The sequence below is a fragment of the Cavia porcellus genome, unplaced genomic scaffold, assembly GCF_034190915.1.
Source record: "Cavia porcellus strain 051 isolate PalLab524CR breed Dunkin Hartley unplaced genomic scaffold, mCavPor4.1 scaffold_3, whole genome shotgun sequence".
NCBI lineage: Eukaryota > Metazoa > Chordata > Mammalia > Rodentia > Caviidae > Cavia > Cavia porcellus.
This window is the reverse complement of record NW_026947486.1, coordinates 1,664,111-1,736,199: the sequence shown is the minus strand read 5'-3', so window position 1 is coordinate 1,736,199 and position 72,089 is coordinate 1,664,111.

Sequence of the window (72,089 nt, the reverse complement as noted above, 5' to 3'; positions counted from 1 at the left end):
CGGTACATGAGCAAGTGTGAAAGCAAAATTCAAAATGTTATGTGAAGTGACCATTTCATTGGTGAAACCATGACCCAATAGACATTTTCTCTTTGGAAACTTTGTACATTATCCATATATGTTCTCAAAGGGAAGGAATACACAGGATTTAGGCTGATTTTTTTTTCAGTATTTTGTGTTCCACCAGATTTATTTGAAGATTTCCTGTCCTGCATCCACTGCCCAATGCAGAAGGCCACACATAGGACAACCAACATGAGAACTTCACTTCTACAGCCTGATTAAATCATCATGAGAATATAATTTTCCTTTCATCATCAAAGATTTTTACATCAGATTAACCAGCTCTCTTTCCCATGTTTTTCCCTTGTTTTTGTACCTTGAAATGGGTGTGCACTCTTCTCAGTCTTGATCTCAATCTTGCCCCGTATTTCCAAACATATTCATCTGGAAAACATGTAATATTCGGGGCTTGTTTCATTGTTTTCATATATCTGCCCTTGAAATTCAACTTCCACCACTGTCTCTCATATCCAAAGCTCTGTGCTTGCAGAGGATTTCTGCTGAGAAATTTCACAGAAAGCTCTTATACTGCAGGGGACTGATTCCAGCAAGTGTTGACTGAATAGCTTAGGGAACAGGACTCAGCCAAATGACAGACATGACAAGGGAAAAGCGTATGCTCAAGGATAGGACATGGCAGAGATCATCTGCCAGGCCCTGGCATATTTCATATCCCATTGAAAGTACATCCATGTGTAGATTGGCAAGCATTTCCATCCACAATTTCTGAGCAGTGAAGCCTTCAGAGAGAATAGTGTGGCATACCAGGCCAAGAATATTCATCCTATTTAAATCTTGCCCTACAAGGTCCTCTGTGCCACTGAGGTCTCCATGGCAACGCCCAGCATTGTGACTCAGGTCTCCTACTGCACACTTGTATCCTAGAGCCTAAAGTCCAGCTCACAATGGTGCTCAGCCAATCACAGCCCAGTGTGCTTGCCTGGCAACCACATGCTTGTGGATTTCGGTGAACTGTTTCAGCCCAACACTTTAGCTTTCCACCTCATACAACCACAGCCATTCCAATGATGCAGTATTTGATTAGCCTCTCTATGTTGCCTCAGAATTTTTTTTACAGTTGTATAGATCAAGAAAATTTGACATATTTTGAGAAGTGGAGGGAAGTAATGGGAAAACCTTTTGGTATGTCTGAGGTCTATGGGTTCCAAACTTGACTACACCAGTGTTTTAAATTTTCAAACCTAGAGACTAATATCCACCTCACAGTGATGTTCAGCCAATCTCAGCCCAGAGTGGTTGCCTGGCAACCAAAAGCCTGTGGATTTCTGGGAAGAGTTTCAGCCCAACTCTGCAGCTCTCCACCTCATACAACCACAGCCATTCCAATCATGCAGTATTTGATTCACCTCTCTAAGTTGCCCCCGAATTTTCTTTGAAGTTGTGGTGATCAAGCAAATTTGACATATTTTGACAAGTGGAGTGAAGTAATTGGCTCTGTCTTTAGCTCTGTTTGTGGTACATGGTGTCCAAACTTGACTACCCCAGTCTGTTAAATTTTCAAACTCAGAAAGCCAAATATTTCAGGGGAGGAAAGAAAATGCCACAATGATTTGGGTTCTGCCGAGTTTCTGGTGGCTTGGGAAGCAAACCTGAAAACCATACATGCAATCTCTGCTGGATTACTGCCACCATGGTAGTATCAGTTAGCACTAAAAGCCAGCAACCAGAAGATGTGTCCCAAAGTGAAAGTGAATCCTTGCAGTGCATGAATATTTGGAGTGCCTGCTTCAACTATCCAGCTTCCTCGAGGTTCACATGTCTGCAATCGCTATTTCAAGGAGGTCTGCAGCCATTCCAGCATAACCCTGAACACTAAACATGAGGTACTAGCTCAATACCTAAAGCAACATAATGCTAGATAGCTTATCAACAGCAGGTTTTCCCAGAATTCAAATGTAACATGGTGAAAGGGAAACCCTTAGAAACGGGATGCAAATGCCCCTTTCCCTAAAAACCCCAGGTATTTTCTCATGGCATGGAATATTTAGACTCCACAACTCATGTAGTGCACCCAGGGACCTGGACCAAGTGTGTCTAGTATTCTGTTGTCCTCTTTTTGGAAACAGCGTCTTATGTAGTTGTTGAAAGAGGCCTTGAGATAAATTCGTAGCCCAAGATGGACTGGAACTCCCAAGGATCCATCCACCTCAGCCCCCAGATGGCTGGGATTATAGGCATGAGCGACCATGCCAAGCATGTGCACAGAGATTCTTACATAATTTGTGAAATCCCACTACTGGTCTATAGGTAGCTTCTGTGCTTCAGGCTTTAGGAATATGCCTCTCTTGGTTTTGGCTCCCCTTGTTCAGGTGTCCATTTCAATTGTGATAAGCTCCAAGGCCCCAGGCAAGGGGGTGGCTGCCCTTCCTCTGGTGTGTCCTTGGATGATTACTGCCCAGGTGAACAGGGTTCAAATATATTGGATCCTGTGCATTTGAAGGGGAAATGAGTAAAGATTCATGAGTTAATGTGGACATGCCAGGGAATTGATGGGCCATGATAAGGACAAAACTTCAGGCCAAGGGCTGAAGGCTGAGGCTTCTGTACCTCTAGCTTCTTGAATAGTGTTTACATGGGCCTGCTGAGCAATTGTGTGCTCTCAAATGTTATTTAATGGGTTTTGTTTTAATTTATTTTGTTTTTTCATTTGGTTTTTTACATGGAAGGAAGAGTACCATGGTTTGAAGAAGCTGGAGTGTCTTACCTAAGAGAAATTTGAAAAAAGGGACAATTCAGCAGCCAAGAATTTCTCAAATGCCCTTGGTGTTTTTAAAAAAGTGACATAAAGTTGAGTGTGTCTTGTCCATGTCTCTTTACAAAAGATTTTACCTCCTATTTGATAGGAATTACTGTTTCTTTGAAAGGTCAACCTGCACTGAAAAAAAGATAATCCCTCCTTTCCTCATTCTGCTTGAAACCACATCCTTTGTTAGTTATATTTTCTTATGCAGAAACTCTTGGAGACGGCTACATCAAGAGTTTCCCATTGGTGGAATTTCCACGGAGAAACATGAAATAATACTGCACAACTTCAAGTGAAGTGCACTGTCCCTTGACAATGGCAAGTCTGGGCAAACCTCTAGTAACTGAAAATTTTAGAAAGTCTGAAAGTGAGTGAATGAAAATGGGCCTCTCCACATTTGGACAGGGCCTCTCCTGAAGCACACATTTGTGGAAAAAGTAATTATGAGAGATGAATGAACTCCCAAAACGGAATGGAAATTTTCTTGTTTAGGCCTGGAACGCTATGGCCTGGAACCCTGTGGTTCTAACTGGATGAGCAAAGTGTGAGCAGAGATCAAAATAAAACACACACCATTTAGGGAACTCGATATTTAACCAGGTGTCCAGAGTAGTGGCAAACTGTACTTGTGTCAATTTGCTCAAATCCTGTCTTCACAAGAAAGTAAATTCCAGCACGACCAGTGACAAGAGGTGGACACATTTCAAAGGACTTGTAAAAAGTCCAACACTGCATTTAGATGGAAAGTAGCAGAATCTGTTAGTCTTTCAAGTTTTAATAGGAGAAACTTATAACATGTACTAGCTGTTACATGAATACCTTCAGAGCTTTTGGAGAGATCTAAATCACTGTGAGTGAGGGCTTCCCTGACTCACAAAGTTAAAAATAGTAAAACAAACAATTTGAAAAACCAATCAACCAATAAAATACAAACACTAAGTCCAAAGGGTTTCACTGGTTTTAAAACCAGTTAAGGAATGTACAACTATTGAAGAGGCTTACTCTGCATTCTGCTTTACTCAGGCCCGGTACATGAGCAACTGTGAAAGCAAAATTCAAAATGTTATGTGAAGTGACCATTTCATTGGTGAAACCATGACCCAATAGACATTTTCTCTTTGGAAACTTTGTACATTATCCATATATGTTCTCAAAGGGAAGGAATACACAGGATTTAGGCTGATTTTTTTTTCAGTATTTTGTGTTCCACCAGATTTATTTGAAGATTTCCTGTCCTGCATCCACTGCCCAATGCAGAAGGCCACACATAGGACAACCAACATGAGAACTTCACTTCTACAGCCTGATTAAATCATCATGAGAATATAATTTTCCTTTCATCATCAAAGATTTTTACATCAGATTAACCAGCTCTCTTTCCCATGTTTTTCCCTTGTTTTTGTACCTTGAAATGGGTGTGCACTCTTCTCAGTCTTGATCTCAATCTTGCCCCGTATTTCCAAACATATTCATCTGGAAAACATGTAATATTCGGGGCTTGTTTCATTGTTTTCATATATCTGCCCTTGAAATTCAACTTCCACCACTGTCTCTCATATCCAAAGCTCTGTGCTTGCAGAGGATTTCTGCTGAGAAATTTCACAGAAAGCTCTTATACTGCAGGGGACTGATTCCAGCAAGTCTTGACTGAATAGCTTAGGGAACAGGACTCAGCCAAATGACAGACATGACAAGGGAAAAGCGTATGCTCAAGGATAGGACATGGCAGAGATCATCTGCCAGGCCCTGGCATATTTCATATCCCATTGAAAGTACATCCATGTGTAGATTGGCAAGCATTTCCATCCACAATTTCTGAGCAGTGAAGCCTTCAGAGAGAATAGTGTGGCATACCAGGCCAAGAATATTCATCCTATTTAAATCTTGCCCTACAAGGTCCTGTGTGCCACTGAGGTCTCCATGGCAACGCCCAGCATTGTGACTCAGGTCTCCTACTGCACACTTGTATCCTAGAGCCTAAAGTCCAGCTCACAATGGTGCTCAGCCAATCACAGCCCAGTGTGCTTGCCTGGCAACCACATGTTTGTGGATTTCGGTGAACTGTTTCAGCCCAACACTTTAGCTTTCCACCTCATACAACCACAGCCATTCCAATGATGCAGTATTTGATTAGCCTCTCTATGTTGCCTCAGAATTTTTTTTACAGTTGTATAGATCAAGAAAATTTGACATATTTTGAGAAGTGGAGGGAAGTAATGGGAAAACCTTTTGGTATGTCTGAGGTCTATGGGTTCCAAACTTGACTACACCAGTGTTTTAAATTTTCAAACCTAGAGACTAATATCCACCTCACAGTGATGTTCAGCCAATCTCAGCCCAGAGTGGTTGCCTGGCAACCAAAAGCCTGTGGATTTCTGGGAAGAGTTTCAGCCCAACTCTGCAGCTCTCCACCTCATACAACCACAGCCATTCCAATCATGCAGTATTTGATTCACCTCTCTAAGTTGCCCCCGAATTTTCTTTGAAGTTGTGGTGATCAAGCAAATTTGACATATTTTGACAAGTGGAGTGAAGTAATTGGCTCTGTCTTTAGCTCTGTTTGTGGTACATGGTGTCCAAACTTGACTACCCCAGTCTGTTAAATTTTCAAACTCAGAAAGCCAAATATTTCAGGGGAGGAAAGAAAATGCCACAATGATTTGGGTTCTGCCGAGTTTCTGGTGGCTTGGGAAGCAAACCTGAAAACCATACATGCAATCTCTGCTGGATTACTGCCACCATGGTAGTATCAGTTAGCACTAAAAGCCAGCAACCAGAAGATGTGTCCCAAAGTGAAAGTGAATCCTTGCAGTGCATGAATATTTGGAGGGCCTGCTTCAACTATCCAGCTTCCTCGAGGTTCACATGTCTGCAATTGCTATTTCAAGGAGGTCTGCAGCCATTCCAGCATAACCCTGAACACTAAACATGAGGTACTAGCTCAATACCTAAAGCAACATAATGCTAGATAGCTTATCAACAGCAGGTTTTCCCAGAATTCAAATGTAACATGGTGAAAGGGAAACCCTTAGAAACGGGATGCAAATGCCCCTTTCCCTAAAAACCCCAGGTATTTTCTCATGGCATGGAATATTTAGACTCCACAACTCATGTAGTGCACCCAGGGACCTGGACCAAGTGTGTCTAGTATTCTGTTGTCCTCTTTTTGGAAACAGCGTCTTATGTAGTTGTTGAAAGAGGCCTTGAGATAAATTCGTAGCCCAAGATGGACTGGAACTCCCAAGGATCCATCCACCTCAGCCCCCAGATGGCTGGGATTATAGGCATGAGCGACCATGCCAAGCATGTGCACAGAGATTCTTACATAATTTGTGAAATCCCACTACTGGTCTATAGGTAGCTTCTGTGCTTCAGGCTTTAGGAATATGCCTCTCTTGGTTTTGGCTCCCCTTGTTCAGGTGTCCATTTCAATTGTGATAAGCTCCAAGGCCCCAGGCAAGGGGGTGGCTGCCCTTCCTCTGGTGTGTCCTTGGATGATTACTGCCCAGGTGAACAGGGTTCAAATATATTGGATCCTGTGCATTTGAAGGGGAAATGAGTAAAGATTCATGAGTTAATGTGGACATGCCAGGGAATTGATGGGCCATGATAAGGACAAAACTTCAGGCCAAGGGCTGAAGGCTGAGGCTTCTGTACCTCTAGCTTCTTGAATAGTGTTTACATGGGCCTGCTGAGCAATTGTGTGCTCTCAAATGTTATTTAATGGGTTTTGTTTTAATTTATTTTGTTTTTTCATTTGGTTTTTTACATGGAAGGAAGAGTACCATGGTTTGAAGAAGCTGGAGTGTCTTACCTAAGAGAAATTTGAAAAAAGGGACAATTCAGCAGCCAAGAATTTCTCAAATGCCCTTGGTGTTTTTAAAAAAGTGACATAAAGTTGAGTGTGTCTTGTCCATGTCTCTTTACAAAAGATTTTACCTCCTATTTGATAGGAATTACTGTTTCTTTGAAAGGTCAACCTGCACTGAAAAAAGATAATCCCTCCTTTCCTCATTCTGCTTGAAACCACATCCTTTGTTAGTTATATTTTCTTATGCAGAAACTCTTGGAGACGGCTACATCAAGAGTTTCCCATTGGTGGAATTTCCACGGAGAAACATGAAATAATACTGCACAACTTCAAGTGAAGTGCACTGTCCCTTGACAATGGCAAGTCTGGGCAAACCTCTAGTAACTGAAAATTTTAGAAAGTCTGAAAGTGAGTGAATGAAAATGGGCCTCTCCACATTTGGACAGGGCCTCTCCTGAAGCACACATTTGTGGAAAAAGTAATTATGAGAGATGAATGAACTCCCAAAACGGAATGGAAATTTTCTTGTTTAGGCCTGGAACGCTATGGCCTGGAACCCTGTGGTTCTAACTGGATGAGCAAAGTGTGAGCAGAGATCAAAATAAAACACACACCATTTAGGGAACTCGATATTTAACCAGGTGTCCAGAGTAGTGGCAAACTGTACTTGTGTCAATTTGCTCAAATCCTGTCTTCACAAGAAAGTAAATTCCAGCACGACCAGTGACAAGAGGTGGACACATTTCAAAGGACTTGTAAAAAGTCCAACACTGAATTTAGCCCAACACTGCATTTAGATGGAAAGTAGCAGAATCTGTTAGTCTTTCAAGTTTTAATAGGAGAAACTTATAACATGTACTAGCTGTTACATGAATACCTTCAGAGCTTTTGGAGAGATCTAAATCACTGTGAGTGAGGGCTTCCCTGACTCACAAAGTTAAAAATAGTAAAACAAACAATTTGAAAAACCAATCAACCAATAAAATACAAACACTAAGTCCAAAGGGTTTCACTGGTTTTAAAACCAGTTAAGGAATGTACAACTATTGAAGAGGCTTACTCTGCATTCTGCTTTACTCAGGCCCGGTACATGAGCAACTGTGAAAGCAAAATTCAAAATGTTATGTGAAGTGACCATTTCATTGGTGAAACCATGACCCAATAGACATTTTCTCTTTGGAAACTTTGTACATTATCCATATATGTTCTCAAAGGGAAGGAATACACAGGATTTAGGCTGATTTTTTTTTCAGTATTTTGTGTTCCACCAGATTTATTTGAAGATTTCCTGTCCTGCATCCACTGCCCAATGCAGAAGGCCACACATAGGACAACCAACATGAGAACTTCACTTCTACAGCCTGATTAAATCATCATGAGAATATAATTTTCCTTTCATCATCAAAGATTTTTACATCAGATTAACCAGCTCTCTTTCCCATGTTTTTCCCTTGTTTTTGTACCTTGAAATGGGTGTGCACTCTTCTCAGTCTTTATCTCAATCTTGCCCCGTATTTCCAAACATATTCATCTGGAAAACATGTAATATTCGGGGCTTGTTTCATTGTTTTCATATATCTGCCCTTGAAATTCAACTTCCACCACTGTCTCTCATATCCAAAGCTATGTGCTTGCAGAGGATTTCTGCTGAGAAATTTCACAGAAAGCTCTTATACTGCAGGGGACTGATTCCAGCAAGTCTTGACTGAATAGCTTAGGGAACAGGACTCAGCCAAATGACAGACATGACAAGGGAAAAGCGTATGCTCAAGGATAGGACATGGCAGAGATCATCTGCCAGGCCCTGGCATATTTCATATCCCATTGAAAGTACATCCATGTGTAGATTGGCAAGCATTTCCATCCACAATTTCTGAGCAGTGAAGCCTTCAGAGAGAATAGTGTGGCATACCAGGCCAAGAATATTCATCCTATTTAAATCTTGCCCTACAAGGTCCTCTGTGCCACTGAGGTCTCCATGGCAACGCCCAGCATTGTGACTCAGGTCTCCTACTGCACACTTGTATCCTAGAGCCTAAAGTCCAGCTCACAATGGTGCTCAGCCAATCACAGCCCAGTGTGCTTGCCTGGCAACCACATGCTTGTGGATTTCGGTGAACTGTTTCAGCCCAACACTTTAGCTTTCCACCTCATACAACCACAGCCATTCCAATGATGCAGTATTTGATTAGCCTCTCTATGTTGCCTCAGAATTTTTTTTACAGTTGTATAGATCAAGAAAATTTGACATATTTTGAGAAGTGGAGGGAAGTAATGGGAAAACCTTTTGGTATGTCTGAGGTCTATGGGTTCCAAACTTGACTACACCAGTGTTTTAAATTTTCAAACCTAGAGACTAATATCCACCTCACAGTGATGTTCAGCCAATCTCAGCCCAGAGTGGTTGCCTGGCAACCAAAAGCCTGTGGATTTCTGGGAAGAGTTTCAGCCCAACTCTGCAGCTCTCCACCTCATACAACCACAGCCATTCCAATCATGCAGTATTTGATTCACCTCTCTAAGTTGCCCCCGAATTTTCTTTGAAGTTGTGGTGATCAAGCAAATTTGACATATTTTGACAAGTGGAGTGAAGTAATTGGCTCTGTCTTTAGCTCTGTTTGTGGTACATGGTGTCCAAACTTGACTACCCCAGTCTGTTAAATTTTCAAACTCAGAAAGCCAAATATTTCAGGGGAGGAAAGAAAATGCCACAATGATTTGGGTTCTGCCGAGTTTCTGGTGGCTTGGGAAGCAAACCTGAAAACCATACATGCAATCTCTGCTGGATTACTGCCACCATGGTAGTATCAGTTAGCACTAAAAGCCAGCAACCAGAAGATGTGTCCCAAAGTGAAAGTGAATCCTTGCAGTGCATGAATATTTGGAGTGCCTGCTTCAACTATCCAGCTTCCTCGAGGTTCACATGTCTGCAATCGCTATTTCAAGGAGGTCTGCAGCCATTCCAGCATAACCCTGAACACTAAACATGAGGTACTAGCTCAATACCTAAAGCAACATAATGCTAGATAGCTTATCAACAGCAGGTTTTCCCAGAATTCAAATGTAACATGGTGAAAGGGAAACCCTTAGAAACGGGATGCAAATGCCCCTTTCCCTAAAAACCCCAGGTATTTTCTCATGGCATGGAATATTTAGACTCCACAACTCATGTAGTGCACCCAGGGACCTGGACCAAGTGTGTCTAGTATTCTGTTGTCCTCTTTTTGGAAACAGCGTCTTATGTAGTTGTTGAAAGAGGCCTTGAGATAAATTCGTAGCCCAAGATGGACTGGAACTCCCAAGGATCCATCCACCTCAGCCCCCAGATGGCTGGGATTATAGGCATGAGCGACCATGCCAAGCATGTGCACAGAGATTCTTACATAATTTGTGAAATCCCACTACTGGTCTATAGGTAGCTTCTGTGCTTCAGGCTTTAGGAATATGCCTCTCTTGGTTTTGGCTCCCCTTGTTCAGGTGTCCATTTCAATTGTGATAAGCTCCAAGGCCCCAGGCAAGGGGGTGGCTGCCCTTCCTCTGGTGTGTCCTTGGATGATTACTGCCCAGGTGAACAGGGTTCAAATATATTGGATCCTGTGCATTTGAAGGGGAAATGAGTAAAGATTCATGAGTTAATGTGGACATGCCAGGGAATTGATGGGCCATGATAAGGACAAAACTTCAGGCCAAGGGCTGAAGGCTGAGGCTTCTGTACCTCTAGCTTCTTGAATAGTGTTTACATGGGCCTGCTGAGCAATTGTGTGCTCTCAAATGTTATTTAATGGGTTTTGTTTTAATTTATTTTGTTTTTTCATTTGGTTTTTTACATGGAAGGAAGAGTACCATGGTTTGAAGAAGCTGGAGTGTCTTACCTAAGAGAAATTTGAAAAAAGGGACAATTCAGCAGCCAAGAATTTCTCAAATGCCCTTGGTGTTTTTAAAAAAGTGACATAAAGTTGAGTGTGTCTTGTCCATGTCTCTTTACAAAAGATTTTACCTCCTATTTGATAGGAATTACTGTTTCTTTGAAAGGTCAACCTGCACTGAAAAAAAGATAATCCCTCCTTTCCTCATTCTGCTTGAAACCACATCCTTTGTTAGTTATATTTTCTTATGCAGAAACTCTTGGAGACGGCTACATCAAGAGTTTCCCATTGGTGGAATTTCCACGGAGAAACATGAAATAATACTGCACAACATCAAGTGAAGTGCACTGTCCCTTGACAATGGCAAGTCTGGGCAAACCTCTAGTAACTGAAAATTTTAGAAAGTCTGAAAGTGAGTGAATGAAAATGGGCCTCTCCACATTTGGACAGGGCCTCTTCTGAAGCACACATTTGTGGAAAAAGTAATTATGAGAGATGAATGAACTCCCAAAACGGAATGGAAATTTTCTTGTTTAGGCCTGGAACGCTATGGCCTGGAACCCTGTGGTTCTAACTGGATGAGCAAAGTGTGAGCAGAGATCAAAATAAAACACACACCATTTAGGGAACTCGATATTTAACCAGGTGTCCAGAGTAGTGGCAAACTGTACTTGTGTCAATTTGCTCAAATCCTGTCTTCACAAGAAAGTAAATTCCAGCACGACCAGTGACAAGAGGTGGACACATTTCAAAGGACTTGTAAAAAGTCCAACACTGAATTTAGCCCAACACTGCATTTAGATGGAAAGTAGCAGAATCTGTTAGTCTTTCAAGTTTTAATAGGAGAAACTTATAACATGTACTAGCTGTTACATGAATACCTTCAGAGCTTTTGGAGAGATCTAAATCACTGTGAGTGAGGGCTTCCCTGACTCACAAAGTTAAAAATAGTAAAACAAACAATTTGAAAAACCAATCAACCAATAAAATACAAACACTAAGTCCAAAGGGTTTCACTGGTTTTAAAACCAGTTAAGGAATGTACAACTATTGAAGAGGCTTACTCTGCATTGTGCTTTACTCAGGCCCGGTACATGAGCAACTGTGAAAGCAAAATTCAAAATGTTATGTGAAGTGACCATTTCATTGGTGAAACCATGACCCAATAGACATTTTCTCTTTGGAAACTTTGTACATTATCCATATATGTTCTCAAAGGGAAGGAATACACAGGATTTAGGCTGATTTTTTTTTCAGTATTTTGTGTTCCACCAGATTTATTTGAAGATTTCCTGTCCTGCATCCACTGCCCAATGCAGAAGGCCACACATAGGACAACCAACATGAGAACTTCACTTCTACAGCCTGATTAAATCATCATGAGAATATAATTTTCCTTTCATCATCAAAGATTTTTACATCAGATTAACCAGCTCTCTTTCCCATGTTTTTCCCTTGTTTTTGTACCTTGAAATGGGTGTGCACTCTTCTCAGTCTTGATCTCAATCTTGCCCCGTATTTCCAAACATATTCATCTGGAAAACATGTAATATTCGGGGCTTGTTTCATTGTTTTCATATATCTGCCCTTGAAATTCAACTTCCACCACTGTCTCTCATATCCAAAGCTATGTGCTTGCAGAGGATTTCTGCTGAGAAATTTCACAGAAAGCTCTTATACTGCAGGGGACTGATTCCAGCAAGTCTTGACTGAATAGCTTAGGGAACAGGACTCAGCCAAATGACAGACATGACAAGGGAAAAGCGTATGCTCAAGGATAGGACATGGCAGAGATCATCTGCCAGGCCCTGGCATATTTCATATCCCATTGAAAGTACATCCATGTGTAGATTGGCAAGCATTTCCATCCACAATTTCTGAGCAGTGAAGCCTTCAGAGAGAATAGTGTGGCATACCAGGCCAAGAATATTCATCCTATTTAAATCTTGCCCTACAAGGTCCTCTGTGCCACTGAGGTCTCCATGGCAACGCCCAGCATTGTGACTCAGGTCTCCTACTGCACACTTGTATCCTAGAGCCTAAAGTCCAGCTCACAATGGTGCTCAGCCAATCACAGCCCAGTGTGCTTGCCTGGCAACCACATGCTTGTGGATTTCGGTGAACTGTTTCAGCCCAACACTTTAGCTTTCCACCTCATACAACCACAGCCATTCCAATGATGCAGTATTTGATTAGCCTCTCTATGTTGCCTCAGAATTTTTTTTACAGTTGTATAGATCAAGAAAATTTGACATATTTTGAGAAGTGGAGGGAAGTAATGGGAAAACCTTTTGGTATGTCTGAGGTCTATGGGTTCCAAACTTGACTACACCAGTGTTTTAAATTTTCAAACCTAGAGACTAATATCCACCTCACAGTGATGTTCAGCCAATCTCAGCCCAGAGTGGTTGCCTGGCAACCAAAAGCCTGTGGATTTCTGGGAAGAGTTTCAGCCCAACTCTGCAGCTCTCCACCTCATACAACCACAGCCATTCCAATCATGCAGTATTTGATTCACCTCTCTAAGTTGCCCCCGAATTTTCTTTGAAGTTGTGGTGATCAAGCAAATTTGACATATTTTGACAAGTGGAGTGAAGTAATTGGCTCTGTCTTTAGCTCTGTTTGTGGTACATGGTGTCCAAACTTGACTACCCCAGTCTGTTAAATTTTCAAACTCAGAAAGCCAAATATTTCAGGGGAGGAAAGAAAATGCCACAATGATTTGGGTTCTGCCGAGTTTCTGGTGGCTTGGGAAGCAAACCTGAAAACCATACATGCAATCTCTGCTGGATTACTGCCACCATGGTAGTATCAGTTAGCACTAAAAGCCAGCAACCAGAAGATGTGTCCCAAAGTGAAAGTGAATCCTTGCAGTGCATGAATATTTGGAGTGCCTGCTTCAACTATCCAGCTTCCTCGAGGTTCACATGTCTGCAATCGCTATTTCAAGGAGGTCTGCAGCCATTCCAGCATAACCCTGAACACTAAACATGAGGTACTAGCTCAATACCTAAAGCAACATAATGCTAGATAGCTTATCAACAGCAGGTTTTCCCAGAATTCAAATGTAACATGGTGAAAGGGAAACCCTTAGAAACGGGATGCAAATGCCCCTTTCCCTAAAAACCCCAGGTATTTTCTCATGGCATGGAATATTTAGACTCCACAACTCATGTAGTGCACCCAGGGACCTGGACCAAGTGTGTCTAGTATTCTGTTGTCCTCTTTTTGGAAACAGCGTCTTATGTAGTTGTTGAAAGAGGCCTTGAGATAAATTCGTAGCCCAAGATGGACTGGAACTCCCAAGGATCCATCCACCTCAGCCCCCAGATGGCTGGGATTATAGGCATGAGCGACCATGCCAAGCATGTGCACAGAGATTCTTACATAATTTGTGAAATCCCACTACTGGTCTATAGGTAGCTTCTGTGCTTCAGGCTTTAGGAATATGCCTCTCTTGGTTTTGGCTCCCCTTGTTCAGGTGTCCATTTCAATTGTGATAAGCTCCAAGGCCCCAGGCAAGGGGGTGGCTGCCCTTCCTCTGGTGTGTCCTTGGATGATTACTGCCCAGGTGAACAGGGTTCAAATATATTGGATCCTGTGCATTTGAAGGGGAAATGAGTAAAGATTCATGAGTTAATGTGGACATGCCAGGGAATTGATGGGCCATGATAAGGACAAAACTTCAGGCCAAGGGCTGAAGGCTGAGGCTTCTGTACCTCTAGCTTCTTGAATAGTGTTTACATGGGCCTGCTGAGCAATTGTGTGCTCTCAAATGTTATTTAATGGGTTTTGTTTTAATTTATTTTGTTTTTTCATTTGGTTTTTTACATGGAAGGAAGAGTACCATGGTTTGAAGAAGCTGGAGTGTCTTACCTAAGAGAAATTTGAAAAAAGGGACAATTCAGCAGCCAAGAATTTCTCAAATGCCCTTGGTGTTTTTAAAAAAGTGACATAAAGTTGAGTGTGTCTTGTCCATGTCTCTTTACAAAAGATTTTACCTCCTATTTGATAGGAATTACTGTTTCTTTGAAAGGTCAACCTGCACTGAAAAAAAGATAATCCCTCCTTTCCTCATTCTGCTTGAAACCACATCCTTTGTTAGTTATATTTTCTTATGCAGAAACTCTTGGAGACGGCTACATCAAGAGTTTCCCATTGGTGGAATTTCCACGGAGAAACATGAAATAATACTGCACAACTTCAAGTGAAGTGCACTGTCCCTTGACAATGGCAAGTCTGGGCAAACCTCTAGTAACTGAAAATTTTAGAAAGTCTGAAAGTGAGTGAATGAAAATGGGCCTCTCCACATTTGGACAGGGCCTCTTCTGAAGCACACATTTGTGGAAAAAGTAATTATGAGAGATGAATGAACTCCCAAAACGGAATGGAAATTTTCTTGTTTAGGCCTGGAACGCTATGGCCTGGAACCCTGTGGTTCTAACTGGATGAGCAAAGTGTGAGCAGAGATCAAAATAAAACACACACCATTTAGGGAACTCGATATTTAACCAGGTGTCCAGAGTAGTGGCAAACTGTACTTGTGTCAATTTGCTCAAATCCTGTCTTCACAAGAAAGTAAATTCCAGCACGACCAGTGACAAGAGGTGGACACATTTCAAAGGACTTGTAAAAAGTCCAACACTGAATTTAGCCCAACACTGCATTTAGATGGAAAGTAGCAGAATCTGTTAGTCTTTCAAGTTTTAATAGGAGAAACTTATAACATGTACTAGCTGTTACATGAATACCTTCAGAGCTTTTGGAGAGATCTAAATCACTGTGAGTGAGGGCTTCCCTGACTCACAAAGTTAAAAATAGTAAAACAAACAATTTGAAAAACCAATCAACCAATAAAATACAAACACTAAGTCCAAAGGGTTTCACTGGTTTTAAAACCAGTTAAGGAATGTACAACTATTGAAGAGGCTTACTCTGCATTCTGCTTTACTCAGGCCCGGTACATGAGCAACTGTGAAAGCAAAATTCAAAATGTTATGTGAAGTGACCATTTCATTGGTGAAACCATGACCCAATAGACATTTTCTCTTTGGAAACTTTGTACATTATCCATATATGTTCTCAAAGGGAAGGAATACACAGGATTTAGGCTGATTTTTTTTTCAGTATTTTGTGTTCCACCAGATTTATTTGAAGATTTCCTGTCCTGCATCCACTGCCCAATGCAGAAGGCCACACATAGGACAACCAACATGAGAACTTCACTTCTACAGCCTGATTAAATCATCATGAGAATATAATTTTCCTTTCATCATCAAAGATTTTTACATCAGATTAACCAGCTCTCTTTCCCATGTTTTTCCCTTGTTTTTGTACCTTGAAATGGGTGTGCACTCTTCTCAGTCTTGATCTCAATCTTGCCCCGTATTTCCAAACATATTCATCTGGAAAACATGTAATATTCGGGGCTTGTTTCATTGTTTTCATATATCTGCCCTTGAAATTCAACTTCCACCACTGTCTCTCATATCCAAAGCTATGTGCTTGCAGAGGATTTCTGCTGAGAAATTTCACAGAAAGCTCTTATACTGCAGGGGACTGATTCCAGCAAGTCTTGACTGAATAGCTTAGGGAACAGGACTCAGCCAAATGACAGACATGACAAGGGAAAAGCGTATGCTCAAGGATAGGACATGGCAGAGATCATCTGCCAGGCCCTGGCATATTTCATATCCCATTGAAAGTACATCCATGTGTAGATTGGCAAGCATTTCCATCCACAATTTCTGAGCAGTGAAGCCTTCAGAGAGAATAGTGTGGCATACCAGGCCAAGAATATTCATCCTATTTAAATCTTGCCCTACAAGGTCCTCTGTGCCACTGAGGTCTCCATGGCAACGCCCAGCATTGTGACTCAGGTCTCCTACTGCACACTTGTATCCTAGAGCCTAAAGTCCAGCTCACAATGGTGCTCAGCCAATCACAGCCCAGTGTGCTTGCCTGGCAACCACATGCTTGTGGATTTCGGTGAACTGTTTCAGCCCAACACTTTAGCTTTCCACCTCATACAACCACAGCCATTCCAATGATGCAGTATTTGATTAGCCTCTCTATGTTGCCTCAGAATTTTTTTTTACAGTTGTGTAGATCAAGAAAATTTGACATATTTTGAGAAGTGGAGGGAAGTAATGGGAAAACCTTTTGGTATGTCTGAGGTCTATGGGTTCCAAACTTGACTACACCAGTGTTTTAAATTTTCAAACCTAGAGACTAATATCCACCTCACAGTGATGTTCAGCCAATCTCAGCCCAGAGTGGTTGCCTGGCAACCAAAAGCCTGTGGATTTCTGGGAAGAGTTTCAGCCCAACTCTGCAGCTCTCCACCTCATACAACCACAGCCATTCCAATCATGCAGTATTTGATTCACCTCTCTAAGTTGCCCCCGAATTTTCTTTGAAGTTGTGGTGATCAAGCAAATTTGACATATTTTGACAAGTGGAGTGAAGTAATTGGCTCTGTCTTTAGCTCTGTTTGTGGTACATGGTGTCCAAACTTGACTACCCCAGTCTGTTAAATTTTCAAACTCAGAAAGCCAAATATTTCAGGGGAGGAAAGAAAATGCCACAATGATTTGGGTTCTGCCGAGTTTCTGGTGGCTTGGGAAGCAAACCTGAAAACCATACATGCAATCTCTGCTGGATTACTGCCACCATGGTAGTATCAGTTAGCACTAAAAGCCAGCAACCAGAAGATGTGTCCCAAAGTGAAAGTGAATCCTTGCAGTGCATGAATATTTGGAGTGCCTGCTTCAACTATCCAGCTTCCTCGAGGTTCACATGTCTGCAATCGCTATTTCAAGGAGGTCTGCAGCCATTCCAGCATAACCCTGAACACTAAACATGAGGTACTAGCTCAATACCTAAAGCAACATAATGCTAGATAGCTTATCAACAGCAGGTTTTCCCAGAATTCAAATGTAACATGGTGAAAGGGAAACCCTTAGAAACGGGATGCAAATGCCCCTTTCCCTAAAAACCCCAGGTATTTTCTCATGGCATGGAATATTTAGACTCCACAACTCATGTAGTGCACGCAGGGACCTGGACCAAGTGTGTCTAGTATTCTGTTGTCCTCTTTTTGGAAACAGCGTCTTATGTAGTTGTTGAAAGAGGCCTTGAGATAAATTCGTAGCCCAAGATGGACTGGAACTCCCAAGGATCCATCCACCTCAGCCCCCAGATGGCTGGGATTATAGGCATGAGCGACCATGCCAAGCATGTGCACAGAGATTCTTACATAATTTGTGAAATCCCACTACTGGTCTATAGGTAGCTTCTGTGCTTCAGGCTTTAGGAATATGCCTCTCTTGGTTTTGGCTCCCCTTGTTCAGGTGTCCATTTCAATTGTGATAAGCTCCAAGGCCCCAGGCAAGGGGGTGGCTGCCCTTCCTCTGGTGTGTCCTTGGATGATTACTGCCCAGGTGAACAGGGTTCAAATATATTGGATCCTGTGCATTTGAAGGGGAAATGAGTAAAGATTCATGAGTTAATGTGGACATGCCAGGGAATTGATGGGCCATGATAAGGACAAAACTTCAGGCCAAGGGCTGAAGGCTGAGGCTTCTGTACCTCTAGCTTCTTGAATAGTGTTTACATGGGCCTGCTGAGCAATTGTGTGCTCTCAAATGTTATTTAATGGGTTTTGTTTTAATTTATTTTGTTTTTTCATTTGATTTTTTACAAGGAAGGAAGAGTACCATGGTTTGAACAAGCTGGAGTGTCTTACCTAAGAGAAATTTGAAAAAAGGGACAATTCAGCAGCCAAGAATTTCTCAAATGCCCTTGGTGTTTTTAAAAAAGTGACATAAAGTTGAGCGTGTCATGTCCATGTCTCTTTACAAAAGATTTTACCTCCTATTTGATAGGAATTACTGTTTCTTTGAAAGGTCAACCTGCACTGAAATAAAGATAATCCCTCCTTTCCTCATTTTGCTTGAAACCACATCCTTTGTTAGTTATATTTTCTTATGCAGAAACTCTTGGAGACGGTTACATCAAGAGTTTCCCATTGGTGGAATTTCCACGGAGACACATGAAATAATACTGCACAACTTCAAGTGAAGTGCACTGTCCCTTGACAATGGCAAGTCTGGGCAAACCTCTAGTAACTGAAAATTTTAGAAAGTCTGAAAGTGAGTGAATGAAAATGGGCCTCTCCACATTTGGACAGGGCCTCTCCTGAAGCACACATTTGTGGAAAAAGTAATTATGAGAGATGAATGAACTCCCAAAACGGAATGGAAATTTTCTTGTTTAGGCCTGGAACGCTATTGCCTGGAACCCTGTGGTTCTAACTGGATGAGCAAAGTGTGAGCAGAGATCAAAATAAAACACACACCATTTAGGGAACTCGATATTTAACCAGGTGTCCAGAGTAGTGGCAAACTGTACTTGTGTCAATTTGCTCAAATCCTGTCTTCACAAGAAAGTAAATTCCAGCACGACCAGTGACAAGAGGTGGACACATTTCAAAGGACTTGTAAAAAGTCCAACACTGAATTTAGCCCAACACTCCATTTAGATGGAAAGTAGCAGAATCTGTTAGCCTTTCAAGTTTTAATAGGAGAAACTTATAACATGTACTAGCTGTTACATGAATACCTTCAGAGCTTTTGGAGAGATCTAAATCACGTGAGTGAGGGCTTCCCTGACTCACAAAGTTAAAAATAGTAAAACAAACAATTTGAAAAACCAATCAACCAATAAAATACAAACACTAAGTCCAAAGGGTTTCACTGGTTTTAAAACCAGTTAAGGAATGTACAACTATTGAAGAGGCTTACTCTGCATTCTGCTTTACTCAGGCCCTGTACATGAGCAAGTGTGAAAGCAAAATTCAAAATGTTATGTGAAGTGACCATTTCATTGGTGAAACCATGACCCAATAGATATTTTCTCTTTGGAATCTTTGTACATTATCCATATATGTTCTCAAAGGGAAGGAATACACAGGATTTAGGCTGATTTTTTTTTCAGTATTTTGTGTTCCACCAGATTTATTTGAAGATCTCCTGTACTGCATCCACTGCCCAATGCAGAAGGCCACAAATAGGACAACCAACATGAGAACTTCACTTCTACAGCCTGATAAAATCATCATGAGAATATAATTTTCCTTTCATCATCAAAGATTTTTACATCAGATTAACCAGCTCTCTTTCCCATGTTTTTCCCTTGTTTTTGTACCTTGAAATGGGTGTGCACTCTTCTCAGTCTTGATCTCAATCTTGCCCCGTATTTCCAAACACATTCATCTGGAAAACATGTAATATTCGGGGCTTGTTTCATTCTTTTCAAATATCTGCCCTTGAAATTCAACTTCCACCACTGTCTCTCATATCCAAAGCTATGTGCTTGCAGAGGATTTCTGCTGAGAAATTTCACAGAAAACTCTTATACTGCAGGGGACTGATTCCAGCAAGTCTTGACTAAATAGCTTAGGGAACAGGACTCAGCCAAATGACAGACATGACAAGGGGAAAGCGTATGCTCAAGGATACGACATGGCAGAGTTCATCTGCCAGGCACTGGCATATTTCATATCCCATTGAAAGTACATCCATGTGTAGATTGGCAAGCATTTCCATCCACAATTTCTGAGCAGTGAAGCCTTCAGAGAGAATAGTGTGGCATACCAGGCCAAGAATATTCATCCTATATAAATCTTGCCCTACAAGGTCCTCTGTGCCACTGAGGTCTCCATGGCAACGCCCAGCATTGTGACTCAGGTCTCCTACTGCACACTTGTATCCTAGAGCCTAAAGTCCAGCTCACAATGGTGCTCAGCCAATCACAGCCCAGTGTGGTTGCCTGGCAACCACATGCTTGTGGATTTTGGTGAACTGTTTCAGCCCAACTCTGCAGCTTTCCACCTTATACAACCACAGCCATTCCAATGATGCAGTATTTGATTAGCCTCTCTATGTTGCCTCAGAATTTTTTTTTTACAGTTGTAGAGATCAAGAAAATTTGACATATTTTGAGAAGTGGAGGGAAGTAATGGGAAAACCTTTTGGTATGTCTGAGGTCTATGGGTTCCAAACTTGACTACAACAGTGTTATACATTTTCAAACCTAGAGACTAATATCCACCTCACAGTGATGTTCAGCCAATCTCAGCCCAGAGTGGTTGCCTGGCAACCAAAAGCCTGTGGATTTCTGGGAAGAGTTTCAGCCCAACTCTGCAGCTCTCCACCTCATACAACCACAGCCATTCCAATCATGCAGTATCTGATTCACCTCTCTAAGTTGCCCCCGAATTTTCTTTGAAGGTGTGGGGATCAAGCAAATTTGACATATTTTGACAAGTGGAGTGAAGTAATTGGCTCTGTCTTTAGCTCTGTTTGTGGTACATGGTGTCCAAACTTGACTACCCCAGTCTGTTAAATTTTCAAACTCAGAAAGCCAAATATTTCAGGGGAGGAAAGAAAATGCCACAATGATTTGGATTCTGCCGAGTATCTGGTGGCTTGGGAAGCAAACCTGCAAAGCATACATGCAATCTCTGCTGGATTACTGCCACCATGGTAGTATCAGTTAGCACTAAAAGCCAGCAACCAGAAGATGTCTCTCAAAGTGAAAGTGAATCCTTGCAGTGCATGAATATTTGGAGTGCCTGCTTCAACTATCCAGCTTCCTCGAGGTTCACATGTCTGCAATCACTATTTGAAAGGAGGTCTGCAGCCATTCCAGCATAACCCTGAACACTAAACATGAGGTACTAGCTCAATACCTAAAGCAACATAATGCTAGATAGCTTATCAACAGCAGGTTTTCCCAGAATTCAAATGTAACATGGTGAAAGGGAAACCCATAGAAACGGGAAGCAAATGCCCCTTTCCCTAAAAATCCCAGGTATTTTCTCATGGCATGGAATATTTATACTCCACAACTCATGTAGTGAACCCAGGGACATGGACCAAGTGTGTCTAGTTTTCTGTTGTCCTCTTTTTGGAAATAGCATCTTATGTAGTTGTTGAAAGAGGCCTTGAGATAAATTCGTAGCCCAAGATGGACTGGAACTCCCAAGGATCCATCCACCTCAGCCCCCAGATGGCTGGGATTATAGGCATGAGTGACCATGCCAAGCATGTGCACAGAGATTCTTACATAATTTGTTAAATCCCAGTACTGGTCTATAGGTAGCTTCTGTGCTTCAGGCTTTAGGAATATGCCTCTCTTTGTTTAGGCTCCCCTTGTTCAGGTGTCCATTTCAATTGTGATAAGCTCCAAGGCCCCAGGCAAGGGGGTGGCTGCCCTTCCTCTGGTGTGTCCTTGGATGATTACTGCCCAGGTGAACAGGGTTCAAATATATTGCATCCTGCACATTTGAAGAGGAAATGAGTAAAGATTCATGAGTTAATGTGGACATGCCAGGGAATTGAGGGGCCATGATAGAGACAAAACTTCAGGCCAAGGGCTGAAGGCTGAGGCTTCTGTACCTCTAGCTTCTTGAATAGTGTTTACATGGGCCTGCTGAGCAATTGTGTGCTCTCAAATGTTATTTAATGGTTTTTGTTTTAATTTATTTTGTTTTTTCATTTGGTTTTTTACATGGAAGGAAGAGTACCATGGTTTGAATAAGCTAGAGGGTCTTACCTAAGAGAAATTTGAAAAAAGGGACTATTCAGCAGCCAAGAATTTCTCAAATGCCCTTGGCGTTTAAAAAAAAGTGACATAAAGTTGAGCGTGTCATGTCCATGTCTCTTTACAAAATATTTTACCTCCTATTTGATAGGAATTACTGTTTCTTTGAAAGGTCAACCTGCACTGAAATAAAGATAATCCCTCCTTTCCTCATTCTGCTTGAAACCACATCCTTTGTTAGTTATATTTTCTTATGCAGAAACTCTTGGAGAGGGCTACATCAAGAGTTTCCCATTGGTGGAATTTCCACGGAGACACATGAAATAATACTGCACAACTTCAAGTGAAGTGCACTGTCCCTTGACAATGGCAAGTCTGGGCAAACCTCTAGTAACTGAAAATTTTAGAAAGTCTGAAAGTGAGTGAATGAAAATGGGCCTCTCCACATTTGGACAGGGCCTCTCCTGAAGCACACATTTGTGGAAAAAGTAATTATGAGAGACGAATGAACTCCCAAAACGGAATGGAAATTTTCTTGTTTAGGCCTGGAACGCTATGGCCTGGAACCCTGTGGTTCTAACTGGATGAGCAAAGTGTGACCAGAGATCAAAATAAAACACACACCATTTAGGGAACTCGATACTTAACCAGGTGTCCAGAGTAGTGGCAAACTGTACTTGTGTCAATTTGCTCAAATCCTGTCTTCACAAGAAAGTAAATTCCAGCACGACCAGTGACTAGAGGAGGACACATTTCAAAGGACTTGTAAAAAGTCCAACACTGAATTTAGCCCAACACTGAATGTAAATGAAAAGTAGCAGAGTCTGTTAGTCTTTCAAGTTTCAATAGGAGAAACTTATAACAAGTAATAGCTGTTACATGAATACCTTCAGAGCGTTTGGAGAGGTCTAATTCACTATGAGGGCTTCCCTGACTCACAAAGTTAAAAATAGTAAAACAAACAATTTGAAAAACCAATAAACCAATTAAATACAAACACTAAGTCCAAAGGGTTTCACTGGTTTTAAAACCACTTATGGAATGCAAATCTATTGAACAAGCTTACTCTGCATTCTGCTTTACTCAGGCCCGGTACATGAGCAAGTGTGAAAGCAAAATTCAAAATGTTATGTGAAGTGACCATTTCATTGGTGAAACCATGACCCAATAGACATTTTCTCTTTTGAAACTTCGTACATTATCCATAAATGTTCTCAAAGGGAAGGAATACACAGGATTTAGGCTGATTTTTTTTCAGTATTTTGTGTTCCACAAGATTTATTTGAAGATCTCCTGTACTGCATCCACTGCCCAATGCAGAAGGCCACACATAGGACAACCAAAATGAGAACTTCACTTCTACAGCCTGATTAAATCATCATGAGAATATAATTTTCCTTTCATCATCAAAGATTTTTACACCAGATTAACCAGCTCTCTTGCTTTCCCATGTTCTTCCCTGGTTTTTGTACCTTGAAATGGGTGTGCACTCTTCTCAGTCTTGATCTCCATCTTCCCCCTTACTTCCAAACATATTCATCTGGGAAACATGTAAAGATCTTATTCGCGGCTTGTTTCATTGTTTTCATATATCTGCCCTTGAAATTCAACTTCCACCACTGTCTCTCATATCCAAAGCTATATTCTTGCAGAGGATTTCTGCTGAGAAATTTCACAGAAAGCTCTTATACTGCAGGTGAATGATTCCAGCAAGTCTTGACTAAATAGCTTAGGGAACAGGACTCAGCCAAATGACAGACATGACAAGGGAAAAGCGTATGCTCAAGGATAGGACATGGCAGAGATCATCTGCCAGGCCCTGGCATTTTTCATATCCCATTGAAAGTACATCCATGTGTAGATTGGCAAGCATTTCCATCCACAAATGCTGAGCAGTGAAGCCTTCAGAGAGAATATTTTGGCATACCAGGCCAAGAATATTCATCCTATTTAAATCTTGCCCTACAAGGTCCTCTGTGCCACTGAGGTCTCCATGGCAACGCCCAGCATTGTGACTCAGGTCTCCTACTGCACACTGGTATCCTAGAGCCTAAAGTCCAGCTCACAATGGTGCTCAGCCAATCACAGCCCAGTGTGGTTGCCTGGCAACCACAAGCTTGTGGATTTCTGTGAACTGTTTCAGCCCAGCTCTGCAGCTTTCCTCTTCATAAAACCACAGACATTCCAATCATGCAGTATTTGATTAGCCTCTCTATGTTGCCTCAGATTATTTTTTTTATTGTTGTAGTGATCAAGAAAATTTGACATATTTTGAGAAGTGGAGGGAAGTAATTGGAAAAACTTTTGGTATGTCTGAGGTCTATGGGTTCCAAACTTTACTACACCAGTCTTTTAAATTTTCAAACCTAGAGCCTAAAATCCACCTCACAGTGACGTTCAGCCAATCTCAGCCCAGTGTGGTTGCCTGGCAACCACAAGCCTGGGGGTTTCTGTGAACATTTTCAGCCCAACTCTGCAGCTCTCCACCTCATACAACCACAGCAATTCCAATCATGCAGTATTTGATTCACCTCTATAAGTTGCCTCCGAATTTTCTTTGAAGTTGTGGTGATCTAGCAAATTTGACATATTTTGACAAGTGGAGGGAAGTAATTGTCTCTGTCGTTAGATCTGTTTGTGGTACATGGGGTCCAAACTTGACTACCCCAGTCTGTTAAATTTTCAAACTTAGAAAGACAAATGTTTCAGGGGAGGAAAGAAAATGCCACAACGATTTGGGTTCTGCCGAGTTTCTGGTGGCTTGGTAAGCAAACCTGCAAACTATACGTGCAATCTCTGCTGGATTACTGCCACCATGGTAGTATCAGTTAGCACTAAAAGCCAGCAACCAGAAAGTGAGTCCCAAAATGAAAGTGAATCCTTGCAGTGCATGAATATTTGGAGTGCCTGCTTGAACTATCCAGCTTCCTCGGGGTTCACATGTCTGCAATCGCTATTTCAAGGAGGTCTGCAGCCATTCCAGCATAACCCTGAACACTAAACATGAGGTACTAGCTCAATACCTAAACCAACATAATGCTAGATAGCTTATCACCAGCAGGTTTTCCCAGAATTCAAATGTAACACGGTGAAAGGGAAACCCTTAGAAACGGGATGCAAATGCCCCTTTCCCTAAAAATCCCAGGTATTTTCTCATGGCATGGAATATTTAGACTCCACAACTCATGTAGTGCACCCAGGGACCTGGACCAAGTGTGTCTAGTTTTCTGTTGTCCTCTTTGTGGAAACAGCATCTTATGTAGTTGTTGAAAGAGGCCTTGAGATAAATTCGTAGCCCAAGATGGACTGGAACTCCCAAGGATCCATCCACCTCAGCCCCCAGATGGCTGGGATTATAGGCATGAGCGACCATGCCAAGCATGTGCACAGAGATTCTTACATAATTTGTGAAATCCCACTACTGGTCTATAGGTAGCTTCTGTGCTTCAGGCTTTAGGAATATGCCTCTCTTTGTTTTGGCTCCCCTTTTTCAGGTGTGCATTTCAATTGTGATTAGCTCCAAGGCCCCAGGCAAGGTGGTGGCTGCCCTTCCTCTGGTGTGTCCTTGGATGATTACTGATCAGGTGAACAGGGTTCAAATATATTGGATCCTGTGCATTTGAAGGGGAAATGAGTAAAGATTCATGAGTTAATGTGGACATGCCAGGGAATTGATGGGCCATGATAAGGACAAAACTTCAGGCCAAGGGCTGAAGGCTGAGGCTTCTGTACCGCTAGCTTCTTGAATAGTGTTTACATGGGCCTGCTGAGCAATTGTGTGCTCTCAAATGTTATTTAATGGGTTTTGTTTTAATTTATTTTGTTTTTTTCCTTTGGTTTTTTGTACATGGAAGGAACAGTACCATGGTTTGAAGAAGCTGGAGTGTCTTACCTAAGAGATATTTGAAGAAAGGGACAATTCAGCAGCCAAGAATTTCTCAAATGCCCTTGGCATTTCAAAAAAAGTGACATAAAGTTGAGCGTGTCATGTCCATGTCTCTTTACAAAAGATTTTACCTCCTATTTGATAGGAATTACTGTTTCTTTGAAAGGGCAACCTGCACTGAAATAAAGATAATCCCTCCTTTCCTCATTCTGCTTGAAACCACATCCTTTGTTAATTATATTTTCTTACGCAGAAACACTTGGAGATGACTACAGCAGGAGTTTCCCATTGGTGGAATTTCCCCTGAGACACATGAAACTGTATTGCACAACTTCAAGTGAAGTGCACTGTCCCTTGACAATGGCAAGTCTGGGCAATCCTCACGTAACTGTAAATCTTAGAAAGTCTGAAAGTGAGTGAATGAAAATGGGCCTCTCCACATTTGGACAGGGCCTCTCCTGAAGCACACATTTGTGGAAAAAGTAATTATGAGACACGAATGAACTCACAAAACGGAATGGAAATTTTCTTGTTTAGGCCTGGAACGCTATGGCCTGGAGCCCTGTGGTTCTTACTGGATGCACAAAGTGTGAGCAGAGATCAAAATAAAACACACACCATTTAGGGAACTCGATATTTAACCAGGTGTCCAGAGTAGTGGCGAACTGTACTTGTGACAATTTGCTCAAATCCTGTCTTCACAAGAAAGTAAATTCCAGCACGACCGGTGACTAGAGGAGGACACATTTCAAAGGATCGTAAAAAGTCCAACACTGAATTTAGCCCAACACTGAATTTAGATGAAAAGTAGCAGAGTCTGTTAGTCTTTCAAGTTTTAATAGGAGAAACTTATAACATGTAATAGCTGTTACATGAATACCTTCAGAGCTTTTTGAGAGGTCTAAATCACTATGAGTGAGGGCTTCCCTGACTCACAAAGTTAAAAATAGTAAAACAAACAATTTGAAACACCAATCAACCAATAAAGTGCAAACACTAATTCCAAAGGGTTTCACTGGTTTTAAAACCATTTATGGAATGCACAACTATTGAAGAGGCTTACTCTGCATTGTGCATTACTCAGGCCCGGTACATGAGCAACTGTGAAAGCAAATTCAAAATGTTATGTGAACTGACCATTTCATTGGTGAAACCATGACCCAATAGACATTTTCTCTTTTGAAACTTCGTACATTATCCATATATGTTCTCAAAAGGAAGGAATACACGGGATTTAGGCTGATTTTTTTGCAGTATTTTGTGCTCCACCAGATTTATTTGAAGATCTCCTGTCTTGCATCCACTGCCAAATTCAGAAGGGCACACATAGGACAACCAACATGAGAACTTCACTTCTATAGCCTGATTAAATCATCATGAGAATATAATTTTACTTTCATCATCAAAGGTTTTTACATCAGATTAACCAGCTCTCTTGCTTTCCCATGTTTTTCCCTGGTTTTTGTACCTTGAAATGCGTGTGCACTCTTCTCAGTCTTGATCTCCATCTTCCCCCATATTTCCAAACATATTCATCTGGGAAACATGTAAAGATCTTATTCGGGACTTGTTTCATTGTTTTCAAATATCTGCCCTGAAATTCAACTTCCACCACTGTCTCTCATATCCAAAGCTATGTGCTTACAGAGGATTTCTGCTGAGAAATTTCACAGAAAGCTCTTATACTGCAGGTGAATGATGCCAGCAAGTCTTGACTGAATAGCTTAGGGAACAGGACTCAGCCAAATGACAGACATGACAAGGGAAAAGCGTATGCTCAAGGATAGGACATGGCAGAGATCATCTGCCAGGCCCTGGCATATTTCATATCCCATTGAAAGTACATCCATGTGTAGATTGGCAAGCATTTCCATCCACAAATTCTGAGCAGTGAAGCCTTCAGAGAATACTGTGGCATACCAGGCCAAGAATATTCATCCTATTTAAATCTTGCCCTACAAGGTCCTCTGTGCCACTGAGGTCTCCATGGCAACGCCCAGCATTGTGACTCAGGTCTCCTACTGCACACTTGTATCCTAGAGCCTAAATTCCAGCTCACAATGGTGCTCAGCCAATCACAGATCAATGTTGTTGCCTGGCAATCACAAGCTTGTGGATTTCTGTGAACTGTTTCAGCCCAACTCTGCAGCTTTCCACCTCATAGAACCACAGCCATTCCAATCATGCAGTATTTCATTCACCTCTCTAAGTTTCCTCAGAATTTTCTTTGAAGTTTTGGTGATCAAGCAAATTTGACATATTTTGACAAGTGGAGGGAAGTAATTGGCTCTGTCTTTAGCTCTGTTTGTGGTACATGGGGTCTAAACTTGACTACCCCAGTCAGTTAAATTTTCAAACTTAGAAAGCCAAATGTTTCAGTGGAGGAAAGAAAGTGACACAATGATTTGGGTTCTGCCAAGTTTCTGGTGGCTTGGGAAGCAAACCTGCAAAACATACATGCAATCTCTGCTGGATTACTGCCACCATGGTAGTATCAGTTAGCACTAAAAGACAGCACCCAGAAGATGTGTCCCTAAGTGAAAGTGAATCCTTGCAGTGCATGAATATTTGGAGTGCCTGCTTCAACTATCCAGTTTCCTTGAGTTTCACATGTCTGCAGTCACTATTTGAAAGGAGGTCTGCAGCCATTCCAGCATAACCCTGAACACTAAACATGAGGTACTAGCTCAATACCTAAACCAACATAATGCTAGATAGCTTATCATCAGCAGGTTTTCCCAGAATTCAAATGTAACATGGTGAAAGTGAAAGCCTTAGAAACGGGATGCAAATGCCCCTTTCCCTAAAAATCCCAGGTATTTTCTCATGGCATGGAATATTTAGACTCCACAACTCATGTAGTGAACTCAGGGACCTGGACCAAGTGTGTCTAGTTTTCTGTTGTCCTCTTTTTGGAAACAGCATCTTATGTAGTTGATGAAAGAGGCCTTGAGATAAATTCATAGCCCAAGATGGACTGGAACTCCCAAGGATCCATCCACCTCAGCCCCCAGATTGCTGGGCTTATAGGCATGAGCTACCATGCCAAGCATGTGCACAGAGATTCTTACATAATTTGTGAAATCCCACTACTGGTCTATAGGTAGCTTCTGTGCTTCAGGCTTTAGGAATATGCCTCTCTTTGTTTTGGCTCCCCTTTTTCAGGTGTGCATTTCAAATGTGATTAGCTCCAAGGCCCCAGGCAAGGTGGTGGCTGCCCTTCCTCTGGTGTGTCCTTGGATGATTACTGATCAGGTGAACAGGGTTCAAATATATTGGATCCTGTGCATTTGAAGGGGAAATGAGTAAAGATTCATGAGTTAATGTGGACATGCCAGGGAATTGATGGGCCATGATAAGGACAAAACTTCAGGCCAAGGGCTGAAGGCTGAGGCTTCTGTACCTCTAGCTTCTTGAATAGTGTTTACATGGGCCTGCTGAGCAATTGTGTGCTCTCAAATGTTATGTAATGGGTTTTGTTTTAATTTATTTTGTTTTTTTCCTTTGGTTTTTTGTACATGGAAGGAACAGTACCATGGTTTGAAGAAGCTGGAGTGTCTTACCTAAGAGATATTTGAAGAAAGGGACAATTCAGCAGCCAAGAATTTCTCAAATGCCCTTGGCATTTCAAAAAAAGTGACATAAAGTTGAGCGTGTCATGTCCATGTCTCTTTACAAAGATTTTACCTCCTATTTGATAGGAATTACTGTTTCTTTGAAAGGTCAACCTGCACTGAAATAAAGATAATCCCTCCTTTCCACATTCTGCTTGAAACCACATCCTTTGTTAATTATATTTTCTTACGCAGAAACACTTGGAGATGACTACAGCAAGAGTTTCCCATTGGTGCAATTTCCCCTGAGACACATGAAACTGTATTGCACAGCTTCAAGTGAAGTGCACTGTCCCTTGACAATGGCAAGTCTGGGCAATCCTCACGTAACTGTAAATCTTAGAAAGTCTGAAAGTGAGTGAATGAAAATGGGCCTCTCCACATTTGGACAGGGCCTCTCCTGAAGCACACATTTGTGGAAAATGTAATTATGAGACACGAATGAACTCACAAAAGGGAATGGAAATTTTCTTGTTTAGGCCTGGAACGCTATGGCCTGGAGCCCTGTGGTTCTTACTGGATGAACAAACTGTGAGCAGAGATCAAAATAAAACACACACCATTTAGGGAACTTGATATTTAACCAGGTGTCCAGAGTAGTGGCAAACTGTACTTGTGACAATTTGCTCAAATCCTGTCTTCACAAGAAAGTAAATTCCAGCACGACCGGTGACTAGAGGAGGACACATTTCAAAGGATCGTAAAAAGTCCAACACTGAGTTTAGCCCAACACTGAATTTAGATGAAAAGTAGCAGAGTCTGTTAGTCTTTCAAGTTTTAATAGGAGAAACTTATAACATGTAATAGCTGTTACATGAATACCTTCAGAGCTTTTTGAGAGGTCTAAATCACTATGAGTGAGGGCTTCCCTGACTCACAAAGTTAAAAATAGTAAAACAAACAATTTGAAACACCAATCAACCGATAAAGTGCAAACACTAAGTCCAAAGGGTTTCACTGGTTTTAAAACCATTTATGGAATGCACAACTATTGAAGAGGCTTACTCTGCATTGTGCATTACTCAGGCCCGGTACATGAGCAACTGTGAAAGCAAATTCAAAATGTTATGTGAACTGACCATTTCATTGGTGAAACCATGACCCAATAGACATTTTCTCTTTTGAAACTTCGTACATTATCCATATATGTTCTCAAAGGGAAGGAATACACGGGATTTAGGCTGATTTTTTTGCAGTATTTTGTGCTCCACCAGATTTATTTGAAGATCTCCTGTCTTGCATCCACTGCCAAATTCAGAAGGACACACATAGGACAACCAACATGAGAACTTCACTTCTATAGCCTGATTAAATCATCATGAGAATATAATTTTACTTTCATCATCAAAGGTTTTTACATCAGATTAACCAGCTCTCTTGCTTTCCCATGTTTTTCCCTGGTATTTGAACCTTGAAATGCGTGTGCACTCTTCTCAGTCTTGATCTACATCTTCCCCCATATTTCCAAACATATTCATCTGGGAAACATGTAAAGATCTTATTCGGGACTTGTTTCATTGTTTTCAAATATCTGCCCTGAAATTCAACTTCCACCACTGTCTCTCATATCCAAAGCTATGTGCTTACAGAGGATTTCTGCTGAGAAATTTCACAGAAAGCTCTTATACTGCAGGTGAATGATGCCAGCAAGTCTTGACTGAATAGCTTAGGGAACAGGACTCAGCCAAATGACAGACATGACAAGGGAAAAGCATATGCTCAAGGATAGGACATGGCAGACATCATCTGCCAGGCCCTGGCATATTTCATATCCCATTGAAAGTACATCCATGTGTAGATTGACAAGCATTTCCATCCACAAATTCTGAGCAGTGAAGCCTTCAGAGAATACTGTGGCATACCAGGCCAAGAATATTCATCCTATTTAAATCTTGCCCTACAAGGTCCTCTGTGCCACTGAGGTCTCCATGGCAACGCCCAGCATTGTGACTCAGGTCTCCTACTGCGCACTTGTATCCTAGAGCCTAAATTCCAGCTCACAATGGTGCTCAGCCAATCACAGATCAATGTTGTTGCCTGGCAATCACAAGCTTGTGGATTTCTGTGAACAGTTTCAGCCCAACTCTGCAGCTTTCCACCTCATAGAACCACAGCCATTCCAATCATGCAGTATTTCATTCACCTCTCTAAGTTTCCTCAGAATTTTCTTTGAAGTTTTGGTGATCAAGCAAATTTGACATATTTTGACAAGTGGAGGGAAGTAATTGGCTCTGTCTTTAGCTCTGTTTGTGGTACATGGGGTCCAAACTTGACTACCCCAGTCAGTTAAATTTTCAAACTTAGAAAGCCAAATGTTTCAGTGGAGGAAAGAAAGTGACACAATGATTTGGGTTCTGCCAAGTTTCTGGTGGCTTGGGAAGCAAACCTGCAAAACATACATGCAATCTCTGCTGGATTACTGCCACCATGGTAGTATCAGTTAGCACTAAAAGACAGCACCCAGAAGATGTGTCCCTAAGTGAAAGTGAATCCTTGCAGTGCATGAATATTTGGAGTGCCTGCTTCAACTATCCAGCTTCCTCGAGGTTCACATGTCTGCAGTCACTATTTGAAAGGAGGTCTGCAGCCATTCCAGCATAACCCTGAACACTAAACATGAGGTACTAGCTCAATACCTAAACCAACATAATGCTAGATAGCTTATCATCAGCAGGTTTTCCCAGAATTCAAATGTAACATGGTGAAAGTGAAACCCTTAGAAACGGGATGCAAATGCCCCTTTCCCTAAAAATCCCAGGTATTTTCTCATGGCATGGAATATTTAGACTCCACAACTCATGTAGTGAACCCAGGGAACTGGACCAAGTGTGTCTAGTTTTCTGTTATCCTCTTTTTGGAAACAGCATCTTATGTAGTTGATGAAAGAGGCCTTGAGATAAATTCATAGCCCAAGATGGACTGGAACTCCCAAGGATCCATCCACCTCAGCCCCCAGATTGCTGGGCTTATAGGCATGAGCTACCATGCCAAGCATGTGCACAGAGATTCTTACATAATTTGTGAAATCCCACTACTTAACTATAGGTAGCTTCTGTGCATCAGGCTTTAGGAACATGCCTCTCTTTGTTTTGGCTCCCCTTGCTCAGGTGTCCATTTCTATTGTGATAAGCTCCAAGGCCCAGGCAAGGAGGTGGCTGGCCTGCCTCTGGTGTGTCCTTGGATGATTACTGATCAGGTGAACCGGTTTCAAATATGTTGGAATCTGTGCATTTGAAGAGGAAATGAGTAAAGTTTCATGAGTTAATGTGGACATGCCAGGGAGTTGAGGGGCCATGATAGAGACAAAACATCAGGCCATGGGCTGAAGGCAGAGGCTTCTGTAACTCTAGCTTCTTGAATAGTGTTTACATGCCCCTGCTGAGCAATTGTGTGCTCTTAAATGTAATTTAATGGGTTTTCTTTTAATTTATTTTGTTTTTTGCTTTGCTTTTTTACATGGAAGGCACAGTACCATGGTTTGAAGAAGCTGGAGTGTCTTACCTAAGAGAAATTTGAAAAAAGGGACAATTCAGCAGCCAAGAATTTCTCGAATGCTCTTGGCGTTTTAAAAAAAGTGACATAAACTTGAGCGTGTCATGTCCATGTCTCTTTACAAAGATTTTACCTCCTATTTGATAGGAGTTACTGTTTCTTTGAAAGGTCAACCTACACTGACATAAAGATAACACCTCCTTTCCTCATTCTGCTTGAAACCACACCCTTTGTTAGTTATATTTTCTTACGCAGAAACACTTGGAGATGAGTAAAGCAAGTTTCCCGTTGGTGGAATTTCCACGGAGACACATGAAGTAATACTGCACAACTTCAAGTGAAGATCACTGTCCCTTGACAATGGTAAGTCTGGGCAAACCTCTAGTAACAGAAAATCTTAGAAAGTCTGAAAGTGAGTGAATGAAAATGGGCCTCTCCCCATTTGGATAGGGCCTCTCCTGAAGCACACATTTGTGGAAAAACTAATTATGAGAGACGAATGAACTCCCAAAACGGAATGCAAATTTTCTTGTTTAGGCCTAGAACGCTATGGCCTGGATCCCTGTCATTCTAACTGGATGAGCAAAGTGTGAGCAGAGATCCAAATAAAACACACACCATTTTGGGAACTCGATATTTAAACAGGTTTGCAGAGTAGTGGGAAACTGTACTTGTGTCAATTTGCTCAAATCCTGTCTTCACAAGAAAGCAAGTTCCAGCACGACCAGTGACTAGAGGAGGACACATTTCAAAAGACTTGTAAAAAGTCCAACACTGAATTTAGCCCAACACTGAATTTAGATGAAAAGTAGCAGAGTCTGTTAGTCTTTCAAGTTTTAAAAGGAGAAACTTATAACATGTAATAGCTGTTACATGAATACCTTCAGATCTTTTGGAGAGGTCTAAATCACTATGAGTGAGGGCTTCCCTGACTCACAAAGTTAAAAATAGTAAAACAAACAATTTGAAAACTGGAACAACCAAAAAAATACAAACATTAAGTCCAAAGGGTTTCACTGGTTTTGAAACCACTTATGGAATGCACATCTATTGAACAGGCTTACTCTGCATTCTGCTTTACTCAGACCCTGAACGTGACCAACTGTGAAAGCAAAATTTAAAATGTTATGTGAAGTCACCATTTAATTGGTGAAACCATGACCCAATGGACATTTTCTCTTTTGAAACTTTGTACATTATCCATATATGCTCTCAAAGGAAAGGAATACACAGGATTTAGGCTGATTTTTTTTCAGTATTTTGTGTTCCACCAGATTTATTTGAAGATCTCCTGTCCTGCATACACTGCACAATGCAAGAGGCCACACATATGACAACCTACATGAAAGCTTCACTTCTACAGCCTGATTAAATCATCATGAGAATATAATTTTCCTTTCATCATCAAAGATTTTTACATGACATTCACCCGCTCTCTTGCTTTCCCATGTTTTTCCATGGTTTTTGTACCTTGAAATGGGTGAGCACTGTTCTCAGTCTTGATCTCCATCTTGCCCCATATTTCCAAACATATCCATCTGGGAAACATGTAAAGATCTTATTCGGGGCTTGTTTCATTGTTTTCAAATATCTGCTCTTGAAATTCAACTTCCACCACTGTCTCTCATATCCAAAGCCATGGGCTTGCAGAGGAATTCTGCTGACACATTTCACAGAAAGCTCTTATACTGCAGGTGAATGATGCCAGCAAGTCTTGACTAAATAGCTTAGGGAACAGGACCCAGACAAATGACACACATGACAAGGGAAAAGCGTATGCTCAATGAAAGAACATGGCAGAGATCATCTAAAAGGCCCTGGCAAATTTCCTATCCCATTGATAGTACATCAATGTGTAGATTTGCACAAATTTAAATCCACAAATTCTGAGCAGTGAAGCCTTCAGAGAAAACACTGTGGCATACCAGGCCTACGGGTATTCATCCTATTTAAATCTTGCCCCACAAGGTCCTCTATGCCACTGAGGCCTCCAAAGGCAACGCCCAGCATTGTGACTCAGGTCTCCTACTGCAAACTTGTATCCTAGAGCCTAAAGTCCAGTTCACAATGGTGCTCAGCCAATCACAGCCCAGTGTGGTTGCCTGGCAACCACAAGCATGTGAATTTCTGTGAACTGTTTCAGCCCATCTCTGCAGCTTTCCAGCTCATACAACCACAGCCATTCCAATCATGCAGTATTTGATTAGCTTCTCTATGTTGCCTCAGAATTCTTTTTACAGTTGTAGTGATCAAGCAAATTTGACATATTTTGAAAAGTGGAGGGAAGTAATTGGAAAATCTTTTGCTCTGTCTGTGGTCTATGGGTTCCAAACTTGACTACCCCAGTCTTTTATGTTTTCAAACCTAGAGCCTAAAATCCACCTCACAGGGATGTTCAGCCAATCTCAGCCCAGTGTGGTTGCCTGGCAACCACAAGCCTGTGGATTTCTGTGAACAGTTTTATCCCAACTCTTCAGCTTTCCACCTCATACAACCACAGCCATTCCAATCATGCAGTATTTGATTAACCTCTCTAAGTTGCCTCAGAATTTTCTTTGAAGTTGTGGTGATCAAGCAAATTTGACATATTTTGACAAGTGGAGGAAAGTACTTGGCTCTGTCTTTAGCTTTGTTTGTGGTATTTGGGGTCCAAACTTGACTAACCCAGTGTATTAAATTCTCAAACATAGAAAGCCAAATGTTTCAGGGGAGAAAAGAAAATGCCACAATGATTAGGGTTCTGCTGAGTTTCTAGTGCCTTGGGAAGGAAACCTGCAATCCATACATGCAATCTCTGCTGGATTACTGCCACCATGGTAGTATCAGTTAGCACTAAAAGCCAGCAACCAGAAGATGTGTCCAAAGTGAAAGTGAATCCTTGCAGTGCATGAATATTTGGAGTGCCTGCTTCAACTATCCAGCTTCCGCGGGGTTCACATATCTGTAATCGCTATTTCAAGGAGGTCTGCAGCCATTCCAGCATAACCCTGAACACTAAACTTGAGGTACAAGCTCAGTACCTAAACCAACAGAATGCTAGATAGCTTATCACCAGCAGGTTTTCCCAGAATTCAAATGTAACATGGTGAAAGGGAAACCCTTAGAAACGGGATGCAAATGCCCCTTTCCCTAAAAATCCCAGGTATTTTCTCATGCAATGGAATATTTAGTCTCCACATCTCATGAAGTGAAACCAGGGACCTAGGCCAAGTGTGTCTAGTTTTCTGTTGTTCTCTTTTAGGAAACAGCATCTTATGTAGTTGTTGAAAGAGGCCTTGAGATAAATTCGTAACCCAAGATGGACTGGAACTCACAAGGATCCATCCACCTCAGCCCCCAGATTGCTGGGCTTATAGGCATGAGCTACCATGCCAAGCATGTACACAGAGACCCTTACATAATTTGTGAAATCCCCCTCCTGGTCTATAGGTAGCTTCTGTGTTTCAGGCTTTAGGAGTATGCCTCCCTTTTTTTGGTTACCCTTGTTCAGGTGTCCATTTCTATTCTGATAAGCTCCAAGGCCCCAGGCAAAGGGGTGGCTGCCTTTGGTCTGGTGTGTCCTTGAATGATTACAGCCCAGGTGAACAGGGTTCAAATATATTGGATCTTGTGCATTTGAAGAGGAAATGAGTAAAGATTCATGAGTTAATGTGGACATGCCAGGGAATTGAGTGGCCATGATAGAGACAAAACTTCCGGCCATGGGCTGAAGGCTGAGGCTTCTGTACCTCTAGCTTCTTGAATAGTGGGCCTGGTGAGCAATTGTGTGCTCTCAAGTGTTATTTAATGGGTTTTGTTTTAATTTATTTTGTTTTTTTCTTTGGTTTTTTACATGAAATTAACAGTACCATGGTTTGAAGAAGCTGGAGTGTCTTACCTAAGAGAAATTTGAAAAAAGGGACAATTCAGCAGCCAAGAATTTCTCAAATGCCCTTGGTGTTTTAAAAGCATAAAGTTGAGTGTGTCATGTCCATGTCTCTTTACAAAGAATTTACCTCCTATTTGATAGGAATTACTGTTTCTTTGAAAGGTCAACCTGCACTGAAATAAAGATAATCCCTACTTTCCTCATTCTGCTTGAAACCACATCCTTTGTTAGTTATAATTTCTTATGCAGAATCACTTGGAGATGCAACAGCAAGAGTTTCCCATTGGTGGAATTTCCACGGAGACACATGAAGTAATACTGCACAACTTCAGGTGAAGTGCACTGTCCCTTGACAATGGCAAGTTTGGGCAAACCGCTAGTAACTGAAAATCTTAGAAAGTCTGAAAGTGAGTGAATGAAAATGGGCCTGTCCACAATTGGATAGGGCCTCTCCTGAAGCAAACATTTGTGGAAAAAGTAATTATGAGAGACGAATGAACTCCCAAAATGGAATGGAAATTTTCTTGTTTAGGCCTGGAATGCTATTGCCTGGAGCCCTGTGGTTCTAACTGGATTACCTAAGTGTGAGCAGAGATCAAAATCAAACACACACCATTCAGGGAACTCGATATTTAACCAGGTGTCCAGAATTGTGGCAAACTGTACTTGTGTCAATTTCCTCAAATCCTGTCTTCACAAGAAAGTAATTTCCAGCACAACCAGTGACTAGAGGAGGACACATTTCAAAGGACTTGTAAAAAGTCCAACACTGAAGTTAGCCCAACACTGAATTTAGATGAAAAGTAGCAGAGTCTGTTAGTCTTTCAAATTTTAATAGCAGAAACTTATAACATGTAATAGCTGTTACATGAATGCCTTCAGAGTTTTTGGAGAGGTCTAAATCCCTATGAGTGAGGGCTTCCCTGACTCACAAAGTTAAACATAGTAAAACAAACTGTTTGAAAAATCAATCAACCAATAAAATACAAACACTAAGTCCAAAGGATTTCACTGGTTTTGAAACCACTTATGGAATGCACATCTATTGAACACGCTTACTCTGCGTTCTGCTTTACTCAGGCCCTGTACATGAGCAACTGTGAAAGCAAAATTCAAAAGGTTATGTGAAGTGACCATTTAGTTGTTGAATCCATGACCCAATAGACATTTTCTCTTTTGAAACTTCGTACATTATCTATATGTGTTCTCAGAGGAAAGGAATACACAGGATTTAGGCTAATTTTTTTTCAGTATTTTGTTCTATCAGATTTATTTGAAGATCTCCTGTCCTGCATCCACTGCCCAATGCAGAAGGCCACACATATTGTAAGACCACGAGTCGCTAAGGAGACCCCAACTACAGGACTGAACACGACTCTCATGCAAAAGCAAAGGGGATTTTATTGTCCGTGCACACGGGGTCCTCAGAACATGCAGGAATCGAGAACCCTGAGTCGGGGAAGGCCTGGTGTTTTTAAGGGGAAAAAACCGCGAAGCAAGCCTTTATTACAGAAACCAATCGTTACAGTTAGTGCTGAGCGGTTGGCATCATATCTATCTGCTATTGGTCAGTTCATAACGGGTGACCAGCGGGTCAGAGTTAATTAACTGTCTTTGTTGTGTACAACTTATCTTTAAGACACCTGGTTTTCGGAGGCTGACATACTTTACAACCCTGATTAGTGTAATGACAGGCCCTATCTCTGAGTTCCCTGGCTCAGCACATCCCGGGGACATCACAGCCACAGATGTTTTTTCTATCCTTAATCCCTAATTGATATGTTAAGTGACCTAATTGATATGTTGAGCAATACTCTCCTCTGTAAAGAATTGCAAGAATCTCACCTAATTGATTTGTTAAACATTGTTGCCCTCTCTAAACTACTTGTGTTAAAACAAGCTAACAAGGAATGTTAATCACTGTTAGGCTTCTCTATTCTCTGCTAAAAAGCCAAAGAGAACTAGAATGGCCCATCAATTTATACTTGTTTAAAGCATCCTGCCTGTGTGCAGAGAGATTTCCATATGATTTTAACCCTTTACCCTGACCTTGACACACACATAACCGCTGTTTTCTGTTCTGTATGGTGCCTTATTGTCTCCTGGACTAAGTCATGAGGCCCAGTGCTGCTTCTAGCTGAGAAACAGCATCTTGTTCTTAACCTTTTATTCCCTGGTCTTACATTCCCCCCTTGTGTTGTACATTACCTCTAATCCTAGAGGTCATTATTAGTTAAGGGAGTATACTGTTGTCTGAGAACCATTATTTTTACTTGAGAAACCTGGGAGTTAACAAACTGAGTTATCCGATTAATGAGGCAGGGTGCTATAGCCACAATTATAAGAAAGGCTGCTAGGGGTCCTAAAAGGGGAACAATATAAGGGAAGAGAGATTCCCAAAGAGAGGATGCTTAATTTCTCCCTGGGGAGGCTCTCGGGACTTTATTCTTTCCCTTAACTTTTCCATAGCATCTCTGACAATACCAGTATGGTCAGTGTAGAAGCAGCATTGCTCTTTAAGTGCAGCACAAAGGCCTCCTTCTTTGAGGAACAGCAGGTCTAAGCCCCTCCGGTTTTGTAATACTACCTCTGATAGGGAGGTTAAAGACTGTTCTAAAGCAGTTATGGAGGCCTCTAGGGCTCACAGGTCTTGGTTGACAGCTGCGAGGAGTTGTTGACGGGAGTTGTGCCTGGTTATGAGGGCCGCCGTGCCTGTTCCCACCCCACCAGCTACTCCAAGCCCCAACAGCACTGCCAGAGTTAGAGAAATAGGTTCCTGTCTGTTCCTGTTTGGATGTTTTATGGAGGGGACTGTGTCCGGAGGGAAGTAAGTTATGTGGGGTATAAGGTCTACGATAATACAAGTGTCATTTGTAGTAAGGAGCACATTTGTGGATATGCAGGGGGCAAGTCCAGAGGTACATAACCAAAAAGTTCCTGGGGGGGGGGTGAGAAACCGATTGTTGGGAAGGTATCCACTGTAGGTGAGGCAAAGTTTTTGTAGGCGTGATGGCCAATTATTAGGGTGTCCTGCACAGGTTCCCCTTCCAGTTAGCTCAGGGAGGGAGAATGCGTGGAACACTTGGTCCCAATTGCATAGGTTGGAATTGGTGGTAAACGTATAGGAGGCATTTAGAGCAGTTCCTTCATAATAGGGAGGATTAGCACTTAGACATAGCCAGCAGGATTTGGCGAGGTCTGAATGGGTATAATTGAGAGCTTTATGGGCTCCTAGTACTAGTTCAAGAAGAGGATTGGGAGTGGCATAGATGGTGGGGGCAACGCTGAGCTCTGGACTGGGAGAGTTAGTTAAATACCCGGAGGGGGTAAGATGAGAGGCTGTGGCAACTACTGGATTTTGGGTAGTCGTCGTGGACCAAGGGGAAAAGTCCTCCTAGTAGTTGTTGGAGTGGGTGGCGGTAATTTTTCTTTTTTAATAAAAAAGAGTCCCCCTATGTCATTCCCACTTCTATAGTATCTAAATCCCCAAGTTTTTCCTGTAACCCATGATGGCTCTTGGGTGGTAAGGACTGTGAGTCGTAGATGTTGCCAATTGTCTGGCCCTGTATTGAAAAGTAGAAGGCTCCTTTTTGACAGCATTGATGGGTCCTTTTGTCGGCCACTTCCTGTCCATGACAAGCTAATATGTTGATCTTTTATTTGGGGGGTCCACGCTGTGGCCACTGTCTCACATCCCCAATAAGCGCAATAATAGTCGCCTGGGGAGTTGCAATAAGTTCTCCCTTCCACCGAAGCTGGGCATAGGTAAATACCCGGAGGGAGATCTGAATTGGGATCAAGGGGGACAAGGTCACACGAATAAAAGCTGAAGGTAGGATTGCCTGACGTGTCCATTTGTCGACCACATTTTGGTTATCCAACCTGATTATTGACCAGACCCAAGGACGGTGCTGGCTGGCATTGGAGAGGCTACCATATAGTAAAATGCTTAGGAGGAGTAATGCCCTCATTTGTCTTCAGCCCTATGGTATGGCAGGCAATTGAGGTATAAGGACAGGGCAGTGATCCCAAGATACAATGAGATATAACAGATTTTGAAAGACAACTCAGCGTCTGGGGGGGGCTACTTCCCACAGGATAAAGGCAAACACACAGACTAAAAGGATAAATACAATTAAGAATCCTAAGGGGTAACAGAGCATTTCAAGGGTCAGGGGAGTTGGTACGGCACAACTTGATTTTTAGGGGGTTACCAGTCTGTTTTAATGTCCAACTGTTATCCCCCGGTGGCGAAGCAGGTTTTAGATGAGATGTGTGGATCCAGGGGGCGATGCCGTCGACCTTTACTGCAGTGGGTGTAGTCAGCAGTATTTGGTATGGTCCTTTCCAACGAGGCTGTAGAGTTTCAGTTTGGTGGTGGCGAACCAGCACAATGTCTCCTACTTGATAGGTGTGTGGGGCTGGAGATTCACCAGGGGCATAAGCTGATGACAGTTGTTTCCAGAGGATTTTTTGTAGGCAGTCGAGGGCGACGAGCCTGTCGGATAAAAAATAGGTAACACCGCAGAAGCACTTATTCGGGATGAGAGATCTTGGATAGGAGGGGGAGTGCCAAATAAGATCTCAAAAGGGGTTAGGTTAGGCGGCAAGGTCGATGGGGTGTTTCGGGCATGGAAGAGGGCATAGGGTAGGAGCACTGTCCAATCTTTTAAGCCAGTCACAAAGACTAATTTAGTTAAGGTCTCCTTAATTGTTCTATTCATTCTTTCTACTTGCCCTGAACTCTGGGGTCTATACGCACAATGTAGCTTCCAATCAATCCCCAGTATACTGGCCAGTCCCTGACTTACCATAGCCACGAAAGCCGGCCCATTATCTGACCCAATTACCTTAGGTAGTCCAAAGTGGGGGAAGATTCCTTCCATCAGCTTTTTAGTAACCATGGCAGCTGTCTCTTTTTTAGTGGGATAGGCTTCAGTCCATCTGGAAAAGGTGTCAAGAAAAACAAGTAAATACCTATATCCACATTTGGCAGGCCTGATTTCAGTGAAGTCAACTTCCCAATATTGTCCTGGTCTTGTACCTCGCAGTCTTTTTCCCCCAGCTAACTTGGTGGGATGTGCATTGGTCAGCTGGCATGCCTTACAGTTAGCCACTATCTGAGTGGCAATCTTACAGATATCTGAGGGAGTTATCCCTGGATAGTTTTGGTGTTGGGCCAACAAGCTCAGTTTTTTAATTCCCAAATGAGTAAGCTGGTAAGCCCGTTGTAAGTAAGTGGTCAAATCTGGCTCATCAGACTGTTTATCTGATTGAACCTCTTCCTCAGGTTGAGTGTCAAGTGCCAGGATTCGCGTCTCGCTTGTGGCGGCTGATCTCGCAGCCTGATCAGCCAGGCTGTTTCCACTAGTGATCGGATCTGTCCCCCTTTGGTGGCTGTTACAGTGTATTATAGCCACTTTTTGTGGCAGCATGACTGCGTCTAGTAATTGAAGAATCTCTTGCTTATGTTTAATTTCTTTGCCTGCAGAAGTTAGGAGCCCGCGTTGTCTATATATGGCACCGTGGATATGGGCCGTTGCAAAGGCATATCGACTGTCTGTGTAGATGTTGGCTCGCCTTCCTTTTGCAAGCTCTAATGCCTTGGTGAGGGCGATCAGTTCGGCCCTCTGGGCCAAGGAGCCTTCCTTAAGTCCAGCTGCCCAAATTACGTTAGAGTAGTCAGTGACTGCAGCTCCCACAACTCGCTTACCTTGTAGAAGGTAGCTACTCCCATCTGTGAAGTATGTCACCTCAGCATCTGGTAATGGCTGGTCTGTCAGGTCCGATCGAACTCCAACTTCTTCCGCTAGGATATCTTGGCAGGTATGTAATATCGGTTCTGAAGTTTCCTCAGGCAGTAATGTCGCTGGGTTGAGGGCTGCCGGAGGTCCGAAGGTTATCCTGTCTTTGTTTAACAAAAGGCTTTGGTAATGAGTGATTCGGGCATTAGAGAGCCATCTGTCAGGGGGCTGGCGAATAATACTCTCTAGGGTGTGTGGAGCGACAATAGTCAACTTTTGGCCCAGGGTCAATTTATCTGCATCTTTGGTGAGCAGAGCTGCAGCGGCAATAGCTTTTAGGCATGGTGGCCACCCGTTTGCTACCGTGTCTAGCCTCTTTGAGAGATAGGCCACTGGCCGTTTCCATGGCCCGATAGTCAGGGTTAACACCCCCGGGCTACTCCCCTCCTTTCTTCAATGAAGAGAGTGAAAGGCTTATCTATGTCGGGAAGTGCCAGAGCAGGAGCTGACAAGAGAGCTCGCTTTATGGCATCAAATGCCTGTTGGTGACTCTCTTCCCATATGAAAGGGGAATTTCCTTTTAGGAGTGGGTACAAGGGGGCTGCCAGGGAAGCAAAACCTGGAATCCACAGTCGGCAAAACCCAGCAGTTCCCAGGAATTCTCGTAATTGTTTTTGAGTCTTGGGTGGGGGAATCTGAGTCACTGTGCGTTTGCGCGCGTCAGTGAGCCATCTTTTCCCCCCTTTTAGAGTGTATCCCAGAAAGATTACCTCTTTTTTACAAATTTGCGCTTTCTTAGCTGATGCGTGATATCCCAGGATCGCCAACTCACGTAACAATGCTCGGGTTCCGTCTTCACATTCAGATTCTGAATCTGCTGCCAGTAATAAATCATCAACATACTGCAGAAGAGTGAGGTTAGGATGTCGGGCCCGAAAGACTAGCAGATCTTTGTGGAGGGCCTCGTCGAAAATGGTCGGACTGTTTTTGAATCCTTGTGGGAGGCGAGTCCAACTCAGTTGTCCAGTAACCCCCGTGTCTGAATCAGTCCACTCAAATGCAAACAGAAGTTGGCTGTCTTTGTGCAAAGGCAGACAAAAGAAAGCATCTTTCAAATCAAGTACAGTATACCAGATTTTGCTGGGGTTAAGGCCGCTGAGCAAATTATATGGGTTTGGCACCGTAGGGTGAATATCCTCCACCCTGTTGTTAATCTCCCTCAAATCTTGAACTGGTCTGTAATCATTTGTCCCGGGCTTTTTGACTGGGAGCAAAGGAGAGTTCCATGCAGACCTGCAGGGAGTCAGCACCTTTAAATCTAAGAGTCTCTGTATGTGTTTCTTTATTCCTTGATGGGCTTCCTTGTTAATGGGATACTGTCTGACTCGAATGGGCGAGGCGGTGGCCTTCAAAGTAACCACCACGGGTGGTTGTTGGTTCGCCAGACCAAGCCCAGCTATTTCTGCCCAAGATTCCTGGAAATTAGTTAGCCACTCATGGGGAATGCATTGCGGTTCTAATTCGTCGTAGAGCCGATATTCATCTTCTATTTTTAAAGACAATATCGTAACCATAGGCTGCCCAACTTTTTGGTTTCTAAAGGTCACTTGGGGTCCGTGGGGTTCAAAAGAGAACTTGGGGGGCTAGGGATTTAGCTCAGCGGCATAAACGCCTGACTTGCAAGCAGGCAGTCATGAGTTCGATCCCTGGTACCGACAAAAAGGAAAAAGACAAAAAAAAAAAAAAAAAAAGAGAACTTGGCCCCTAGTTTAGTCAATAAGTCTCTTCCTAGCAGGGGGTCGGGGCATTCTGGGATTACCAGAAAGGAATGTTTTACTTTTCCTCTTCCCAAATCCACAGTATGCTCGGTTGTCCAGGAGCGATATTGGCTCCCATTTGCCCCCTGGACCAGTGATCTTTTAGATGAGAGTGCCCCTAAAGGGGCTTGTAGGGCTGAGAAAACAGCTCCCATATCGACGTCAAAGTCCACAGGAGTCCCCTCCACATTAAAAGTTACCCTGAGCTCGGGGAGGGGGAGTGAGCTCTGAGTTCCCTAGTCTTCATCATCTAAGACGAGCATGGGGGCTCGTGGTGAGGGCTTTTCTCTTCCCTGTTTTTCTTCTTTTCTTTTAAGCCTTTTACATTCTTTTATCAAATGTCCCTTTTCCTTACAGTAAGCACATTGATCGGGATCTAGTTGGGGCCGGCTGGGCTTCCTTCTGCCTACCTCAGGTTTACCTGTCACTACAGCTGCCAACAATTTTGCTAATTCCTAGTTCTTCCTTTTATCTCTGGCTTGTTCTTTCTCTTCCTCTGTCTCCCTCTTATAGTACACCTTCTCTGCTTCCTTCACTAAATCTCTCAAAGAGAGATTCTGTAGCCCGTCCAACCTCTGAAGCTTATGCCTGATGTCCGGGGCTGATTGACCTATAAAAGTCATAGCCACCGAACCCTGATGTCCCTCACTCTGAGGGTCAAATGGAGTGAACCTATGATAAGCTTCCATCAACCATTCTAGAAACACTGAGGGAGTCTCAGTGGGTCCCTTCATCACTTCTCTTACCTTAGCCAAATTAGTGGGGTGCCTGGTGGCCGCCCGGAGACCTGTCATCAGAGTCTGGCGATAGATGGACAGATGCTGCCTACCGTCAGGGTGGTTTGGGTCCCATTCGGGCCGCTTCAAGGGGAACACATCATCAATTCAATCTGATAGCTGAGTGGGTCTCCCATCTACTCCAAGGACGTTCTTTCGTGCCTCCAGCAAAATACGGTCTCTTTCTTCAGTAGTGAATAAGATCCCCAATAGCTGCTGGCATTCATCCCAGGTTGGCTGATGTGAGAACATCAGGGAGTCCATTAATCCTGTTAACTTAGAGGGATCATCAGAAAAGGAAGGGTTGTTATTTTTCCAATTATACAAATCAGAGGAAGAGAACAGCCAATACTGTAGGGTAGGCATTTCACCTTCCTTGGTACCATCATTAATCATAGGTCCGCAAGGCCGAAGGGGTAAAGTCACAGCAGGGTTTTTTTCTCTTTGGAGTGTAAGCCTGCCCTGAGTCCAATGGGCAGGCCCCTTTCCTCCCGGAGGACTCGTCCAGGCTGCAGAGGGAGGGAGAGGGCTAACAGGGGAGGAAGTCACTTCCAAGGAGGGTGGACTGCATTGGGGAGTAGTGGGGGCAGAAGGAGGATAGGGAGGAGGAGGAGGCTGACATGGAGGGTCGGAATCAGCTTCAAGAAAGAAGAAATTGGGTTGTTACTCTGGCAAGACAGGTGGAGCTGAAAGTGCTTTCGCAGGCAAGAGTTTGGATGCACCTGGCTCACTGGGGGGTAGGAAGGGTTTTACCCAGGAAGGAGGGTCCTCACGTAGATCCTGCCAAACTAGAATATAGGGTATTTGATCCGGATAGCCATTTCTGCCAGGGCGAAAGATCATGTCCTTGACTGCTAAGATCGAAGGAAGGTGGAGGGTTCCCTCTGGGGGCCATCCCACTGAAAAGGTGGGCCATTCAGAGGAACAAAAGGTCTGCCATTTGCCCTTCCTAACCTGGAGAGAGAGATTACGAGCTCGCTCTCGAACCTCTGACCAGTGGTCCAAGGTAAGGGAGAGAGGGGATGAAGCTGTCTGTCCCATTTTATCCTAGAAAAAAGAAGTGATTACAATGAACAGGGAGGACATGGACAAACGAAAAGCTCACGTTCACAACTCACAAGCCGGCGTCACACACACACAGACCAAAACCACCAGGTGAAAATGAACCGGTGGAGTATCCCACCGCGAATGTAGCCGTGTAATGGCTACAACTAATGGCAGGAGTGACCTGCCCGACTCAGCAGGAACGACCTGCCTATGCGAATCGGTGAACCACCGATATGAACGTTCCACAAGGGAACCTTGGGGTGTCCCCCAAAATAAACGAACTGCCCTTGAAGTCAGAACCAAAGAAAACAAACGGTTCAGGGCAGTAAAAAAAAAAGGGAAAGCTAAACGATCGATCGAAAAAAATGAAAAATTGGCCGTACTTACCGCAGAGAGACTGCCATTGGAGTCTCCCTACACCAGGAGGTCTGATCTCACTTAGATCTCCCTGGGGCCTCCAGATGTAAGACCGCGAGTCGCTAAGGAGACCCTAAGGACACGACTGAACACAACTCTCATGCAAAAGTAAAGGGGATTTTATTGTCCCTGCGTACGGGGTCCTCAGAACACGCAGGAACCGAGAACCCCGAGTAGGGGAAGGGCTGGTGTTTTTAAGGGGAAAAAACTGCGAAGCAAGCCTTTATTACAAAAACCAATCATTACAGTTAGTGCCGAGCCATTGGCATTTTATCTATCTAATATTGGCCAGTTCAGAAGGGGTGACCAGTGGGTCAGAGTTAATTAACTGTCTTTGTTCTGTACAACTTATCTTTAAGACACCTGGTTTTCGGAGGCTGACATACTTTACAACCCTGATTAGTGTAACGACAGGCCATATCTCTGAGTTCCCTGGCACAGCACATCCCAGGAACATCACAGCCACAGATGTTTATTCTATCCTTATTCTCTAATTGATATGTTAAATGATCTAATTGATATGTTGAGCAATACTCTCCCCTGTAAAGAATTGCAAGAATGTCACCTAATTGATTTGTTAATCATTGTTGCCCTCTCTAAACTACTTAGTTGCGTTAAAACAAGTTAACAAGGAATGTTAATCACTGTTAGGCTTCTCTATTCTCTGCTAAAAAGCCAAAGAGAACTAGAATGGCCCATCAATTCATACTTGTTTAAAGCAACCTGCCTGTGTGCAGAGAGATTTCCATACGATTTTAACCCTTTACCCTGACTTTGGCAGACACAAAAACTTCATTTTCTGTTCAGTATGGCGCCTTATTGTCTCCTGGACTAATTCATGAGGCCCAGTGCTGCTTCTAGCTGACAAACAGCATCTTGTTCTTAACCTTTTATTCCCTGGTCTTTCAACTTCACAAAAAATTTTGAATTTTGCTTTCACAGTTGCTCATGTACAGGGCCCGAGTAAAGCAGAACGCAGAGTAAGCCTGTTCAATAGATGTGCATTCCATAAGTGGTTTCAAAATCAGTGAAACTCTTTGGACTTAGTGTTTGTATTTTATTGGTTGATTGGTTTTTCAAATTGTTTGTTTTACTATTTTTAACTTTGTGAGTCAGGGAAGCCCTCACTCTCAGTGGAACAGCGGACCTTGTAGGGAAAGATTTAAATAGGATGAGTATTCCTAGGCCTGGTATGCCACAGTATTCTCTTTGAAGGCTTCACTGCTCAGAATTTGTGGCTGGAAATGCGTGCAAATCTACACATGGATGTACTTTCAATGGGATATGAAATATGCCAGGGCCTGGCAGATTATCTCTGCCATGTACTTTCCTTGAGCATACGCTTTTCCCTTGTCATGTCTGTCATTTGGCTGAGTCATGTTCCATAATCTATTCAGTCTAGACTTGCTGGCATCATTCACCTGCAGTATAAAAGCTGTCTATGAAATTTCTCAGCAGAAATCCTCTGCAAGCACATAGCATTGGATATGAGAGACAATGGTGGAAGTTGAATTTCAAGAGCAGATATTTGAAAACCATGAAACAAGCCCCAAATAAGATAAGATCTTTACATGTTTCCCAGCTGAATATGTTTGGAAATATGGGGGAAGATGGAGATCAATGCTGAGAAGAGTGTACACCCATTTCAAGGTACAAAAACCCGGGAAAAACTTCGGAAAGCAAAAGAGCTGGTTATTATGATGTAAAAATCTTTGAAGATGAAAGGAAAATTATATTCTCATGATGATTTAATCAGGCTGTAGAAGTGAAATTCTAATGTTGGTTTTCATATGTGTGGCCTTCTGCATTGGGCAGTGGATGCAGGACAGGAGATCTTCAAAGAAATCTGGTGGAACACAAAATAATGAAAAAAAAATCAGCCTAAATCCTGTGTATTCCTTTCCTTTGAGAACATATATGGATAATGTACGATGTTTCAAAAGAGAAAATGTCTATTGGGTCATGGTTTCACCAGTTAAAGGGTCACTTCACATAACATTTTGAATTTTGCTTTCACACTTGTTCATATACAGGGTCTCAGTATAGCAGAACACAGAGTAAGGCTTTTCAATAGATGTGCATTCCATAAATGGTTTCAAAACCAGTGAAACCCTTTGGAATTAGTGTTTGTATTTTATTGGTTGATTGGTTTTAAAAATTGTTTGTTTTACTATATTTAACTTTGTGAGTCAGGGAAGCCCTCACTCATAGTGATTTAGACCTCTCCAAAAACTCTGAAGGTATTCATGTAACAGCTATTACATGTTATAAGTTTCTCCTATTAAAATTTGAAAGTCTAACAGACTCTGCTAACTTTCATCTAAATTCAGTGTTGGGCTAACTTCAGTGTTGGACTTTTTACACGTCCTTTGAAATGTGTCCTCCTCTAGTCACTGGTCGTGTTGCAATTTACTTTCTTGTGAAGACAGGATTTGAGCAAATTGACACAAGTACAGTTTGCCACAATTCTGGACACCTGATTAAATATCGAGTTTCCTAAATGGTGTGTGTTTGATTTTGATCTCTGCTCACACTTTGGTCATCCAGTTAGAACCACAGGGCTGCAGGCAATAGCATTCCAGGACTAAATAAGAAAATTTCCATTCCATTTTGGGAGTTCATTCGTCTCTCATAATTACTTTTTCCACAAATATGTGCTTCAGGAGAGGCCCTATCCAAATGTGGAGAGGCCCATTTTCATTCACTCACCTTCAGATTTTCTAAGATTTTCTGGTACTAGAGGTTTGCCCAGACTTGCCATTGTCAAGGGACAGTGCACTTCACTTGAAGTTGTGCAGTATTACTTCATGTGTCTCCGTGGAAATTCCACCAATGGGAAATTCTTGCTGTACTCATCTCCAAGTGTTTCTGCGTAAGAAAATAAAACTAACAAAGGATGTGGTTTCAAGCAGAATGAGAATAGGAGGGATTATCTTTATTTCAGTCCAGGTTGACCTTTCAAAAAACAGTAATTCCTATGAAATAGGAGGTAAAATCTCTGTAAAGAGACATGGACATGACACGCTCAACTTTATGTCAATTTTTTGAAAATGCCAAGTGCATTTGAGATATTCTTGGCTGCTGAATTGTCCCTTTTTTGAAATTTCTCTTAGGTAAAACACTCCAGCTCCTTCAAACCATGGTACTGTTCCTTCCATGTAAAAAAGCAAAGCAAAAAAACAAAATAAATTAAAACAAAACCCATTAAATTACATTTGAGAGCACACAATTGCTCAGCAGGACCTATATTCAAGAAGCTAGAGGTACAGAAGCCTCAGCCTTCAGCCCATGGCCTGAAGTTTTGTCTCTATCATGGCCACTCAATTCCCTGGCATGTCCACATTCACTCATGAATCTTTATTCATTTCCTATTCAATTGCACAGGATCAAATATATTTGAACACTGTTCACCTGGGCTGCAATCATCCAAGGAGACACCAGAGGAAGGACAGCCACCCCCTTGCCTGGGGCCTTGGAGCTTATCACAATAGAAATGGACACCTGAACAAGGGGAGCCAAAACAAAGAGAGGCATATTCCTAAAGCCTGAAGCACAGAAGCTGCCTCTAGACCAGTAGTGGGATTTCACAAATTATGTAAGAATCTCTGTGCACATGCTTGGCATGGTCTCATGCCTATAATCCCAGCAATCTGAGGGCTGAGGTGGATGGATCCTTGGGAGTTCCAGTCCATCTTGGGCTACGAATTTATCTCAAGGCCTCTTTCAACAACTACATAAGATGCTGTTTCCAAAAAGGGAACAACAGACATCTACACACACTTGGCCTAGGTCCCTGGGTTCACTTCATGAGTTGTGGAGACTAAATATTCCATTCCATGAGAAAATACCTGGGATTGTTAAGGAAAGGTGCATTTGCATCCCGTTTCTAAGGGTATCCCTTTCAGCATGTTACATTTGCATTCTGGGAACACCTGCTTGTGAGAAGCTATCTAGCATTATTTTGGTTTAGGTGTTGCGCTAGTACCTCATTTTTAGTGTTCAGGGTTTTGCTGAAATGGCTGCAGACCTCCTTGAAATAGCGATTGCAGACATGTGAACACCGAGGAAGCTGCATAGTTAAAGCAGGCACTCAACATATTCATGCAGTGCAAGGATTCACTTTCACTTTGGGACTCATCTTCTGGTTGCGGGCTTTTAGTGCTAACTGATACTACCATGGTGGCAGTAATCCAACAGTGATTGCATGTATGGTTTGCAGGTTTGCTTCCCAAGGCACCAGAAACTCGGCAGAACCCAAATCACAGTGGCACTTAATTTCTTCCCCTAAAGATTTGGCGTTCTAAGTTTGAAAATTGAATAGACTGGGCTAGTCAAGTATGGACCCCATATACCACAAACAGAGGTAAAGTAAGAGCCAATTACTTCCCTCCACTTGTCAAAATATGTCAAATTTGCTTGATCACCACAACGTCAAAGACAATTGTGAGGGAACTTAGAGTGGTTAATCAAATACTGCATGATTGGAATGGCTGTGGTTGTATGAGGTGGAAAGCTGCAGACTTGGGCTGAAACTATTCACAGAAATGCACAGGCTTGTGGTTGCCAGGCAGCCACTCTGGTCTGAGATTCGCTGAACATCACTGTGAGGTGGATTTTAGGCTCTAGGTTTGAAAATTTAAAAGACTGCTGTAGTCAAGTTTGGAACCCGTAGACCACAGACAGACCAAAAGGTTTTCCAATTATTTCCCTCCACTTCTCAAAATATGTCAAATTTGCTTCATCACTACAATTTCAAAGAAAATTCTGAGGCAACTTTGAGAGGTTAATCAGATACTGCATAATTGGAATGTCTGTGGTTGTATGAGGTGGAAAGATGCAGAGTCGGGCTGAAACTGTTCACAGAAATCCACAGGCTTGTGGTTGCCCAGCAACCACACTGGGCTGAGATTGGCTGAACATCACTGTGACGTGGATTTTAGGCTCTAGGTTTGAAAATTTAAAAGACTGGGGTAGTCAAGTTTGGAACCCATAGACCACACACAGAGCAAAAGGTTTTCGAATTACTTCCCTTCACTTCTCAAAATATGTCAAATTAGCTTGATCACTACAACTGTAAAAAAAATTCTGAGGCAACATAGAGAGGTGAATCAAATACTGCATGATTGGAATGGCTGTGGTTGTATGAGGTGGAAAGCTGCATAGTTGAGGTGAAACTGTTCACAGAAATCCACAGGCTTGTGGTTGCCAGGCAACCACACTGGGCTGAGATTCACTGTGAGGTGGATTTTTGGGTCTAGGTTTGAAAATTTCAATACTGGGGTAGTCAAGTTTGGAACCCATAGACCACAGACAGACCAAAAGGTTTTCCAATTACTTCCCTGCATTTCTCAAAATATGTCAAATTTGCATGAATACTACAACTGTAAAAAAATTCTGAGGCAACATAGAGAGGCTAAACAAATACTGCATGATTGGAATGGCTGTGGTTGTATGAGGTGTAAAGCTGCAGCGTTGGGCTGAAACAGTTCACAGAAAATCAAAAGCTTGGGCTTACCAGGCAAGCACACTGGGCTGTGATTGGCTGAGCACAATTGTGAGCTGGACTTTAGGCTCCAGGATATTAGTTTGCAGTAGGAGATCTGAGTCACAATGCTGGGCATTGCCATGGAGACCTCAGTGGCACAGAGGACCTTGTAGGGCAAAATTTCAATAGGATGAATATTCATAGGCCTGGTATGCCACAGTATTGTCTCTGAAGTCTTCCTTTCTCAGAATTTGTAGATGGAAATACGTGCAAATCTACACATGGATGTACTTTCAATGGGATATGAAATATGCCAGGGCCTGGCAGATGATCTCTGCCATGTACTATCCTTGAGCATACGCTATTCCCTTGTCATGTCTGTCATTTGGCTGAGTCCTGTTCCTTAAGCTATTTAGTGAACACTTGCTGGCACCATTCACCTGCAGTATAAAAGCTTTCTGTGAAATTTCTCAGCAGAAATCCTCTGCAAGTACATAGCTTTGGATATGAGAGACAGTGTTGGAACTTGAATTTCAAGAGCAGATATTTGAAAACAATGAAAAAGGGCCCGAATAAGATCTTTACATGTTTCCCAGATGAATATGTTTGGAAATATCGGGGAAGATGGAGATCAAGACTGAAAAGAGTGCACACCCATTTCAAGGTACCAAAACCAGGGAAAAACATGGGAAATCAAGAGAGCTGGTTAATCTGATATAAAAATCTTTGATGATGAAAGGAAAATTATATTCTCATGATGATTAATCAAGCTGTACAAGTGAAGTTCTCATGGTGGTTGTCATATGTGTGGACTTCTGCATTAGGCAGTGAATGCAGGACAGGAGATCTTCAAATAAATCTGGTGGAACACAAAATACTGGAAAAAAAACCAGCCTAAATCCTGTGTATTCCTTCCCTTTGAGAACATATATGGATAATGTACGAAGTTTCAAAAGAGAAAATGTCAATTGAGCCATGGTTTCACCAATGAAATGGTCACTTCACATAACATTTTGAATTTTGCTTTCACAGTTGCTCATATACCGGGCCGGAGTAAAGTAGAATGCAGAGTAAGCCTCTTGAATAGATGTGCATTTCATAAGTGATTTTAAAACCAGTGAAATCCTTTCGACTTAGTGTTTGTATTTTATTGGTTGATTGGTTTTTCAAATTGTTTGTTTTACTATTTTTAACTTTGTGAGTCAGGGAAGCCCGCACTCATAGTCATTTAGACCTCTCCAAAAACTCTGAAGGTATTCATGTAACAGCTATTACATGTTATAAGTTTCTGCTATTAAAATTTGAAAGACTAACAGACTCTGCTACTTTTCATCTAAATTCAGTGTTGGGCTCAATTCAGTGTTGGACTTTTTAAAAGTCCTTTGAAATGTGTCCTCCTCTAGTCACTGGTTCTGCTGGAATTTACATTCTTGTGAAGACAGGATTTGAGCAAATTGACACAAGTACAGTTTGCCACTATTCTGAACACCTGCTTAAATATCGAGTTTCCTAAATGGTGTGTGTTTTATTTTGATCTCTGCTCACACTTTGGTCATCCATTTAGAACCACAGGGCTCCAGACAATAGCATTCCAGGCCTAAACAAGACAATTTCCATTCCATTTTGGGAGTTCATTCGTCTCTCATAATTACTTTTTCCACAAATGTGTGCTTCAGGAGAGGCCCTATCCAAATGTTGGGAGTCCATTTTCATTCACTCTCTTACAGACTTTCTAAGGTTTTCAGTTACCAGAGGTTTGCCCAGACTTGCCATTGTCAAGGGACAGTGCACTTCACTTCAAGTTGTGCAGTATTACTTCATGGGTCTCCGTGGAAATTCTACCAATGTGAAACTCTTGCTGTAGTCATCTCCAAGTGTTTCTGCGTAAGAAAATATAACTAACAAAGGATGTGGTTTCAAGCAGAATAAGGAAAGAAGGGATTATCTTTATTTCAGTGCAGGTTGACTTTTCAAAGAAACAGTAATTCCTATCCTATAGGAGGTAAAATCTTTTGTAAAGAGACATGGACATGACATGCTAAACTTTATGTCCCTTTTTTTGAAACGCCAAGGGCATTTGAGAAATTCTTCCCTGCTGAATTATCCCTATTTTCAAATTTCTCTTAGGTAAGACACTCTAGCTTCTTCACACCATGGTACTGTTCCTTCCATGTAAAAAACCAAGGCAAAAACAAAATAAATTAAAACAAAACCCATTACATTACACTGGAGAGCACTCAATTGCTCAGCAAGCCCATATAAACACTATTCAAGAAAGTAGAGGTACAGAAGCCTCAGCATTCAGCCCATGGACTGAAGTTTTGTCTGTATCATGGTCTCTCAATTCCCTGGCATGTCCACATTAAATCATGAATCTTTACTCATTTCTTCTTCAAATGCACAGGATCCAATATATTTGAACCCTGTTCACCTTCGCTGTAATCATCCAAGGACACACCAGAGGAAGGGCAGCCACCCCTTTGCCTGGGGCCTTGGAGCTTATCACAATAGAAATGGACAACTGAACAAGGGGAGCCAAAACAAAGAGAGGCATATTCCTAAAGCCTGAAGCACAGAAGCTACCTATAGACCAGTAGTGGGATTTCACAAATTATGTAAGAATTTCTGTGCATATGCTTGGCATGGTCGCTCATGCCTATAATCGGAGCAATCTGGGGGCTGAGGTTGATGGATCCTTGGGAGTTCCAGTCCGTCTTGGGCTATGAATTTCAACAACTCTTTCAACAACTACATAAGATGATGTTTCCAAAAAGAGAACAACAGAAAACTAGACAGACTTGGCCTAGGTCGCTGGGTTCATTTCATGAGTTTTGGAGACAAAATATTCCATGCCATGAGTAAATACCGTGGATTTTTAGGGAAAGGGGCATTTGCATCCCGTTTCTAAGGGTTTCCCTTTCACCATGTTACATTTGAATTCTGGGAACACCTGCTCGTGATAAACTATCTAGCGTTATGTTGGTTTAGGTATTGAGATTCTACCTCGTGTTTAGAGTTCAGGGTTATGCTACAATGGCTGCAGACCTCCTTGAAATAGGGATTTCAGATATGTGAATCCAGAGGAAGTTGGATAGTTGAAGCAGGCACTCAACATATTCATGCACTGCAAGGATTCACTTTCACTTTGGGACTCGTCTTCTGGTTACTGGCTTTTAGTGCTAACCGATACTACCATGGTGGCAGTAATCCAGCAGAGATTGCAATAGTGGTTTGCAGGTTTGTTTCCCAAGCCACCAGAAACTCGGCTGAACCCAAATCATTGTGGCATTTTATTCCTCCCCTGAAACATTTGGCTTTCTAAGTTTGAAAATTGAATAGACTGGGCTAGTCAAGTTTGGAACCCATATACCACCAACAGAGCTAAAGACAGAGCCAATTACTTCCCTCCACTTGTCAAAATATGTCAAATTTGCTTGATTACCACAACTTCAAAGAAAATTCTGAGGCAACTTAGGGAGGTTAATCAAATACTGCATCATTGGAATGGCTGTGGTTGTATGAGGTGGAAAGTTGCAGAGTTGGGCTGAAACTGTTAACAGAAATCTACAGGCTTGTGGTTGCCAGGCAACCACCCTGGGCTGAGATTGGCTGAACATCATTGTGAGGTGGATTTTAGGTTCTAGGTTTGAAAATTTAAATACAGGTGTATTCAAGTTTGGAAACCATAGTCCACAGACAGACCAAAAGGTTTTCCAATTACTTCCCTCCACTTCTCAAAATATGTCAAATTTGCTTGATCACTACAACTGTAAAAAAAATTCTGAGGCAACATAGAGAGGCTAATCAAATACTGCATGATTGGAATGGCTGTGGTTGTATGAGTTGGAAATCTACAGTGTTGGGCTGAAACAGTTCACAGAAACCCACAAGCTTGTTCTTGCCAGGGAACTACACTGGGCTGTGATTGGCTGAGCACCATTGTGAGCTGGACTTTAGGCTCTAGGATACAAGTGTGCAATAGGATACCTCAGTCACAATGCTGGGCGTTGCCATGTAGACCTCAGTGACACAGAGGACCTTGTAGGGCAAGATTTAAATAGGATGAATATTCGTACGCATGGTATGCCACTGTATTCTCTCAGAAGGCTTCACTTCTCAGAATTTGTGGATCAAAATGCGTGTAAATCTACACATGGATGTACTTTCAATAGGATATGAAAATATGCCAGGGCCTGGCAGATGATGTCTGCGATGTCCTATACTTGAGCATAAGCTTTACCCTTGTCATGTCTGTCATTTTGCTGAGTCCTGTTCCCTAAGCTATTCAGTGAAGACTTGCTGGCATCATTCACCTGCAGTATAAGAGCTTTCTGTGAAATTTCTCAGCAGAAATCCTCTGCAAGCATATAGCTTTGGAAATGAGAGACAGTGATGGAACTAGAATTTCAAGAGCAGATATTTGAAAACAATGAAACAAGCCCCGAATAAGATCTTTACATGTTTCCCAGATGAATTTGTTTGGAAATATGGGGGAAGATGGAGATCAAGACTGAGAAGAGTTCACACCAATTTCAAAGTACAAAAACAGGGAAAAACATGGGAAAGCAAGAGAGCTGGTTAATCTGATGTAAAAACCTTTGATGATGAAAGGAAAATTATATTCTCATGATGATTTAATTAGGCTGTAGAAGTGAAGTTCTCATGTTGGTTGTCACATGTGTGGCCTTCTGCATTGGGAAGTGGATGAAGGACAGGCGATCTTCAAATAAATCTGGTGGAACACAAAATACTGAAAAAAAAATCAGCCTAAATCCTGTGTATTCCTTTCCTTTGAGAACATATATGGATAATATACGAAGTTTGAAAAGAGAAAATGTCTATTGGGTCATGGTTTCACCAATGAAATTGTCACTTCATATATCATTTTGAATTTTGCTTTCACAGTTGCTCATGTACAGGGCCTGAGTAAAGAAGAACTCAGAGTAAGCCTGTTCAATAGATGCATATTCCATAAGTGGTTTTAAAACCAATGAAACCCTTTGGACTTAGTGTTTGTATTTTATTGGTTGATTGGTTTTTCAAATTGTTTGTTCTACAATTTTTAACTTTGTGAATCAGGGAAGCCCTCACTCATACTGATTTAGACACCTCCAAATGCTCTAAAGTTATTCATGTAACAGCTATTACATGTTATAAGTTTCTCCTATAAACACTGGAAAGACTAACAGACTCTGCTACTTTTCATCTAAATTCAGTGTTGGGATAAATGACTTTTAACAAGTCCTTTGAAATGTTTCCTCCTCTAGTCACTGGTCTTGCTGGAATTTAATTTCTTGTGAAGACAGGATTTGAGCAAATTGACACAAGTACAGTTTACCACTATTCTGGACACCTGGTTAAATATCGAGTTCCCTAAATGGTGTGTGTTATATTTTGATTGCTGCTCACACTTTGGTCATCCAATTGGAAGCAGAGGGCTCCAGGCAATAGCGTTCTAGGCCTGAACAAGAAAATTTCCATTTCATTTTGGGAGTTCATTCGTGTCTCATAATTACTTTTTCCACACATGTGTGCTTCAGGAGAGGCCCTATCCAAATGTGGACAGGACCATTGTCATTCACTCACTTTAAGGCTTTCTAAGATTTTCAGTTACTAGAAGTTTGCCCAGACTTGCCATTGTCAAGGGACAGCACACTTCACTTGAAGTTGTGCAGTATTACTTCATGTGTCTCCGTGTAAATTCCACCAATGGGAAACTCTTGCTCTAGTCATCTCCAAGTGTTTCTGCAGAAGAAAATATAGCTAACAGAGGATGTGGTTTCAAGCAGAATGAGGAAAGGAGGGATTATCTTTATTTCAGTGCAGGTTGACCTTTTAAGGAAACAGTAATTCCTATCCTATAGGAGGTAAAATCTTTTGTAAAGAGACATGAACATTATGTCCCTTTTTTTGAAATGCCAATGGCATTTGAGAAATTCTTGGTTGATGAATTATCCCTTTTTTCAAATTTCTCGTAGGTAAGACACTCCAGCGTCTTCAAACCATGGTACTGTAATTTCCATCTAAAAAACCAAACCAAAAAAAATATTAAAACAAAACACATTAAATTACATTGGAGAGCACACAATTGCTCAGCAGGCCCATGTAAACACTATTCAAGAAAGTAGAGGTACAGAAGAATCAGCCTTCAGCCCATGGCCTGAAGTTTTGTCTCTATCATGGCCCCTCAATGCCCTGGAATGTCCACATTAATTCATGAATCTTACTCATTTCCTCTTCAAATGCACAGGATCCAATATATTTGAACCCTATTCACCTGGGCTGTAATCATCCAAGGACACACCAGAGGAAGGGCAGCCACACCCTTGCCTGGGGCCTTGGAGCTTAGCACAATAGAAATGGACACCTGAACAAGGGGAGCCAAAACAAAGAGAGGCATATTCCTAAAGCCTGAAGCACAGAAGCTACCTATAGACCAGTAGTGGGATTTCACAAAAAATTTGTAAGAATCTCTGTGCACATGCTTGGCGTGGTCGCTCATGCCTATAATTCCAGCAATCTGGGGGCTGAGGTGGTTGGATCCTTGGGAGTTCCAGTCCAACTTGGGCTACCAAATTATCTCAAGGTCTCTTTCAACAAATTCATAAGATGCTGTTTCAAAAAGACAACAACAGAAAACTAGACACACTTGCCCTAGGTTTTCGGTTCACTTCATGAGTTGTGGAGACTAAATATTCCATGCCATGGGAAAATACCTGGGATTTTTAGGGAAAAGGACATCTGGATCCCATTCCTAAGGGTTTCCCTTTCAGCATCTTACATTTGAATTCTGGGAAAACCTGCTGGAGATAAGCTATGTAGCATTATGTTGGTTTAGGTATTGAGCTAGTACCTCATGTTTAGTGTTCAGGGTTATGCTGGAATGGCTGCAGACCTCCTTGAAATAGCAATCGCAGACATGTGAACCCCGAGGAAGCTGGATATTGAAGCAGGCACTCCAAATATTCATGCACTGCAAGGATTCACTTTTGAAAAGTTTTGGCCCAGACAGGACACTGTAGCCAGGAAAGCCACAACCGGAAGCAGGAAGCCCCATCTTGCCCTGCCCCTAAGAAGTTACCTGTGACGCTATCTTCCTGCCTCTGGGAATTTACATATGGCGCCAAACCTAGGACCAATGGGCTACCTATGTATCCCTAATGCCCTCCTTAGGTTCCACCCCAAACCGAGGCTTTTTACAGGCCCCCACGCCACGTGTCTGCCGGAGAGATCGCTGGACGCCAGTGGTGGGGTTGCCGTTCATCTCTCTCTGTGTTCTCAGAATAAAGGCCGCTTTTTATTTTATATTTCTCATCTTTTGTTAGTATTTTTCATCCTTTGGAAATAACTCTATCATTTGGTGCCGTGACTCGATCGGCAGGCAATTGACTCTTGGGCCACATACCCAGAGTCTCCTAGCCGATAACCAGATAGCATCCTGGATTAATCCCGAGCTTTTTCCTCTCCCGAGACGTTCGTGTCACCAGCCGCCTGCACTACGCATGGGCCAGACTGATTTCAGGTGAGCACTCCCCTGGGAACTTTTCGCACTGGGCAGACCCAGTGGAATGTTCTCCCCGTCTGCGTGGGTCTGTGCATTTTCACGTCCTTAGGACCACCCAGGGCAGTGTTCTTTCTGGGCAAACCTGTGTCCACAAAATCTCTCACGTTCTTTCGGTTCGGATAGCCCAAAGTAGGTATCTTTGGGACCGCCCAAACTGAAAGAACGCCTTACTTCCCTTAAAGCCTTGCGCTTTCATGGGCCAAACTGTTACTGACCCCATGTAGACTCCATTCGTAAATCTCTCAGTGACGACTGGAATTTACAAGTTTTTGGAACCTTAGCCTCTGCGTGGTACCACAAATAAGTGACGACTTCTTCTGGACCTCTGGTTTTTTTCTTGCCTGAGTCAGTCATGGGGAACGTATTTTCTAACTCCCAAAAGACACCTTTACAATGCCTAATTTCCAATTTACGTACTCTAAAAATTAAAGGTACCATAAAAACTAAACAACTAACTTTTTACTACCAGGAGGTCTGGCCAACCTACCCGCTTATCGGCAAGACTTGGCCTCAGCAAGGAACATTTGACCCCTGCATTCTCAAGAACTTGTATGATTTTCGTCAAGCTGGCAACAAGTTATTAGAACTCCCTTATGTCCAAGCCTTTCTTATTCTGAGAACATGCCCATCTCTCATTAAGTCTTGTGCTCCTGCTGAGATATGTTTAGCTAAGTCTACTGTGCCGCAAACTTTTCCGTCCTGCCCTCTGTTGTTTTCCCAGCCGCCGCCTGCCTACCACCAAACTCATTCCCTGCCGTTACCTCCCGCCAGACCACTCTCCCCTCCCCCTATGCCTGATTCTCTCAGCAGCTCTAATCCCTCTGTGTCGCAGTTATCTCCCGATGTTCCATCCTCTCCCCCTCCGTCTCCAGGGACCCATAACTCTCCCAGCAGCTCTGATCCCTCTGTTAGCGCTTCCTCGAAGTCTCTGACTTCTCCTGAGAATTCTGTATCCCCTATAGCATTCTCACCGCCCGCCCACCATACTAGGTCTGGGTCGCTATGCCCTTCCAGCAGGCCGCGTGATTGTTCCAGCTTGCGCCGGGAACAGTCGCCATGTTGCAACCCTCTGCCACGTGGCATGGCGCCGCCATGTTCAGGAGGGCCACATGGCGACAGGGTGCCGCCATGTTTCGGGTCACGTGACAGGGCGCCGCCATGTTTCCAGGACCCTCACTGTCAACAGGCGTCTCCTTGTGGCTCCTCTTGTGAACTACAACAGCCGCCCTGTTGCAGTGCACATGATGCTTCACTGTGCTGCCGACAGCAGTCCTCTCACTGCAAGGCACACAGTGAGATGCCATCTGCTCGTGTTTCCCAGGGTGACCGGCAGCAGCTCTGTAGCCACTCTACAGATGATTGCTTACATGCGCCTACCGGAAGGATGGCTGCTCAATGGCCCTCTGCTCCGGAATCTCCTCAGGCTCTGCTACTGCTTCGGGAGCCAGCTGGCCCCAAGGAACTTGTTAACATCCATGTGCCTTTTCCCCTTTCTGATCTATCCCAGACTGTCCATAAATTATGTAGCTTTTCTGTTGACCCACAGAATTATATCAGACAATTTGAATTCATTACTAATTGTTATGATTTACATTTTAAGGATGTTTATGGGATTCTAAATACCTCTCTCATCTCACAAGAACGGAATCAGCTGTGGCAAGCAGTTCGAAAAAAAGCTGATCACAGACATGAGGTAAACACCGCTGGTAATGACTCTAGGCCTATAGCTGTGCCAGAGCAGGACAAGCATACTAACTATAACAAACTTTTAAAACAGGTCCAGGAGGCTAATCAAAACCCAGCTGTGTTCCTAAATTGGCTTTCTAATCCTCGCGCCCTGAGAGGAGTTCCACCTTTGTGCACTGTGTCGGGCTGCCTCCCAGCCCCTCCCCCATGCGCCGTCCCAGCCCCTCCCTCCCCCGTGCGCCATCCTCATCGCCGCTGCCACCTTACACGTTTCCGGGGGAAGTCTGAGCCCGCCCCTGCGCGCCATGTCCCAGCGCTTGCCCCACCCGCTGGGTGTGCTCTGCTGGAGCGCAGCAAAACCACAGCTCAGTGGCTCTGCTCAGGCATGCTTTTTTTACAATTTGGCTCCACTCAAAAGATGCTTTTTATTACAATTCTCAAACCATTTAATCAAGGTTATTGGCCACCTGATAATTTTACCAGCCTTGTTTATCAATCAAAGTCTTCACCAATCTCCTGTTTAACAACTAAGGTTATAAATTCCTTTTTTCTGGGAACCACTAGCTCTATTTCAAGACAAGGGTTTTCTTCAAAGTTTTATTTTATTTGTCTTGGTTCATACTACTGCAAATAACAACTTTAAAAGTAAATGTGTTCAGAATTTGACAGTATTAGATCAGTTTTGATAGATTTATTTGTAAGATTGCTAAACCTTTACTGCAAAACGTTTCCATTAAAGCCTTGTTTGGCAGACTAAAGCTTTGTTAATTCTACGTGTCACCCTATAAAAAAGCGACATGCTATCCAGATAAAGGCTGCTCTCTAATCTAAAATGCCAATATTAAATTCCTGCATACTTAATCCTACAGTAGTCCAAAATCCCAAACAAAAAGGCAAAGCTTGACCTTCAAACCTTAGAGAGATCTTAATATGGTTTTTCATATTTTTAACACTTGTGACACTTGGAGTTCTGAGACAGGTAAACCTACACAAGGTGGAGCTGCCTGCCCCCTCCATGGACCACGCTCAAATGCAGCAGAAGATACTGGGCAAGAAAATGCCCCATCCTGGCATTCTTTGAGACCTTACTCCAGGGCTACTGGACTGTCCTAGCCACCAGAGAGTGGGTAAGTCATCCTAAGTAATATCCCTCACAGGAAATGTCCACACTGCCAGATTCGTCACTGATAGAAAATTGCTGCTGAAGACTGAGAAGACTCAGGGCCAGCAGCCCCCTTTATGGGTGTCCATCTCGGATTCCAAGTTGCACTAAAGTCTCAGGTAAGACATTCTCTATATTTGTGGACATAGAGGCCATATATACAGAGTTCTTCCTGAGTATTCAGGCTGCTATATTAAGTCCTCAATCTCTATGATGGGGTATTGATGGTCAACCTATGTCATTTACAAACAGGGCCTATTTTGTGCAGGCCCCAGTCCTAAATCTTAAAATGCCTTTTATACAGGCTGACTTAGACACACTGAGTCCTCAACACCTGTTGTTGCTGGTGGACCCTTCCTAAGTGATATAGACCACCTTCTTCCTTTCTTATTCACCAATTTCTCAGGTACCCTGGTCAAAACTGACAGATACATTTTTATCTTCTCACTTGGTTTATACTTTTTCAGGATACATAAAAGCCTTTCTAATACTTGCTAAAGTTCTGTTACAGCAAATCATTACAAGGACTACAACCAGGTTACAGCGACCCATGCCTAAATCAAAGTTGCTGGACTGCCATCCTGGTTTCACATCACTCAGGCTAAGAAGTGCCCTTCCAGCCCTAAATCTGATCATTCTGAGTGGTCATCTCATCTTCTGTCACCTACCCAATCTCCGTTTCATGAATGCCTCACAGCCACAGTTAACAGGCTGTCATGTTTTGTTATCCACTTTGGTTCCTAATTTCTTACATTCTATTAATGATCATTTTTACAGCAGGACTCTTTAACAGTATTGCCTACTGACTGCAACATCATGCATACCAGAGACAAGCCTTACCAACCTACTGTCTTAACTTTTATGCTTTCAGGTGGGGGCGTAATCACCTCTCATAACTCCACTCCTCCTAACCCCATGTTTAATTTTCAGAATTCTGCCTTACCATGGAAATGTTTCTACCTCAACGTGGTCTTCATAGAATGATATGTCTAAATCAAAGGCACCTTTCCCTCTACCTCACCTGAGTCCTTAAATATGACAGTGCCATGTCTCCTCATAACATCTTGTCTCTTTGTTTTTCCAGTCTGACATACGTGCATTCACCAGTGAAGTTGTCCTGGCTAAAACACCTGGCAGCAGCGTCTACCTGGGCATCAACCTTCATCCCGTCGACTCCCATAGGCTCCAGTACAGCGCGTTTGCCAGCAGGAAGTAGTTAAAGAGAGAAATATTCGCCCCTTTTAATAATAATAAACATAAGACGGGATATGAAAGGTTTTGGCCCAGACAGGACACTGTAGCCAGGAAAGCCACAACCGGAAGCAGGAAGCCCCATCTTGCCATGCCCCGAGGAAGTTACCTGTGACACCATCTTCCCGCCCCTGGGAATTTACATATGGCGCCAAACCTTGGGCCAATGGGCTACCTATGTATCCCTAATGCCCGCCTTAGGTTCCACCCCAAACCGAGGCTATTTACAGGCCCCCACGCCACGTGTCTGCTGGAGAGATCCCTGGACGCCAGCGATGGGGTTGCCGGTTATCTCTCTGTGTTCTCAGAATAAAGGCCACATTTATTTTATATTTTTCATCTTTCGTTAATATTTTTCATCTTTTGGAAATAACTCTATCAACTTTCACTTTGGAACTCATCTTCTGGTTGCTGGCTTTCAGTGCTAACTGATACTACCATGGTGGCAGTAATAGAGCAGAGATTGCATGTATGGTTTGTAGGTTTGTTTCCCAATCCACCAGAAAATCGTCAGAACACAAATCATTGGGCATTGTCTTTCATCCCCTGAAACATTTGGCTATCTAAGTTTGAAAATTTATTAGACTGGGATAATCAAGTTTGGACCCCATAGACCACAGACAAAGCTAATGGTTATCCAATTACTTCCCTCCACTTCTTAAAATATGTCAAATTTTCTTGATCACTACAACTTCAAAGAAAATTCTGATGCAACTTAGGTTAATCAAATACTGCATGATTGGAATGGCTGTGGTTGTATAAGGTGGAAAGCTGCAGAGTTGGGCTGAAACTGTTCACAGAAATCCACAGGCTTGTGCATGCTAGGCAACTACACTGGGCTGAGATTGGCTGAAGATCACTGTGAGGTGGATTTTAGGATCGAGGTTTGAAAATTTAAAAGACTGAAGTAGTCAAGTTTGGAACCTATAGACCACAGACAGAGCAAAAGGTTTTCCAATTACTTCGCTCCACTTCTCAAAATATGTCAAATTTGCTTGATCACTACATGTGTAAGGAAAATTCTAATGCAACATAGAGAGGCTAATCAAATACTGCATGATTGGAATGGCAGTGGTTGTATGAGGTGGAAAGCTGCAGAGTTGGGCTGAAACTGTTCACAGAAATCCACAAGCTTGTGGTTGCCAGGCAACCAAACTGGGCTGTGACTGGCTGAGCAGCATTGTGAGCTGGACTTTAGGCTATAGGATACAAGTTTGCAGTAGGAGACCTGAGTCACAATGCTGGGCGTTGCCTTGGAGACCTCAGTGGCACAGAGGAACTTTTAGGGCAAGATTTAAATAGGATGAATATTCCTAGGCCTGGTATGCCACAGTATTCTCTCTGAAGGCTTCACTGTTCAGAATTTGTGGATGGAAATGCGTGCAAATCTACACATGGATGTACTATCAATGGGATATGAAATATGCCACAGCATGGCAGATGATATCTGCCATGAACTTTCCTTGACCATATGCTTTTCCCTTGTCATGTCTGTCATTTGGCTGAGGCCTGTTCCCTAAGCTGTTCAGTGAAGATTTGCTGGCATCATTCACCTGCCATATAAGAGCTTTCTGTGAAATTTCTTAGCAGAAATCCTCGGCAAGCACATGGCTTTGGATATGAGAGACAGTGGTGGAAGTTGAATTTCAAGAGCAGATATTTGAAAACAATGAAACAAGCCCCGAATAAGATCTTTACATGTTTCCCAGATGAATATGTTTGGAAATATGGGCGAAGATGGAGGTCCAGAAGGAGAACAGAGCTCACCCATTTCAAGGTACCAAAACCAGGGAAAAACATGGGAAAGCAAGAGAACTGATTAATCTGATGTAAAAATCTTTGATGCTGAAAGGAAAATTGTATTCTCATGATGATTTAATCAGGCTGTAGAAGTGACATTCTCATGTTGGTTGTCATATGTGTGACCTCCTACATTGGGCAGTGGATGCAGGACAGGAGATCTTCAAATAAATCTGGTGGAACACAACATACTGAAAAAAAATCAGCCGAAATCCTGTGTATTCCTTTCCTTTGAGAGCATATCTGGATAATGTACAAAGTTTCAAAAGAGAAAATGTTTATTGGGTCATGATTTCACCAATTAAATGGTCACTTCACATATCATTTTGAAATTGGCTTTCACATTTGCTCATGGACAGGGTCTGAGTAAAGTCGAACACAGAGTAAGCCTGTTCAATAGATGTGCATTCCATAAGTGGTTTCAAAATCAGTGAAACCTTTTGGACTAAATGTTTGTATTTTATTGGTTGATTGGTTTTTCAAATTGTTTGTTTTACTATTTTTAACTTTGTGAATCAGGGAAACCCCCACTCACAGTGATTTAAACCACTCCAAAACTCTGAATGTATTCATGTAACAGCTATTACATGTTATACGTTTCTCCTATTAAAACGGGAAAGACTAAAAGACTCTGCTACTTTTCATCTAAATTCAGTGTTGGGCTAAATGACTTTTAACAAGTCCTTTGAAATGTTTCCTCCTCTAGTCACTGGTCTTGCTGGAATTTAATTTCTTGTGAAGACAGGATTTGAGCAAATTGACACAAGTACAGTATACCACTATTCTGGACATCTGGTTAAATATCGAGTTCCCTAAATGGTGTGTGTTTGATTTTGATCTCTGGTCACACCTTGGTCATCCAATTGGAACCACAGGGCTCCAGGCAATAGCGTTCCAGGCCTGAACAAGAAAATTCCCATTCCATTTTGGGAGTTCATTCGTCTCTCATAATTACTTTTTCCACAAATGTGTGCTTCAGGAGAGGCCCTATCCAACTGTGGAGCGGCCCATTTTCATTCACTCACTTTCAGACTTTCTAACATTTTCAGTTACTAGAGGTTTGCCCAGACTTGCCATTGTCAAGGGACAGCGCACTTCACTTGAAGTTGTACAGTATTACTTCATGTGTCTCCGTGGAAATTCCACCAATGTTAAACTCTTGCTGTAGTCATCTCCAAGTGTTTCTGAGGAAGAAAATATAAACAGCAACGGATGTGGTTTCAAGCAGAATGAGGAAAGGAGAGATTATCTTTATTTCAGTGCAGGTTGACCTTTCAAGGAAACAGTAATTGCTATCAAATAGGAGGTAAAATCTTTTGTAAGGAGACATGGACATGACATGCTCAACTTTATGTCCCTTTTTTTGAAACGCCAAGGGCATTTGAGAAATTCTTGGCTGCTGAATTATCCCTTCTTTCAAATTTCTCTAAGGTAAGACACTCCAGCTTCTTCAAACCACGGTACTCTTCATTCCATGTAAAAAACCAAAGCAAAAAACAAAATAAATTAAAAGAAAACACATTAAATTACATGTGAGAGCACACAATTTCTCAGCAGGCCCATGTAAACACTATTCAAGAAGGTAGAGGTACAGAAGAATCAGCCTTCAGCCCATGGCCTGAAGTTTGGTCTCTATCATGGCCCCTCCATTCCCTGGCATGTCCACATTAACTCATGAATCTTTACTCATTTCCTCTTCAAATGCACAGGATCCAATATATTTGAACCCTGCTCACCTGGGCTGTAATGATCCAAGGACACACCAGAGGAAGTGCAGCCACACACTTGCCTGGGGCCTTGGAGCTTATCACAATATAAATGGACACCTGAACAAGGGGAGCCAAAACAAAGAGAGGCATATTCCTAAAGCCTGAAGCACAGAAGCTACCTATAGACCAGCAGTGGGATTTCACAAATTATATAAGAATCTCTGTGCACATGCTTGTCGTGGTCGCTCATACCTATAATTCCAGCAATCTTGGGGCTGAGGTGGATGGATCCTTTGGAGTACCGGTCCAACTTGGGCTACAATATTATCTCAAGGCCTCTTTCAACAACTTCATAAGATGCTGTTTCCAAAAAGACAACAACAGAAAACTAGATACACTTGCCCTAGGACCTGGATTTGCTTCATGAATTGTGGAGACTAAATATTCCATGCCATGAGGAAATACATGGAATTTTTAGGGAAAGGGGCATTTGGATCCTGTTTCTAAGGGTTTCCCTTTCAGCATGTTACATTTGAATTCTGGGAAAACCTGCTGGAGATAAGCTATCTAGCATTATGTTGTTTTAGGTATTGAGCTAGTACCTCATGTTTAGTGTTCAGAGTTATGCTGGAATGGGTGCAGACCTCCTTGAAAGAGCGATCGCAGACATGTGAACCCCGAGGAAGCTAGATAGTTGAAGCAGCCAGTCCAAATATTCATGCACTGCAAGGATTCATTTTCACTTTGGGACTCATCTTGTGGTTGCTGGCTTTCAGTGCTAACTGATACTACCATGGTGGCAGTAATCCAGCAGAGAGTGCATGTATGGTTTGCAGGTTTGTTTCCCAAGCCACCAGAAACTCGGCAGAACCCAAATCATTGTGGCATTTTCTTTCCTCCCCTGAAACATTTGGCTTTCTAAGTTTGAAAATTTATTAGACTGGGGTAATCAAGTTTGGACCCCATAGACCACAGACAAAGCTAATAGTTTTCCAATTAGTTCCCTCCACTTCTTAAAATATGTCAAATTTTCTTGATCACTACAACTTCAAAGAAAATTCTGCTGCAACTTAGAGAGGTTAATCAAATACAGCCTGATTCGAATGGCTGTGGTTGTATGAGGTGGAAAGCTGCAGAGTTGGGCTGAAACTGTTCACAGAAATCCACAGGCTTGTGCATTCTAGGCAAACACAATGGGCTGAGATTGGCTCAAGATCACTGTGAAGTGGATTTTAGGCTCGAGTTTTGAAAATTTAAAGACTGGAGTAGTCAATTTTGGTAGCTATACACCACAGACAGAGCAAAATGTTTTCCAATTACTTCGCTCCACTTCTCAAAATATGTCAAATTTGCTTGACCACTACATGTGTAAAGAAAATTCTGTTGCAACATAGAGAGGCTAATCAAATACTGCATGATTGGAATGGCTGAGGTTGTATGAGGTGGAAAGCTGCAGAGTTGGGCTAAAACTGTTCACTGAAATCCACAAGCTTGTGGTTGCCAGGCAACCACACTGGGTTGTGATTGGCTGAGCAGCATTGTGAGCTGGATTTTAGGCTATAGGATACAAGTTTGCAGTAGCAGACCTGAGTCACAATGCTGGGCATTGCCATGGAGACCTCAGTGGCACAAAGTAAATTTTAGGGCAAGATTTAAATAGAATGTATATTCCTAGGCCTGATGTGCCACAGTATTCTCTCTGAAGTCTTCACTGCTGAGAATTTGTGGATGGAAATCCGTTCAAATCTACAAATGGATGTACTATCAATGGGATATGAAATATGCCACGGTATGGCAGATGATCTCTGCCATGAACTTTCCTTTAGTATATGCTTTTCCCTTGTCATCCCTGTCATTTGGCTGAGTCCTGTTCCCTAAGCTATTCAGTCAAGACTTGCTGGCATCATTTACCTGCAGTATAAGAGCTATCTGTGAAATTTCTCAGCAGAAATCCTCTGCAAGCACATGGCTTTGGATATGAGAGACAGTGGTAGAAGTTGAATTTCAAGAGCAGATATTTGAAAACAATTAAACAAGCCCCGAATAAGATCTTTACATGTTTCCCAGATGAATATGTTTGGAAATATGGGAGAAGATGGAGATCAAGACTGAGAACAGAGCTCACCCATTTCAAGGTACCGAAACCACAGAAAAACATGGGAAGGCAAGAGAGCTGATTAATCTGATGTAAAACTCTTTGATGGTGAAAGGAGCATCATATTCTCATGATGATTTAATCAGGCTGCTGAAGTGACATTCTCATGTTGGTTGTCATATGTGTGGCCTCCTGCATTGGGCAGTGGATGCAGGACAGGAGATCTTCAAAGAAATCTGGTGGAACACAAAATACTGAAAAAAAATAGCCTAAATCCTGTGTATTCCTTCCCTTTGAGAACATATATGGATAATGTACGAAGTTTCAAAAGAGAAAATGTCTATTGGGTCATGGTTTCACCAATGAAATGGTCACTTCACATATCATTTTTAATTTTGCTTTCACAGTTGCTCTTGTACAGGGCCTGAGTAAAGCAGAACGCAGAGTAAGCCCGTTCAATAGATGTGCATTCCATAAGTGGTTTCAAAACCAGTGAATCCCTTTGGACTTAGTGTTTGTATTTTATTGGTTGATTGGCTTTTCAAATAGTTTGTTTTACTATTTTTAACTTTGTGAGTCAGGGAAGCCCTCACTCACAGTGATTTAGACCTCTCCAAACACTCTGAAGTTATTCATGTAACAGCTATTACATGTGATAAGTTTCTCCTATTAAAACTGGAAAGACTAACAGACTCTGCTACTTTTCATCTAAATTCAGTGTTGGGCTAAATGACTTTTTACAAGTCTTTTGAAATGTTTCCTCCTCTAGTCACTGGTCTTGCTGGAATATACTTTCTTGTGAAGAAAGGGTTTGAGCAAATTGAAACAAGTACAGTTTACCACTATTCTGGACACCAGGTTAAATATCGAGTTACCTAAATTGTGTGTGTTTTATTTTGATCTCTGCTCACACTTTGGTCATCCAGTTGGAACCACAGGGCTCGAGGCAATAGCATTCTAGACCTGAACAAGAAAATTTCCATTGCATTTTGGGAGTTCATTCGTCTCTCATAATTACTTTTTCCACAAATGTGTTCTTCAGGAGAGGCCGTATCCAACTGGGGAGAGGCCCATTTACATTCACTCACTTTCAGACTTTCTAAGATTTTCAGTTACTATAGGTATGCCCAGACTTGCCATTGTCAAGGGACAGTGCACTTCACTTGAAGTTGTGCAGTATTACTTCATGCATCTCCGTGGAAGTTCCACCAATGGGAAACTCTTGTTTAGTCATCTCCAAGTGTTTCTGCGGAAGAAAGTATAACTAACAAAGGATGTGGTTTCAAGCAGAATGAGGAAAGGAGGGATTATCTTTAATTCAGTGCAGGTTGACCTTTCAAAGAAACAGAAATTCCTATCAAATATGAGGTAAAATCTTTTGTAAAGAGACATGGACTTGACACGCTCAACTTTATGTCACTTTTTTTGAAACTTCAAGGGTATTTGAGAAATACTTGGCTGCTGAATTATCCCTTTCTTCAAATTTCTCTTAGGCAAGATGATCCAGCTTCTTCAAACCATGGTACTGTTCCTTCCATGTAAAAAACCAAGGCAAAAACAAAGTAAATTAAAGCAAAACACATTATATTACATTTGAGAGCTCTCAATTGCTCAGCAGGCCAATGTAAACACTATTCAAGAAGGTAGACGTACAGCAGCCTCAGCTTTCAGCCCATGGCTTGAAGTTTTGTCTCTATCATGTCCCCTGAATTCCCTGGCATGTCCACATTCACTCATGAATCTTACTCATTTCCTCTTCAAATGCACAAGATCCAATATATTTGAACAATGTTCACCTGGGCTGTAATCATCCAAGGACACCCCAGAGGAAGGGCAGCCACAACCTTGCCTGGGGCCTTGGAGTTTATCACAATAGAAATGGACACCTGAACAAGGGGAGCCCAAAGACAGGCATATTCCTAAAGCCTGAAACACAGAAGTTACCTATAGACCTGTAGTGGGATTTCACAAATTATGTTAGAATCTCTGTGCATATGCTTGGCATGGTCGCTCATGCGTATAATTCCAGCAATCTGGGGGATGTGGTGGATGGATCCTTGGGAGTTCCAGTCCATCTTGGGCTACGAAGTTATCTCAAGGCCACTTTCAGCAACTTCATAAAATGCTGTTTCCAAAAAGAGAGCAATAGAAAACTAGACACACTTGTCCTAGGTCCCTGGGTTCACTTCATGAGTTGTGGAGAGTAAATATTCCATGCCATGAGATAATACCTGGGATTCTAAGGGAAAGGGGCATTTGGATCCCATTTCTAAGTGCTTCCATTTCAGCATGTTACATTTGAATTCTGGGAAAGCCTGCTGTTGATAACCTATTTAGAATTACGTTGGTTTAGGTTTTGAGCTCGTACCTTGTCAGGAGTGTCTAGTGCACTCGCGATCATGGGAAGAGGCTCACACCCCAAGTCAAGTGCGGGACACAGGGGGATCAGCGCAGAGAAGAAGCAGAGAGAAACAAAGATTGCAACTGCACACTAAGTCTTTATTCTAAGGCTCCTATATAGTAAAACCAGGTCAGCTCACAGAATAAAGGCAATTATCTTGAAAA